Here is a 70,610-nt window from a genome sequence, read left to right on the forward strand (position 1 = left end):
TGATCTATTTATCCTTAAATCACTGTTTTTCAGACAATGCATAAAAACATTAACAACACATAATCATCTAAAAATAACATTTTAAAAGCAATAGAATATAATGTTTCATAAGTAGAATATTACATGCTGATTTTTTATAAAAGTTTGAGTTATAAGCTTCATTTTTTTGGCATTTTTCTACTGAAGTATAATTAATTTTCTACTGAATTATAATTAACTATATAATTATATTAGTTTCATGGTAAGCTTCTTTTTTTCAGTTTTTATTTAAATTCCATTTAGTTAATATATAGGGTAATATTAGTTTCAGGGGTACAAATCAGTGGTTCAACACTTACATACCTCACCCAGTGCTCATATGACAAGTGCCCTTCATAAGCTTAATTTCTGTCTCAAGTTTTATTTCATTAAAATACTTGTAGCAGAGTTACATTTTAAAAACATTTTTAAGGTATACGTTTTTAATTTTTTTTAATTTTTTATTTGGAAATAATTTCAAACTTACAAAAAGGTGCAAAAATTAGAACACTCAAAAAAATTCATCCTTTCACTTATTATTAAAATCATATCCCATTTACTTTATAATAGATCTGTGTATATGTAGGTGTGTGTGTTTTCTGGAACAGTTGAGGGTAGGTAATATACTTAATGACACTTACCCCTAGATATCTCAGTGTGTATTTTCTACATTAAATCGGTGTCTTCCTTAAGTACAGTGCAATTATTAACTTCCATAATCAAAATAGCTAATTTACTTTTATTTAGCCAACCATCATTCTTCTAATTTTGTCAATTGAGGTTTAAAACTAAGTGACATATCTGACTCTTGTTTGGATATATTTAATTAAGCCTCATTAGCCTTTCGTTAAGAAGACTAGAAATGGAACATTTCTTTAGCTTTTCTTCATCTTTCATGACTTTGCACTTTGAAGACTAGAATCCTCCATTTTTTCAATAGACCGTTTTGCACTGTAGATTCATTTGATATCTCCTCATGATTAGACTCAGTCAGAATACTGTTTTGGTTGTGTTGTGTCCTCTCAGAGGGCATACAATGTCCATCTGCCTCTCAACCAGTGATACTAATTTCGGTCACTAGTCAAAGTGTCTTCTGATTTCTCTGCTGTGTAATTACTATTTTTTTCCATGTAACTAGTGAAGAGTTTGGGGGGAGACTCTTTAAGACCATGTGAATATCCTGATCCTGATGATTCCTTCCTCACAAATCTTTCCTATGGTGGTTGCAAAGACTGACTTTCCCACTTCAGCATTCCTTCCACATTTACAGCCAATCCTCAGGGTTCTCCTGTAAGAACCTCCCTTTTCCAGCATTTATTCACTCATTCATCTATCTATCTCTGATTATCAGGATGCACTCATAAATTCCATCGTTCTTTCATCGCTTTATAATTACTGGGGCTACTTATTTTTGTGCTTAAGTTCTGCTCTGTTGGGTTACTCCCTATATTTGTAATTTGAATGATGACTGTCTTCCCTGTTTGAGTGGAGGCTCCTGAATGCAGAACTCAATGGAAGAACTCAAAGAAAGATTTGTTTACTAGTCAAAAGAACCATGATCCAACATGGAACACGTAAACAGCATTATTATGAATCTTCAGAGGTGTATGTCTCGTCTACAAAATGAAGACCGCACTGCTATTTCATTGGAGGACTTGGGGGAAACTAAAGAAAATTTTGAGGGGTAAATTAGAAGTTACTTAAGCTTAGTGCTTTATTACTTCATGGATTTCCACCAGTTTGGCTGGTGATGGTTTTGGTTTACTCAAATATTCATCCTTGTGCCAGAGTCCTTTCTGCTCATAATTAGTGGACAATGACTAATCCACATGAAGCACGGGCCTCACCAAACCCACAACCACTATGGAAAGAATGTAATAAAGACCTGGAGACAAAGGTAGGTCAAAAATAGATTTAAATTTGTTTAAGTCCAAGCTAATAAGGCACTTTTAAAAATTATTAGACGATGACATAGCCTGGCATTATAAAGATGTTTTGCCTTTCTTAGTGGAATTAGTATAGCCCTGCTAGAAATGCTGTTTCAAATTCAGATCACAAATACCTCTTTCTTAGATTTTAGAAGACACTATCTAGATTGACTCTGAAGTTTTGGTTTTAAGCAGCATGTTATGTTTTCTAATTATTGTTTAAAGGGAGAATTGAACCAAGAACCAAGGTGGCAGAATTAGGACTAATGAATAGAAGTTAAAGAAAAATCAGCAACAGAATATTATAAGGGAAAACTTTCCAATACTAACATTATTGTTTTAAAGAAATGATGAGGACTTAGTTTTTTCTTTCTTTTCAGAAACTAGGTAAGATAGATGCCAAGAATATGAGATACTTGATATATATCATATATACATATATACATATGTGTAGATCATATCCATGATGTATGGTGTAATTGGATATCAGTATTAAAGATGACTATATGATAATAGCTATAATGTTTTAGCACGTATCACATGCACAATGGTATATACACATACACAGTCTTATTTAAACAAATCTTTCAAAATATATTTTCATAATGATCTAGAGGAGTAGATATAACTGTCCCCATGTTATATAGGAAGGTACTGAGGCTAAGTAAAATTAAGAAAGGCCATAAGTAAAGGAATCAAATTTAAACTTGCTATTCCAAAAGCAATGAAATCTCAAGTTAGATTCTAGATATACAAGAAATCTACAACTTAATTTATAAAATTGAGATTTCCTCCCCAGGGTATACTCTGTGTCAAACACTGGATATTCTTTTCTAATCAATTCTTTATTGAACATTTACTCAAGCAACTGAGTGGTATCTTCAAAATAATAATAATGATAATAATAAAAGCTAAGATTTAAATAGTGCTTACAATGTATCAAGCACTGTTCTAATGTGTACCCTTAGCCAAATTTCACCATTATCCATAGCAAATATATATTTCAATATTGAAAATGTGTGTACATATGTATCAATATAGATTCAGAAATGTTTTTATGTCATTAACTCCATTTCACTAATTAAATAACCTAAGCCAAAAATAGGAAATGACATAAACAAAACAAATTTCTTAGAGCCCCATATGATTCACTATTCTCTGCTTATAGTACTTCTCCATGGGGAAGTTAAATGGGTTTTCTGTTGTAATTTATAAGTATTGGGGAAATATCCAGTTTGTGAACTACTGAATAAAATGAGTATTTCTGTTTAAAACTCGTTATACCTATACCCTATGTACTGAAAAGCATTGCCTTTCTAATATCATCCCCTAACACACATTCCACATTAAATTATTAGCCAATTATTAGCCAAAAATGGGAGAGAGATAGTTGGGATTCTCTTCTTGTTTTATCGTATATGAACCTGCTGGGGAAAAGAAAGAACACCAGTTTCTTTTTCTTTCTTATCATCACTGTGCTACATCATATATTTTCTTTCATAGGATCGTAGAAGAAACATCCAGTAAGCTCCTTAGAACATTCATTCATTCACTCATCCATACATTCCTTTATTCAATGCCTACCGTGTGCCATGCACTACTTCAGACATGAGGGATCAGTGACAAACAAAAGAGACAACATCCCTGCCCTCATAGAACTAACATTCGGCACAATTATGAAGATAATACACGCACAGAAATACGGAATTTAATGCAACGTTTTAAAAAATGCTTTAATGAAAATAAAGCAGTATCATTATTTTCCTCACAATTCTAATGTAAAGCTGAATTGCAATAGGAAAGAAAATAGGAATGCCATGCCATCACTCCACCTGCAAAATAAAGGTGGTATATGAGCATATATTTCTGGGGCTTTCTCTGTACTGTAACTTAAATTATCATTTGCTGAGAGAAAGGAAACACTCTGTAAGTTTTATGGTTTCATTTGAATTGCAGGAGACCTGCAATATCACTTTTGAGAAAATTCTTATTAATCAAGCCTTTTGTAAGGTGGAAGATTAACCTATTCAGCCTGTTATTTCCTATAAATGCCTGGCTTCCAAGGATACTCCTTTTATACTCAGAGACAGCTTGCCAGGAGAACTTTAGTGTATTTCCATGAATACAGATATGTATCTTTTCTTTTAAGTAAGTAGCAAGTATATTTTCACTGTCAAAGAGTATTCGCTCCAGAGAGGCAGAAATGCTACCATCAGATATGGCTTGCTCTGCTCCTTTAGGGTGTTGCTGACAGAGGTTTTATTCGTTGCACAACTGCCCCTGATTTTTTCTTTAAGGAGACTTCACCTAAGTATTTTAGATTGGCTCTCACAAGTAGTCTACTTGACATTACATGCACTTGACTCTTGTGAATAATCCTATACTATATTTAATTCCAGATTTGAGATTTATTCTCGTTCCAGGGCCCTGAACATCAGCCAAACTCCTTAGCCTAGGCTCTCACACAAGGAGAATACTAAGGCCAGTACTAAAGTTGGATGGTCTGAATTTTCACGAAGAAGGACCTTTTGTTCTTCTCCCAGGAACTAAACAAAACGTGTTGCTAGGCCAACTGCCGGAGCCAAAGGTACGAAGTCAGGCAGAGACCATTTAAACTAGAAATAGGCAAGATTGTAAAGGGAAGAAGGAAATCGAAAACAAAACAAAACAAAAAACCCAACACACCTGTCCTTCTTATTTGTACTCTTGATTCATGCTCATTGTAATGCTACCTGTGTTTTCTAAGATAATTTCATTTTTTTCCTTTAATAATTCATTTTGTGGAAATGTGCTAATGGCACAGTATTTCAAATGTACTAATTACCCAACTCACCCATTTCCTAACTTATACATCTTTTGTCCCATAATTGAATTCACTTGATGTCTACCACTAGATTATACCCCAGACCTGGATTCTGAGCATCAGTAGACATCTGTGACAGTGCATATTTATGTGGCCCCAGCCACACTTTCTGAGACTCATCGTTATGGGCACTAGTCCAGTGCCCAATAGTGCCCTAGGTCAGATAGACCGAGACCTGCCTTTACCTCTGTTTTTGAGTTCTTGTTCTGCCTAATTCTCAGTCCACCCTAGAACTGAAGCCTTCCCAAGCTCTTACTAATTCCTGTCCTAGCACCTGGAACTGTTTCCTGAATTTTTTTTAGTCAAGGTCCAGATTATTCCTTCCTATATAGAATAGTAATACATTTAGGTAGACATTCAGAGGGCTCAGAAAATCCGGAAAATTGTATGATTACAACATTGTACTTCCAAAATTAGCTTCATTACCAATGCTTGCTTTCTGGAAATCTTGCATTATTTGACTTATAATGGTACATTATAAAATCAAAACACCTCATGAATTTTTTACTTTCATCATCAAATTCCTAATGAAGTATGTTTCTTTAATGTCAAAGTGTTTGTTCTTCAAAGGACATAATCAGAAAGGAAAATTGTAATGATACTCCGAAAATAGATGCAAATATCAACTTTGTTTATATTTATTGAGATAATACTTTCACTACCTCAAGTTAAAATCAATGCAAAAGCATTTGAAACCAAACATTTTGAAATCTAAGCATCTTAAAAACAGTAAAATAGAAACATTGCCTAATAAAGGATGTTAAGAAATATTCAAATATCTTTAAGAAATATTCCTATTTCTGGGAAATAATGCAACTCATAAAAGTGAAAGTATGTCCTATTGTTTGACATGTTGGAGAGCCAAGATTTTTCATAATTGAAAACATAAAGACATTTCACCACATCAAGAAACTAGTACCTTATCTCCCTGTGTTCCAGTATTTCATAGCAAAGTTTGCATTATCAACGTCAGGCAGAAGAGTCTCACAAGTAGACAAGAAAAAGAATAAATGAAGAAAGAATATTGATGAATGGTATTATGCAAGCAGGCAAATTTACAGAAGTATTTATGTTAATACTATAATACTAAAATAATTCTGACTTCAATTGAATTTTAAAAGTACCAGCCATGTATTTTATGTAATTATTTATACCCTGAAAATACTCTTAAGTTAATTGTTTCTGTGCTGTTCAAATAATAATGAAGATACTGAGACATGAGAGAAATTTTTCCTACGGATACTTGTTAGGAGGACATAATAATATAAGCATGCCCTTAAGAACATCCTTAGGATAACATACAGCTATTTCTTTTAACATACCTCAATGTAAAGCAATAATTATACGATAAAAACCAAAAAAATACTGCATGAAAGAGGCTCTATAGATGGTGTGTAAAACAATATAGTGCAGATATACATTTCTGTTGCTCTGGTTTAATGTAGATTTAATCTACATTTCAAACAATTTTTCTAAATTTTTTTGGAAATCAAATACTGATGAGAATGGGGTGGGGGGAGTTGAATAGAACATCTCTGAAGAGAATGCACACAAGCACAATCTTTGGCATATAGATATAGCCTTTTAATAAATTCCATGATGCACAACATGGACCGCATCGACTACTGCTTTTCAAAGTACAGATCCCTTCCCATCAGATGTTCATGAATTAATTTATTGGGCTGGAACTGGCAGTTTAAAAAACAAAAGGATCTGGTAAGGTTCTGGTGGTAATAGCATAGTAGCAAAGGAGGTTGGAATCTTCCTCAATACATCCATAAAAACAGACCAGACAGGCAAACAAGAATAGCAACACCAAAACCTTCCGGCAACATCTACAACAAAGCTTCACAAACCTCACAATGTGAGCACACAGACACCAACCATAAAGACCTACAAGACCCAGATGGAATCAGCATCCGAGGGCAGCAGGCAGAGGGAGGGAATGGGCTTGATGGCCCCACAAATACTAAACATCTGACTGCCCCAGGGCACTCACCGGAAACTGGGGCCAGTCCAGCTGAGAATGGAAGCTGGGAGCCATGTGGGGGTTCCTGCCAGACCTAATTCATGAATCAGGGCTGGGTATTCATGTGGTCTGATGGTGCCCCAACAGTCTGAACTCTGTAGATTCTTCAACTATCCTATAAAACTCTCTTCTAATTTTAGAAGTAAAATATTATAATCATACAAAGAAATTGCATTTAACTGAAATATTGTGAATTATGAGAGGGCAGCAATATCAAGGCGCTTCTGTCCTAGAATTACCTAGAGTTCTACTGTATTTCATTGATTCTGAGAGGCATATTTTTTTCACATTTTAACATCTCTCCATCAGCATGTTTCTTACCTTTTACAGTGTCTTACAAACGCTTTTTGCACTTTTCCTCTGCTGGTACATACACTAAGTAAATAATTAAATTATTTGCCACACAATCCATGGCACCTCAGCTATGAAGATGTACAGTGTTTTCCTGTTACCTGTACAATGGCCCATCACATCCTCTCCCCATGAGGAAGTAATTATTTTCTGGTCAAAATAAAGAAGTTTGACTGTACAACGGAATTCGATACTACCTCGACTCAGAGACGGTAAAAAATGATAAACAATTACTATTGGAGATAAAGAAAAACTACTTCCTAGTTATGTAACACTATCCAAGAAAATATTTGATCACTTGAATTGTACAATGTTTCCTAAATTTCAAGAATTCAGCAGCTGTGATAGTAACATTTATAATTAGAATCTATGGGTTGTTTTAGCAATATTGGTCTTACGGAAGTTCTGGGCAAAGTAGAAATTTGAGTAAAATTGAAAGCAAGAGCCACAGTACACTAAAACTACTTACATCACGAGTGCCCACTGCCATTATAGGAATTCTCTCTCTGATGCTCCTCAATGCAAGAAAACATGATGACTTAATTAATATGCTAAAAATAGTATATACAGAAATTATAACTTAGGGTACTGTTGCGACTATCATAGATTTTTTACGTGATTATTTGATACATTAGCAACTAATGGATTAGTCCAGGCCCAATCAAGAGACAAAAATCACAGAGTAATTTAAACGGGAGATGTTTAATATAAAGAATTATTAAATTATGATAGGAGTGTAGCTGTAAGGATGTAAAGAGAATACTAGGGGATACCGTAAGGGTGAGGAAGAGTCCTTAAGGAAAGACAAACTTGGAAGAAGGTCCCCCTTCCAAGGCTGAGGTTCAGACCTAATGGGAAAAGACATGACTGTAGTTCCCTGAATGGCAGGGAAGTCGGCTGCACGGCTGGGCCAGAGGTGGTCCACATCACTAGGAGAGTAAGAAATAACCCTTCAGGGTGAGGACAGCCACAGCAAGCAGAGCAGAGAGTGTACAGGCGGCAAGGATGTGGCTCCAGGAGAGGAGCCTGGAGTGTGCAGTGTAGTGTCCACATTGGGTGGGCTGCAGAGAGATGCTCACCACGGCCAGGGATGCAAGATTCCCACAGAACTCTGTCCGCTGGGCGCAGGGCTTGGCAGAGCTGCGCCACGGGTCTGCACACACCCACACCACTGGCTAACCCGGTAGCAGAAGCCAGAAAAAGAAAAACCACACACACAGGAACCGTGAAAAGTTACTCCCTTCCTCCTACAACGTTTCTCCCACTCCACTGGCTAAATTTACATCATGCTCCCTGGAAGGAAAGTGCTTATTGTTTAGTATGAACTCTCAGAACAGGTAGTGAAGGGTGAATTTGGAGCTGAGAGGCAATAACTTGGTAACCGGCATGGCAAACAATTAAAGACATCTTTGGAGTGTCTGCTAAAGGAAAGGGATTACAAGCCGTGGGTGAGACGCTAGGAAGAATGCTCTCATTAGGAAGCTGTGTGGTGTAGCAGGAGGAGGGGAATGAAAAGGAGAGAAACAGATGGAAAGAAATTGTGCTCATGAAGAATATGCCCAGAAACCCAGAGTCCCAGGTAGTTGGGGAAAATTCCTTTCATTTGTATAGCATTTAAGAATTTTAGAAAATGCTATATATTATCTCATTTTGATGTTCACAATTATCCTGTGAGATTAGTTGAGTCATTACTATCTCCACCAATTTATAAATGAGGACACCGTGACCCAGAGACATGAAGGCACTTACCGGAGTCTCAAAGTTAGCGAGTATTGGAGGATTTGATGTTAAATTTTTCAAAATGCGTGTCTGAGACTGTGGTACTTAATGTGGCTTTGACAATTAAATTAGACTAGAGTTGTCTCAGGGTCCCATTACCCAGAAACATGTTGCAAATTACAAAGAGTCTATAAGCAAACATTTAAGGGTGTAATCTAGACAACTTTGTAATTCACTGGGACTGCAGCCACTTTTCTCTTCTACAGGTGTTCTGGATAATCCCTATTTTCTTTCAGGATTCGAAACACACACACACACACACACACACACACACACACAACCCACAAACTCCTTGGGCACAAAGGTGGTGCCTATCGTGGAAACTTTCAACCTTATAAAAATAACCCCTGGCTTTTTTTTTTTTTTTTAATGTCTAACGTGCATCCATCATCGGAAGAATTAACAGAGCACACAAAAATAAAATTCAACTTCACAAATGCTAATTAGAGTTGCTAGGTATTAATACACCTGCTATATTCCCTGATTCAATGGGTTCTTTCTGTGTTTAAATAATTTTTAATGTCATGTAATTAATCTCAGACTCAATGTGTATAGCCTTTCAAACTTACTTAAATCTTTAGTTCTGCTGACTACACCCTGTTCTAAGTATTTCAATTGTGCCCGGTGCCAAAAAAACACAAAATCTATTTCTGCCTAAAATATCCAGATAATAAAAAGGAATAATCTGTTTTGTTTGAATAACACAGATAACTTCCTCTACTCTACAACCCATTTTAGATGTTTTCTAAACAATCACCATCAGCTGTGAGACCTTTTTATATCCTTCTTTGGGTATTAATGGTACAATTAAATTTTCATTATTATAGTGCTCACCGTCCAGTTTGGGTGTGATGTATATCCCATGCCTTCCCCCTCTTTGGCTCCCCACATAGGCATTCATTATTACAAAATTTCACTCCCACAGAGAGGCAGGATAAGGGTGCATCAGTGAAACTAAAAACTGCGACTTGAGAACCCATGGCAAAATTTTAGAAAGAAGAAACTCTTTGTCTAGGAAACATCAGAAATAATTTTAAAATGCGTACTCTTCAGAATCTTCCTTTATATGAATGAACATAGTATATAATGAAGAGGACGTAAAGCCTATTTTCTGTCGCTCCCCCTTCTTTCCTTCTGTATAACTTCTTTGACGTCTGGATAAATCTCATATTTGCAGCAATTTACAACAATAGCCAAATTTAATACAAGACTTAAGTTTTCTAAAGTATTTGAAATAAAATAGCTTTTCAAAAATTCTGGGAATCTAGGGGCGCCTGGGTGGCACAGTGGTTAAGCGTCTGCCTTCGGCTCAGGGCGTGATCCTCGCGTTATGGGATTGAGCCCCCCATCAGGCTCCTCCGCTATGAGCCTGCTTCTTCCTCTCCCACTCCCCCTGCTTGTGTTCCCTCTCTCGCTGGCTGTCTCTATCTCTGTCAAATAAATAAATAAAATCTTTAAAAAAAAAATTCTAGGAATCTAAATACAGGAAGCATTTAACAGATTTTCTTGACGGGATTTTTTTCTAAATAAATATTTTGTTCTTTTTTTCAATCATGCTGGGGTTTTTTTTTTCAATTTTTAATTTTTTTGATTTTTATTTACTTTTTTTTATTATGTTATGTTAGTCACCATACAGTACATCATTAGTTTTTGATGTAGTGTTCCATGATTCATTGTTTGCGTATATCATACTGTTTTAACATTAAAGGACAATTTCCCATGGTGTCTCCTTAGAGCTGCAAACGCCACAAAAACTGGGGAGACCCAGACCATGCTACATGTAAGGAGTAGTACTGTATAAATGATGGATGGAAAGTCCTCTGTCAGACAATATTGAATATTTTTTTAAAACATACATTTAATAGAACAAAGGTTGTTACTACTGAGCAAGAGAAAGTAACTCCACGTGTTCACGCTAAAATCAAGAGACATTTAGACATTTGAAAAGAAAAACTTAGCAAGAGTGGTCTGGGGACACAGGTGGATTTTGTAAAGAGAGTTAACTGTTCAGTCAGCCTCTGCTCCTTATTCTGCAGATGCTTCTCATCCCAGCCTGACAAGCGGGGGATTTTGCCCCACTCCTACCTACAGATCCACACAGATTTTCAGGTAAAGAAAATGTTCCTGTATCTGTTAATGTTGGGTGGTCTCACCTTTTTTCACTTACCGTTTTTTAAATTTTGCAGATCTTTCGCTATTGCAAATTTTGATGTTGAAACAGTTAAGATAATATTTTCTCGTCTTAAACAACTAAATATGTAGGATTTTACCTAACGTTTTTTTTCTGTGTTTAGGTAAACCCCAATATTTGCAATTGGCACAAAATGACAAATACTCAATACAGTCCCTCAGCTATTTGTATTTGGGTGTTTTTAAGGCATTTAGAATTTTAAAGCTAATGTATTTAGTTTCATGACTTATGCCTGATGTAAACCACATCTTGAAACCAAAACATATTTTTTCAATCTTTTGAGTTATCTAGACTTCAGAATTATTATTAATTCTGAATAGGTCAGTTCTGATTGTTCTGGGCAAACAAACTTTCCAAACATCATTTGTTTTCATTAACGTTACTTGAGGAATTTTGGCAGTATTTTTAATGAGAAATCGTTGGGATTTAATTCCCATACGTAGAGATGTAATGATTTTTTTTTTAAGTTAGCATGCTTTCCTGGTGGATAATCTAATTCTCACCTTCTTTTGTATGTGCTTACTACTAATTATTTTAAAGTCTGAAAATTTTAAATAATTATTTCAAGTGTGAATATTGTGGGTCATTGTGAAAGACATGAATTAGGAAGCACATGGCAGTTAAGATATGAATAGTTATGTTAATTCAGATCATGGAGACAAATGCAATTTTCAAAGGCTTTTTCTTGTGCAACTCTATTCAGGAAAAAAAAACATTTAGGTTCAGTTAATATGCACAACATGCTTCACCTTTTTCTTGACTATTAAAACTACTAATTAGCAGCTGTTCAATTACTTAAAATAGGCAAGTTGTGCATGCTGTAGCTAAGGACGGAATACACAAGCAAAAGAAAACTAGTAGTGAATCCATATTTCCCTTTGAAGGACAATTGTTAAATAGGATCTCATGTCTTGATTCATTGTCACCATGTGAACCTGGGTTCTACTAAGAAACTGTAATTTCACAAATACTTGTCAAGCCAAGCATATTTTCTTTATACCATTACAAATGTTAGTAAAGAACAAAACTGACTTACTAAAATAACACTGATTGGCTAATTATGTATAAATTTTAAATATCAAAGTACAGTAACAATTTCCCTTTTATTAGCAAAGTTCTGCAGCAAAAAAAATTCTGCATTCTTTGTGAAATTCTACAGCAAAAACATAAACTCAGGTTGAATTTTAGATGTATCTACACATGAAATATTTGGGGGAAATGGTTGAGTTGGTTAAATACTCTCTTCATAGCTAATAATAATTATTTTCAAAGGAAGTGTTTGCTAAATATTTTTTCCAAAATATGTAATTTTTTTACAGTATTTTTCTTGTAGAAGTAACATCATTCAATTATGTATGGCAGAAATGAAGAATTATGATATGTTTATAACAGAATACATTTTGTTGATTTCAACTTGGCCTCATAAAATATTTTCTTGGTCAATTTCTTGTAGGTTCCGTATTTCTTGAAATCATTCATTTTTGCTAGTTTGGAAATTCAGATCAAAAAGTTATAAACCTAAAATAGAGCGGGAACTTGAGACACATTTGATAGGACAATTAAATCCAGACTCTTCGGAAGTGTCTTTTTCATATTTGGCAAATAAGTAACTTTGTCCCAAACTTTTAAAAAATATTCCACTAACATAATTTGGAAAGATGAGGAAATAAAAGTTGTGTATTGCTTTAAAATGTAAAACTGCATATATTTTTTATTTTGCAAAGCACGAAATATCAAAAGCAATTCAAAGAATCGAAGGAATATTACTTCAGAAATTTTTAAATTAGGAAATGTTAAGCTGTCTTATAATATCAAAGAAAAATAATAACGTAATTAACAAAAAGATTTCCTCTAAAATCTGTAGTCAAGTATCACTTTTAAGCTATGACAGTTCTTACAAAACAGGGACAAAATGACTTTGAGGTACGTGCTAGTACGTCAGGTATACCTTACGAATATTCTGGTAAACCTTCCCACGAAGCAATCAAGGTCAAAGATTTAATTAAGAGGATCAGGAAAATGTATTCTTTACTTTTTTTCTTTTGCTACTACTTAATTTCTTTTTCTTTAATTAGCACATTTTAGATTAGCATAAAGACAATTGTATGTATTCTCTGGCTCTCCTCTTCCTATGGAGAATGTAAGATTTAAAGAAAAAGAACATCAAGCTGCTTTTTTCTTCCAATTGCAGCTATTCCTCAGCAATTCAGGATATAGATAAATCTACACATGCCTGTCTTGTTTTGAAAAGTTGAATTTAAACATCCACACACAGCTGGTGGGAGTGTACACTGCTCAACCCGACAGGGGAAAATAATTTTACTTTACTTGGTAACGTTGACTATATGCATACCATATGACCATTCCTGTGTATAATGCTATCGTCTGGCAAAATTCCTCCTCCTGTGCACTGGGAGGCATGTCCAAGTTCATAGCTATATGGTTCACAATAGCAAAAAACAAAAAAACAAAAAAACAAACAAAAAAAAAACCTGTAAATAATTCAAAAGTCCAATGACAATGAATAAAATAAATGAATGGTGGCATACTTCTACACTGGAATATTTTATGGAATGGAAAATCAATGAACTACAGTTATAGGCATACACAAGAAAGATTTTTAGAAAAAACAATTCTTAAATGAAAATTTAAGTGACAGAAGACAGTATGATTCCATTGACTTTAATTTCCTTTTTTTTTTTTCTCAAAGACTTATTTTATTTATTTGACACAGAGAGAGAGCCAGAGAGCACAAGTAGGGCGGGGGGTGGGAGCCAACCCATGGGGCTCCGATCCCAGGAACCTGTGCTGGGATCATGACCTGAGCCAGAGGCAGACACTTAACCAGCTGAGCCACCCAGGCGCTCCTCATTGACTTGAATTTCAAAAACAGGCAAATGAAGCACACATTGTTTAGGAACACATTCAAATGAGGTAAAACAGAAAAGTAAGGCAATGATTAGCCCCAAATTCAGAGTATAGACCACATCTAGGAATGACGGAAAGGGATGCAAGGTGAGAAATGTGCACTCGGGTGACTTGTAAGGTGCCTGCAATGTTTTGTTTCTCAGTGTGGGTGGTGGGTACACAAGTGCTCAGTATTTTGTTTTTTGGGGGATTTTTTGTGCTTTTTTTTGTTTTGTTTTGGGGGTTTTTTGGTTTCTGGTTTTTGGTTTTCATAGCTGCACTCGGTTTTTGAGATTTGCTCATGTACCATATTTCACCATAAAACAAAGAAAATAAGGGGAAAAGAAATTTAATTTAGTCACATAACTGGTTAGCAAATTGCTACTGACTTTGATTGTTTTCAAAGCGCTCATTGACTAACTTTGTGTCTTTCCCCAACCAATAAACAAGCAAACATGCAAAAAAGCATGTATATTAGGGTGCAGAGTGAACCAAGAGAAGTATTAATCCTCATGTATGGGGAATTATATCTAAATTTGTCAGAACTAAGTTACAGTACAGATGAGACTTTAGGGCAGTAGTTCTCAACAAAATTGCAAGGGATCTCAGCTGAGGAAAGGAAGGAAGAAGCTGAGAGGGGATGATACTCACTGAGAGTAAGTGTGGGAATGGCGGTGGGGAAGAATTTGAAAAAGCCCTTCCCACAATTATGTTATTTTCTTTATTTATTTTTGATTTTAAAGATTTATTACTCTTGATTTTGGCTCAGGTCATGATCTCAGGGTCTTGAGATCGATCCCTGTCTTAGACTCTGTGCTCAGTGAGGAGTCTGCTTGAGATTCTCTCTCTCCCTCTCCCTCTACTCCACCCCCCATTCACATGTGCTCTCTCTCTCTCTCTAAAATAAATAAATAAATCTTTAAAAAAACAAAAAATAAATAAAGAGCAAGATTCTCTTCCTCTCCTTAACCCCCACCAATCTCCCCCTTAACCCTTCTATAAGGACGTACCTATATACACATACACATTTTTTTCTTTCAAACTGAAGAACCCAATCATCACATTTATTCACACCTTGAATAATTATTTACTGAGCACCTACAATGTACCAGGCACCAGCCTTCCCAATAAAGCAGTGAACAAAGTGAACAAAATCCCAAATTCAAAAGCATCTACATAAAGCAGAAGCCGCTTATCTGAAAGGATTAACACCATGATTTGGTCTGTTAATGGAAAAACACATTTATTTGTTTTAAATTAAAATAATTAAGGTTGTTACATAGACATACAGGTCGACAAATCTTTAGCTATCCTGTCTAGTTCTCCAAATATTTACACAATGAATTAGACGTAGGAATGAGCTCTCGATGATAAACAACAGGAAGGACGTGGCCAGGTACTTGCTACCTGCAGGTGATAGGAGCTCGTATCTGGATTGGGAGTCCACACGAACCTCAGGAAACAAGCTCTCTTCTCCCAGCCTTATTGCAAGAATTGGACTCCACGTCCTCCTCTGGCATGAGACCACGGACATTACAGGAAAATGGAAACCATATCATTACTAAGACCTGCCTCAAGGAATTTTAATGAGGATTAAATGAGTTGGTATTTGTGAAGCACCTAAAAATATTTGATAGCAATTCTTAAAAAGTTATCCTTCAAGAAAGGCTGTGTAGTGATAGAGGGAATGAAATGTTTAAGCTCCGCTACCTAATTGCCAAGGCTGTTTTTGTTTTGTTTTCTTTTGTTTTGGTATTAGCATTAGGGTTAGTTCTTTTTTTTATTCCCAGGAGAACTATAAACAATTTTAAATACTGATTGAACCAGGAGAAAGCCTCAATTATTAATCTAGCCTTCATTCAGTCTGATTTTTCCATTGATTTCTAATGAGATTCTTATCTCAGAATGGAAATCATTGGTAAGTGTTATGTATGAGTATAGTTATTTTACATATGAATAGTGCATATAGCTTTTATCAACAGATCCCCCTAGGAGCTGTGGCTGTGGGTGACTCCAGAGCCATGTTTCCTCACCCCCGAAGCTAAACTGAAGCACATACTGAACATACAATGACAGTTTGGTTCTCTCCCTCCCCCTTACCATAAGTAGGCCAACAGAGCTGGGAATGAATTGAAAACATACATCTACAGATGATCACTGTATCCTGCCTTTTCTTAAAAACAAGCCTGATCATTTTCTTTCCTCCATGAGCATCCAAAGCTGTTCAAAATCCCCTTCATGGTTTCTATTTTTGTAGGCTGTAGAACAATGCTTAATCAAACTTTGTCTAGAAAAGTATGCAAGAGTCCACCTGCCTGGATCATTCCTATGAGCCCATATCCATGTTTGTTTTTATAGAATTCAGTATAAGTAAGAGAGGTAAAACAGGTCATGTATAATTCCAAGCAAACTGATAGCTCTGCTTCCCTTCTAAGTGGCAACTGGGAAAAAAAAAAAAAAAAAAAAAGGAGAACTCTAACAAAGGGTATCCAGAGTATCCAAAATTTTATTTTGCCCATTAAGAACATTAACAAAAAAATTTTCCATCATCTTAATTTTTTAAGTCAATTTTAACACAAAATAAAATGGACATATTTAAGAGTAAATAGTCCTTAATATGGGATGCATTAAGGATTTTTAAGATACCTACATTGTTCCGATTTTCCTCTTTTCCTCATGGGTTAGTGAATTTCGCATTATCTCTTGAGAAACCAGTGTAGGAGACATTACTGTCGATCATGTTATCTGTAAGCATAGTTGTCTTAGTCCGTTCAGGTTGTTATAACAAAAATATCCTCGGTTGGGTGGCTTAAACAACAAACATTTATTTCTCACACTTCTGGAGGCTGGGAAGTCCAAGATCAAGGTGCTAGCAGATTTGATATCTAGTGAGACCCCTCTTCCTGTTCAGAGATGGCCATCTTCTCGGCTTCACGTGGTGGAAAGGCAAGGGAGCTCTCTGAAGTTTGTTTTTATAAGGGCATTGTTCCCACTCATGAGGACTCCCTCAGGACCTAATCACCTCCCAAAGGCCCACCACCTAATACTGTCTCACTAGGGTTTAGGGTTTCAACATATGAGTTTGGGGGGACACATTCAGTCCATGACAACAGTTTGAACACAGGTTCCACACGCCTGAGCATTCCATTTTCGTCCCTTCAACCTGAGATGTACCAGGTCTTGCAAACTGACCTTCATTTTAGGAAATATTGTAAGGAATTAGTCACAGTTTCATAAACCTAAGTCAATCTAACTCCCTTTAAAAACATCACATATTACAAACAAACTTGCTAAGTGCTACAGTAATCAGTGTCTTACATTGCACACTTGGAATTAGGCTTCATAAAAATTGTGGCATGTAAATTAGCAACTTGATACCAATAGTGTACATTCATATACAAACAAATGGAACCTGGTTAACTTGCATTTTAATTGTTTTAACATTACGTACTTAAAACACATTAACATAAAACACCTCAGTGGGCATTTTACATTGAAATCTCCATGCAGCGTCAAGGACTTTTCTTCAAATATAGTTTCACTGATCGGAATTTTATTGATTAGGTCATCTCCTTCCCATATGAACCATATCCCAATGTATCTTCTGAGATTTCTTATATTGGGTTCAATAAAAAGGAAAAACAAATCATAAAATATTAGCAAAATAATATGAGAATCTTTATAGATTTTTGGCTTATTTTCTTCATAATCTTTTATGGTTTTTCAGCCACATCTGAGTTAGCAGCATTTTTTTTTTTTAAATCATATTGTCCGCAGGGAGTCTTTCTAAAGCATTCAACTTAGTTTTCCTAGAAACAACCATTTTCCCTTCCAATTCTTATTTCATTAGTTTCTGTAACATTAATGCTATTACATAATTACAATAACAACTAGCATAAATTAGTTTAGAAACAAACAGAACTGATTTTGGGTAAGCCCCCAACACTGGTGGGAGAAGAAACGTAGGACTTGAACTGGAAGGAAGCTGGTTAGCTCTCGTGAATACTCCATTGCTTTGGGTCAGTATGTTTTACAGAGGAAGGATTTGATTAACGTATTTACAGAGGAAAAGTTTTGATTAACATATTGAAATAAGAAAACATTTAGATTAACTGTTTTTTCATTTAACTGCATTAACTACAAGAAAAGTTAATCACAAATAGAATACTAACGTTTTAGCATTGCTGCATCATTAAGGGACACAGAGAAAGTTGCAATAATGGTATTCTTTACAAATACCATTTTTTAAGGATTTATTTATTTGAGAGAGAGAAGTGCTAGCAGGGGTAGGAACTGAGGGAGAGGGAGAGAGAGGATCTCAAGCAGACTCCCTGCTGAGCATGGAGCCTGCCTCCGGCTTGAACTCAAGACCCTGAGATCGTGACCTGAGCTGAAATCATGAGTCCAATGCTTAACTGACTGAGCCACCCAGGCGCCCCACAAATATAATTTTAAAACAAAATTATATTGTAATATTTTGGCTTAAAACAAAGAGACTGGGGATACCTGGGTGGCTCAGTCAGTTAAGGCTCTGTCTGCCTTCAGCTCAGGTCATGATCCCGGGATCCTGGGATTGAGCCCTGCATCGGGCTCCTTGCTCAGTGGGGAGCCTGCTTCTCCCTCTGCCTGCTGCTCCCCTGCTTGTGCCCTCTCTCTCTCTCTCTCTCCCCCCAACAAATAATGAATGACATCTTAAAAACAACAACAAAGAGACTCTGGGTCTGGGACAGCAATGTTACATCAACCCTGTCCCCTACTCAAATCTGCAGGGTGACCATAGACAACCATGATATAGACCAATTTTGTTTCATCTATTTTGCCCTCCATATGTTCTCTTTGAAACACCATTACCTTTACCGCCCCTCTCATTTACGACTTCTTTCAATACCCTTATAAATATTTTAAGATGCTTCCTGGCTGGTGAAATGCCCTTAACTTTCATATCCGAAGTTTTCCTCCTCAAAGTTCTCCCATCTCAGGGGTGCCTGGGTGGCTTAGCCGCTTAAGCATCCGACCCTTCGTTTGCCTCAGGTCATGATCTCAGGGTCCTGATCTCAGGATTGTAAGATCAAGACCCGACTGGGGCTCCGTGCTCCCCTGGGAGTCTGCTTGACTTTCTCTTCCACTCCCTCTGCCCCTCCCCCTCGCCTGCACACACTCNTTCTCAAATAAACAAATAAATCTTTTAAAAAAAGTTCTCCCACATCAAAATTTAGCTATTCCCTGTCTCAGTTCTTCACATTCTGTCTTGGCTAGGTTAATAGGTTAATAGTTAATAAGCTCTATCAACATGAGTATATTAATGTAGTTAATAACTTGAAGATCTAACAATACCTGCGAATTAGGTATCTATGAAGATAGCATATGGATTTTAATAGGAATCTTATGGAGATAATCTCACCCAAAAAGGTGTGATTAATGGTAGGGATTTTAATAGGTGCTATGGAACACTTAGGAACTGGGAGAAAATTTTTGGTGAATATACTTTTCATCCTCTTTAAAAATTACTGCTGTGGAAGCCACCCAATCATTCTTATCATTAGGGCTGACTTAATTCCTTGCACCAAAGATACATGTAAAATTGTTTCTACCAAAGAACCTGGGTGAATTCACAAGCTGCGTCTAAGACTCAAAAGCACCTTTATTTTATTTTGATCCAGAAAGTCAGTCTGTGTGTGTGTGTGTGTGTGTGTGTGTATTTTTGGCATACTTATTAAAGTATAAGTTTTCTATGGAAAAGAAGCAAGCTATATATAATTTCTAGAGGAGTACTGATCTCAATTTAGGTCCAGCCAAAGAGGTTATTCTTCATAGAATAGCTGTAGCCACACCCTTGTTACAGGCACCTAGTCAACTACAACCCACAAGCCACTGGCACCATGTTTTCCTCCCCCCAAAATTAGAAGCAAATATTGAAACAAACAAAACGCAAAAACTGTAAAACTCTCCATTCCTATACAGTTTGACTGAAACTCTTCCTTCCCCCTCTCTCTTCCCCATAAATCAAGGGTAGGAAATCTTCAGCCTCAGGCCATGCCAGTTCATGGCAAGTACAGTTAAATATTTGTCATCCCCCTTGTTCAATAATTCTCCAGAATTTCTGAAGCTTTCTGTTTTCTTCTTTTAGCTTTCAAGTTACATGAACTGCACTTTTAATCTAAGAAAAAATAATGCCACAAGTTTTGACTGAGGCAATGTCACTTTTGCTACCCTTTTAAAGTAGCATTATTTTTTAAGTTCTTTTCAATCGTGCAGTTATTTTTAATGAAATTATTTATTACAGCTTTTTACATTATCAGTTTTGTCTTTTAAATATTTGTCATTTGTCCCTTTCTGTCAGAAAGTTCTAATTTAAAAACATGCCAAAAATATGCGTGTGTCTGTATTTACAGGTTTTCTGGATCAACATAAAATAAAACTTTTTTTTTTCCTACTTTTAAATGTAATTCCTGAATCTGCCCTGCTTCTACACTGAGATGGTTGTGCGGTGTATCTTCTAAGCAAAGAATTAGGAGTCAGCCCTAAAGATGAGGTGCCTTCCAAAGGATGCTTCTGAACTTAGTCTCTCCAATTTTGAACTCTTAGAGAAAGATTATATGTTTCTGTCAGAGTAAGTTACTAAGAAAATCATAAAATTGACATTTTCTAAGGCCTCTTTCAAAATGTATTGACACTATGGTTAATGGCCTCGGTTACTAATGGTTTGTAAGCAAGATTTGTAAAGATAGCTGATTATATACACAGTTCATTTTAGAAGACTATTTAAAGGTTTTTGAATGGCAAAGGTAGTATATTTCTTTTTTAAAAAATATTTATTTATTTATTTCAGTGAGAGAGCACACACACATGCACACATGGGGGCGGTGACAGGGTGGGGGGGTAGGCAGAGGGAAAGAATCTCAAGCAGACTCCCTGCTGAGTGTGAGCTCATTGTGGGGCTCAATCCCATGACCCTGAGATCATGCCCTGAGCTGAAACCAAGAGTTGGATGCTTAACCGACTGAGCCACCCAGGCACCCCAAAAGTTGTCTATTTCTAAAAATATTTAATTATAGGGTCTACCAATACAAAGAGACAAGTTAAAGAGTTCCATTGATCCACACTTCTTATTCTATCAGGGTCGGTGTGTCTCTGATTGTTTCATAGAGTAAATAAATTAACCCTTGGAAAATTAGAGAATCACAGCCAAAAGGACAGCAGTGGATAAAATTATGCCAGTTAACTAAGGTGTTGCCATTTTTCTGTACCTACCATGAATAATAATAAAGTAATATCTCCCAGAATGACGCTAAAATCTTAGAAATGGTAGGGTTTTTTTTCTTTCATGCATGCTCCCACACCATTAAAATGAATTGAAGAAGATTTAACTTAAATAACATTCAGAATTTTTGTTTTCTGTTATTGTTTTTATCCCGTGTGCCCTGTAGGTCTGGCAGACCAAGAGGTGCAAAGATGCAAAGGATGCTGGGGACACTTTGAGTAAAACAAAACTGGAATTAAGGAAAAGATGGATCAAAGAATCATCATCTTTGGGTTATGAAGAAACTGAAAAAAGATGGATGCCCTTACAGACCTTACATTCAAGTAAGGAAACCCAGAAATAAACAATAAACATAATAAGAAAGGAAATTAAAGTGGATGTTTTAAGATGATGAGTGCTTAAAAAGAGTAAAGCAAGGAAAAGATTGAGGGGATATGCAGTTTTAAATACATTCTACAAAGAACAAGGTAAAACAACACTTAACTCCAATTCTTGGGGTGGAGATAAAGGGGTTAGGGAACAAGTCTTGGCAAAGGAGCCATAAGAGAATTTTGGGTGAGCCCTTGCTCTTAAGTAAATAAGGAGAGAAATAACCATTCCCTGCCCTCCTCCTGCTTTCTCTTCACTCATTCAGCAAACACTGGCAACTCTCTTAACATCAGTTCTCTATCCAAACAATACTGAAATGGTACAGGCATATCAGTGAAGATCCACTTTTTGTAAATTTATTTTAAAAACGTATAGACACATACAAAGAAACCCTGTATCCAGAATCTTCTCACTGCAAGGCATTGTGCTGGCTATTTTCCCACACAATACTTTTACACATGTCCATTCTATGGGTGGGTCTTGAAAACAAGCTCTCTGTGTTATACATTTCTGTATCTTACTCAAAAATTATTTGTTGACTGAATAAATGAATTCATTCATTCATTCATTCATTCATTCATTATTGAACATTGGGTTTGGCCCATCAAATAAAAAAAGAAACCAAAAAACAATTTCTATCATGCTTCAAAGGAGACAATGTCAAGTTCAATTCAGAGTAAATGTATCAATTTAGAGGCAATTTATAGTTATTTTTCATTCCCATGAATCTTAAACCAAGGAGAAAAGACTTTGGAAGAAAGTAAGTCTCTCCTCCTGTTTGTACGAGTTACATGACTACATTCAAATGTACTCTTCAACTTGTATATCCTACACATGTGAGTACGTGTGTGCATATGTAGCAGACTCTATGTAGAGAGAGTTTCAGGTACTTTGGTAGTAAAATGTCCACTTCTATGGTGAAAAAATTGCTACAATTTCTTCAATTATAATTTACTCTTATAAAATAGAATGTGTTGAGAAGCTGGCTCAGTAAGTATAATAATATAAATGTAATTTAGTATCTTTATGACAATAAGAAGAATCTAGATATTGGCAAAAAAATCTTATCATAGGGGCGCCTGGGTGGCGCAGTCGTTAAGCTTCTGCCTTCGGCTCAGGGCGTGATCCCGGCCTTCTGGGATCGAGCCCCACATCAGGCTCCTCTGCTAGGAGCCTGCTTCTTCCTCTCCCACTCCCACCGCTTGTGTTCCCTCTCTTGCTGGCTGTCTCTCTCTGTCAAATAAATAAATAAAATCTTTAAAAAAAAAATCTTATCATAAATGTATTTTAACTTTATATTATTGTTAGTAATAACAACAGCTAATATTTATGGAGTCCTTATGTATCATTTATGACCTTCAAGCATTTACATGTGTTATCTCATTTAATTCTTAAAAACAGCCTGGTAAAGTAGATATTATTAGTATTTTTCTCTTAAAAGATGAGGAAATTGGTAGGTAGAAGGGTGCCCATGATTTCAGGCTAGTAAATAGAACAGTTGGGACCCCCAGATGGCTTTTTATTGTTCTAAATTCCATTCTTTAAACATTGGTTGATGTTGTTTCTACTTTAATAAAGAGCTATGCAGATGCCAGATGTTTTATGGGATACCTGGGAAGGTCGTGAGATGCCTTTGAGACCTCAGAAGTCAGAAGGGATTACTTAATCTATATTATACTCTCAATTTTCTATTGTCTAGAATTGGCAATATGAGAATAATTCTTGTTTTCATTTCTTCTTCTAGCAATCAGAACAATAGCAACTTTGCATTCATTGAATCTGATGCAACTAAAGAAGTAAGATTGTTTTAAAGTACGTTTTTATGATTTATTATTTTACTGCTTATTATTTATTATTACATTTGTTTTTATTTCTTCTAACAATTTACCAAAGGAGGATTTGGTGCCTTGGAAATGTTTGGATTTAAATTATTTAATTTTCTTCAATACATTCATGTTGACTAATTCCAAATGACTAGTAATCCCGTACAAAATTCACAATACTCTTTGAGCTAGTTGGGCAGTTTTTAGGTAACAAAGACATGAGATATTCCTAACGAGTCAAAATGAAAATGAAAAAAATATGGAATGTTTTAAATCTCTGAATCTAGTTTAGCTGGTATTTGAATGTATTCTAAAATACATCAAATATGACAGTACACCTATGAAGTTCTGCTGAAATGCGGCAGTTGGTCCTTCCTGAGATTAGAAGACACTAGCGAGGGTCCTGCCTCCAGGATCAGAAGGGGCGGTGCACCTAGGGGAGCTCTGTAAAAGATGGCCCTGAGGCTGTTTTAGAATCCACCCACTTTCCATTTCTTAAGGCTCCGTCACTCTAACCTTAATCTACCAGCTCTCTCCTGTTGATTCAGGACTGCCAGTGGTTCATGTAGTCCCTGCAAAGGAAATACTGAAGAAACTCCCAGCTGGTACAGAATTTTGTCTCTGTATCAGTTTTACCGGGCAGTATGATGATTACTGGTGCTTTGTGTTGGCTTTTTTCTCTCTCTAGTTCTCACCTGCTTTCCAAAGTTTCACAGGGAACCCAGGCTTTTTTTGGGGGGATGGGGAGTGGGGGGTGGGGGGGAGTCTCTTCTAATCCTAATATCTTATTTGCATTTCCCATGACCCCAATTTGATGAGGTAAATAGCATATTCATAGATAATGATTAGAGACCATTTGAATGATCTTTAAAAAAAAAAGATTTATTTATTTATTTGAGAGAGAGAGAGAGCAAGCAAGGGGAGGAGCAGAGAGAGAGAATCTTCAAGCAGACTCCCCACTGAGCATGGAGCCCAACTTGTGGCTCCGTCTCACAACCCATGAAATCATGACCTGAGCTGAAACCAAGAGTTGGACACTTAACCGCTTAACCGACGGAGCCACCCAGGTGCCCCTCATTTGAATGCTCTGATGCAGACAAATCCAAATGTGGTAAACACCATTAGTTGTATCAGCTTCCCAAGTTAGGGAAAGTGATCATAAACCCTCACTAGCCCATACCTGTGAATGAATCATTATATTAATGGTCTATTCAGTTGGGTAATACTCAAATACAATATACTATAACCTGTTAAAGCTCTTTCAGAGTTCCAGTCAAAAGTTGGTCTGCTAGAAGCTTATTTCTTTTCTACCCCTAATTTGGTTTTTATGTCTAGGATATGTGACACAGTATGGAGTCCCCAGGAAATTAGCTCTATCAACCTATCTAGACCACTGCTGGATTCCCCCGCTTGCCCACTTATAAAGAATTAATTTTGATATCCGAGAATATCAAATGTTATCTATCGACTCCTGGATGGCAGAAGAAAGCAGTATCTAATGCTCATTAAGGCAGAGAACTTTCGCCTGGGGGGGGGGGAGACACAGTTTCTCTGGAAATCACTGGATTATTTCAGAAAAAATGTATCTTCCCAAGATCCATTTATGATTCCAGTGCCTGATCCCGTGCCTCACCTTTGTTTCTCTGATCCCGAATCAGCTGGTTAATCCTGGTCAGCCTCTCCTCTTTATCTCTCGCTGCCTCCCTGCCGTTTTGATTACAGTCCCCTCACACCCACCATTCTCAATGTTTCATCCCTTGGTCCCAACTCACTTCTGATTTCATAACTTAAAAGCCTGACAATCTTGACAGATTCTAATATCTAGTATCAGTGTCTCCATTGTTTCTTAATGCTGGTTCCTTCCCACCTCTAGCATCTCATTGATTCCTAAAGGCTTCGACTAAGTCCTTTTGTATAATACTACGTAAGTGTAAAGAAAACCAAAATAGTCTGTATCCCTTCTCACATAGAATTATAAGACTTATTTATTAAATATGTCTCTAAGGATACATTCATAAAACGGAAATCGCATTCATGATTCTGTAGAAAGGACTTTCACATTCATTGATTAATTCAGCAATTTTTGAACACATACTCTAGGGTAATATTTTTTAGGTGAACATACATTAGACTTCAAAATAGCTCATTTTTTTTTGCCACTATTAGGCATTGATCTTTCTTTTTTTTTAAAAGATTTTATTTATTTGACAGAGAGAGACAGCCAGCGAGAGAGGGAACACAGGCAGGGGGAGTGGGAGAGGAAGAAGCAGGCTCATAGCGGAGGAGCCTGATGTGGGGCTCGATCCCATAATGCCGGGATCACGCCCTGAGCCAAAGGCAGACGCTTAACGGCTGTGCCACCCAGGCGCCCCAGGCATTGATCTTTCTTAAACACTGGGTATTGGCATAACCAGCTGCTACCGCTAATGTTAGATCTGTGGGTCTAAACAGTGCTCATTAAAATAGTCGGCTCACCCAGATAATGTAAGATGTTAGTCATCTCTTAAACATTTAATATTGAAAAAGGGAATTCTCTTAGCTAATGCTAGAGATTAGTGTTTTCGTGAATTTTGGATATTGTAAGAGCCAACTCTTCCGGCTAATGCTAGGCATTAATAGTTTCTTAAAAATTACCTATGAGTGATTTATCCATTCTGTCCATGACTCCTTAATTGCGACTGGCTCGTCCATGAGTAATCATTTAGAGAATGCACGAAAGCCAGCGACAGACAATGTGTAGGTATTTAACCACACTGTCTTTCTATGGGTCTCATTAATCCCTGCTCTACTATTTACCTTGGGTTCTTAACACTGATTCCTTCCTCCTTGTTGTTGTCATTTCTGTCTGTACCGTTGTTTTGAAATTGAGAGATAATCTACATAGAAAAGGGCATAAAACACTAATCATAAGTGTGTTAACAATGACTTTTTTTTTTTACATCCAAATAACCACCACCCCTTAGGTCAAAAATAGAATATTTCCAGCATCAACATTTCTAGATTATTTTCCTTCCCCCATTCCTATCCTCTGAGTTCTATCTTCCTCCTTATTTTGATATCCTGCATGGACTTTTATGGTTCATAAACTTCAGCTTCCTTCATCCCTTCCTATCTTGACTTGGCTTTAAATGCTCTCTTGGATTAGTTTAACTTGCAGTTTCCAATAACAGCTACCATAACCTCCCCACCAGAGAAGAACGATTTGCTCTAAAATATTTTGCAAGCAAATTTTAGCACTGGGCACATCTAAGTGTGTATGGCTAATCTAATATCATTTGTTTTTAAATTTATACCCACATCATTTTGGGAAATTTTTATAAACCAATGTGTAAGACATAGCTGGTCTTCCTACCACCAACAATGCCATCATGCACATAGTCTCAGAAAACAAAGAAAATCATTCACATTCTCAAGGAGGATTTCTGAGGCTCGGGTGGGTACTGATTTCTCTTTGGACAATTGTAGTGTACAGCCCATACTCACTCTCTGTAATGTTTTTAATCGGCCCTTACACTTTTATCATTTCAGACAGAAATGTCATCTTTTGTTCCAATTCAGTTTTGGTTTTACCTGGTCAAAACTTTGTAATATACTCCCTTGTTTTGAACATTGTTGTATGAAAAATTAACTAATACATTGAAATTTACTGACTGCATATGGAAATGGCTTAATTAACTAGCATTTGGGGAACAAGAGTGCACTGGTTTGTAAGATTTTCCAAAAATGTATCTCCTTTATTGGAAGTCTCATTTAAATAATACCTCTGTGTTTTTATAATGGTATCAATTTCTCTATTGTTTAGGCACTTACCAAAATATAGCAATTGAACCATCAGAAATCTTCAATCTGAACAGATTCTCATCTATTCACATTAAAGTGACTTCAGAAAGCAAATTATGCATATATAATTATAATTCACGTAACCAATTACAATTTCCATAACATTAAAATAATTCTTCATCACCTTGATATACATAGAAAGTATTAGGCCTGAATGTTAAGCACTGAAGTAGGTTATGTAAAATAATATGACAATTGTGAAATCTGTGTTAATCTAACCAATCTTAAAGAGGTAATTAATCAATATTGTAAATTGATACTGGAACTATGAACTACCAAAGCAGACCTAGATGATTGGCTGAATCAGCCTGTTTCCTCTGATATAAATTGAGGTTAAAGCCTATATTTGAAAGCAAAAAAAAAAAAAAAAACCCTAAGAAGCTTTTAGGAAATTAAATAAATTGATTGAAAGCGTTAGCATTTGATAATTACTCCTACCAGGGATCTGTTTGTTGTCTGTCTTTTAGTATTTTCAAAATATTATAGTTGACCCAGATGATCTTTGTGAATACCTTTCTCACAGCTGAATGACTTTAAAAAACTGTATGGTGACTAACATAATATAATAAAAAAATATTACTATAAAAATTTTTTTAAATAATAAATAAATAAATAAAGTGAACTTACATCTAAATGTGTCCGCTACAGAGAATTTTTTCAAATACACCACAATCCATATTTGGAATGATCTTTCATTGCTAAGTAGATTTCTTAAAATAAACTGCAACCCCAGATAGCAAATATACAACAGCTTGCTAGTTTCCAATGTGCCTCATAAACTAAGGTGGCTACAGTTAATGTATATACGTGTTTCAACATTACTTCTGAAGTTTTTGTCATTTTTTTAAACTTTTATACCCATAACTCTTTGGTGAAGGGTTTGAAATACCCTGGCTGGGTTTTCAGTTTCTCTGAGTATATGAGCAATGCACATATGTAATACGGATGGACTCATGCACAGCACCTATCAAGATTAACCAGCTAAAGGTACTGATGAGTCAAATGCTTTTATCTATTGCAAGAACTAAGTACCAGAGCTTGTCAGCTCTGACTTAGCATAAGCCTGACCTGTGAATTTTTTTTAAAAAACTATGTTCAGGTCTCACTTCTGACCAATTAAATTGGAATATTTGCAAGTAAGGGCCAGGCATTTGTATGTTTTAAAGGCTCTATGGGTGATTGTAAAGTGCAGCCACGTAAAGAACTACTGAATTAGGTTAAAAACAAAAAATTAAAAATAAGACACTTCTAATTGTGATGTTGTAAAAATGAATGAAAGAAGTGAAAAATGAGTGAAGTACTTTACCATAATATACTATGATACATCACCTTTAAATGTTTAATTAAAAATATATTAAATTAGTTTTCTAAAGCCATGCAATTTTACATATATTGATAAATGTCAATGCATATCAAATTTCTTTAAAAGTAGAGACTATCTCTTTATTGTGACAAATAGTACCTAATATATCTAGTTTTCGTAAGTAAATAATAATCAGTTATTCGATCTGGTTCTACAGAGTACCACAGTGACAATTGCAAGGATACAAAAGAAAGAAATTTCTTCAAATTGCCTCTTTATTCAGAACCACACACATTCATCTTTCCCTCTATAATTTGTATTTTCTTAATTTCAAAACCATAGGTGGAACCATCAGGTTCAGTGATCATGGTCTTTGTGTTCACTATAAACTGATTGTCATTAATAGCACGTTGGAATGCCATTTACAGCAAATAATCCACATATTCATGTTACATGTGATTATCAAACAACATATATGAAGTACAAATGTTCTAAATTCTTAACTAAGGAAATAAAATACCCTGACATCAATGGGATTATTTTATTAGACATTGGAAGGAACAAATAAAAGCCTGAAGACCTCTTTTGGCTTATTTTTGAAATATTCATGATAATCAGTAATATGCTATAATTCTTGAACTTTTCATAAGCAAAGGTTCTGTCTTATTTCTTATTAAAACCTTGATCAGTACCAGAGAATAGCAGGTACTTAATAGATGATTGTTAACTTGGATTTAACATCTTTAAAGTCCTAAATATAAAACATAGTATGTTAAGACTAGACGATGCATTTTCAGACATTTACAAATATATATTGTAAAACATCCCAAATGTCATCATTGAATTTGTGTCATTGATCACTGTTTGCTATATTATAAAAGAAGAGCTCAAAATGTTCTTGATTTATAACCTGTTAGTTTTCCAAGGTCAATGTGATGTTTAAATATATCTCCTTTTCCCTTAAAATTAAAATACTGTAAGAAAATAATAAATTACTACAGAATCTGTATTAAAAATGCCAAATTGCCAAAATATGAAATATACTTAATTGCAAGAGCCAACTTATAGACTATTTCCAAATTAATATTCAAATTATATAGAGATACAGGTTTAAAATAAGAGATAGTTGTATTTGTCTTAGATTTCTGCATCATCCTTAAGTTTTCACATCTCTAATATGAATGAGATTATTGATTCATTAGTTTCTTAAAATCCTGTAATTATGCTACAAAACAAGAATATTTAAACTGAATTTATCTTTTGAAAATTTAATATGACTAAGTCAATTGATACTGACATAGCAAAAGATAGGTAATAAAATTCTGCCTCTTATTGATAAGATCAAAACTTTTTACGTGTTCTCAAATCATATCATCTATGTCTATAAGACTGAAGCATCTGGGTGAAAAATACAAATATTTCTCTACCACTTGTTACAGATAATGTAAACAGTTAATGCAAATGTTCTCATGTTGAATTGAGCTTTTCATTTCATCTAAGAAGTTCTGGACTGTGTAAAACAGTACCGTGTGTTTTAGCTAACTTGAGAAGCCTGTGTGCCTACTTTGGCATTTCAGATAGCTTTGTTTTTACATTCCTCGGTTGCAGAAGGCATTTGTTTGTGGTTCAGAAATTTTTTCTGATCTTCAAAATCATACCCACAAAATCTTTACTTTGGTGGTAGAGTATACCTAGCTGTGGCCCTAGGTATGGCCCCTGAAATTGAGAAGGATGAGTTTCTAGTTAATCAGTAGTGACTTAAAAAAAAAAAAAAAAAACCCACCAAGTTGGGTAATCTTTAAATTCATTGGGATTGAAAAGTTTTCAATTATTCTAATTATACTCATAATTTGTTTCTTAATTTTGAAAGGAAGTGTGAGTGAACCCCTTAAGAATAAAATGCAATCTACTAATTGTGAAACTTTCTGGGATTTCCAAGTAAGTTGGTTTAAATGAATTTACATCTTCCAAAATTCTGATTACCGTAAAAATGTACACCTTAAGAATTAAATCTCTCAAACTGTAATCACAGAAAATAATTACTTGTCTGTTAGCCTTCTACAGAAATATTGTTAGATGTCTAAAAACAGCTTTTTTAAAATAGCAGGATTGCAGTGTTGACTTTAATTGGAAAGAAACCATGAGATAAATAACTCTCTCCTGCTAAGAAACCTGTGTATAGGTGGGATTTCCCATGATTCAGAGTGTAAAGAACACTCAACAGCACCCCTCCTCCCAGCCACTCTAATTTAAAGCAGAAGATGAAGTTTTAAAGAAAAAGGAATTGACATATCAGTCAATGCTGTCAAAAGTAATGTAAATACAGACTTTAAAGAAAACTAATCAGTTTTTCCCTTTGAAAGTCTCATAAAGGACTATTCTAGAAAGACTAATATTGTAAATATTGTACAATTTCAGATTTGGCCATCTATTTTGATTTGTAAAGCAAAAATATCTAGAAAATAGGTCCTTCATATAGAAGAGTAGCAAAAAGAAGAGTTAATCCTTTACTTTTTATATCTCTAGTTTGACAATTGAATTTAAGCAAAGCATGACAAAATGAATCAGAAAGATAGTAAATATTAGTAATATCATCAAGATTTGAATGCCGAAAATCTTAACATTTGGACATTATAGACATCTTCTGGTAATATGGTTTTTACAGTTGACTTGTAAAATCACGAAATAGTGGTATGTGCTTTCCACTAAATACTTACTGGATTATTTAAAACCAATTTAAAATTACTGTATTTGTAGTAAACGTTAGGAACCCTCACTTCTTTTGACTATTGTTTCCGAGAATTCTGGAATTTCCTAAACCACAATATGTAGAAGGAGGTGCTCCTGAGTGGGCTCCTTTTCTCAGCTTTGTGGTTGCTTGTGAGGTTCTTTTCGAGCTCTACTATTTGTACAGGAGAGCCAAGTGTTCTTACTAAGTACAACGGGGTCTGGGAGGAGGATCAGGTACTGCAGCTGCGAAACCTCTGGTCGGGCATGCGTTTTGGTTTACACCCGGCCGCGTTAAGGAAACACATTTCAACGATGTGTGCCTTCCTAAGTCTCGGGTGTAAAACATTTATCTCTGTTCTAAAACGATCTGTGTGCACTGAGTAATCCGGTTTCAATGTGAGAATAAGTCACTGGGTTTTATTTATCTTTGGTTCATGTTGGCATGAAGCAGGCCCCTAATTACCACCGAGACCCATCGTGGGCAAGAAAAGTAATAAACAGTAATCACATCCCGTACACGTCGAGTCCCAGCGAGAGCTGAGCTCTTAGGAAGCCGCAGGAAGCGTGCGCTTCCAGAAGGGTGTGCGGCGCGCGGGGGTCTGCACGCGCGCAGAGCTTGTTAACGGAGGGCGTGCCGGAGGCGTGGCGCGAGGTGTCCGGGCGAGGCGCTCCGCGAGGCGGGCGGCTGTGGGCGGGCGGCGGGGAAGCGCGGCCGGGGAAAGGCAGCGCTGCGCGGAGAGCGGCTCGCAGCTCCCGCTCTCCCGGCCGCCTGGCCTGAGCCGCCGTGGGCGGGGCCTGCGGTGATTGGCGGGCGGGCGGGGAGGTCGGAAGTACTTTGTTTTTTATGCTAATGAGGGAGTGGGGCTTGTCCGTATTTACGTTGAGGCGGGAGCCGCCGCCCTTCATTCACCCACATGGCCCTTCGAGGTGCTGCCGTCGCCGCCCGACCTGCGCCTTCGCGCCACTTCGCGCCCTCGGGCGAGGCCGAGGGGGTGGGGACGACCCCCGCCGTGTAGCCGCGGCTCGCGCCCCTCGCGAAGCCCCTTTGCGGGGCGGGCCGGCCGGCCGGCCGCACCCCCGGCCTGGGGCCTCCGGTCGTAGTAAAGCGGAGGCGGGTGGGGAGGCGGGAGCGAGAGCCCGCGGCGGGCGAGGCGAAGATGGTGGCGGCTACTCCTCCTGGTGAGTCTGCCCGCCCCTCCGCCGAGTGAGTGAAACCTGTTGTGTGCGGCCCCAGTCCGGAGGGAGGGCGGGCGGGCGGGTGGGGCGGAATGGCCCGGGGCAGCGTGGCGGCGGCGGCGTGGCCGGGGGCCGGGGCGGGTCTCGGGCCGTTGGCCGCTCCGGCGGGTGGCAGCCGCGACTCGCTGCTCCCTCGCTCGCTCGCGGGCTGGCGGAGGGGCAGGGCAGGGCCGGGGAAGGGAGGGTGGGAGGGGGCGGCGTGCGCGCCGCGGCCGCGCCCGGGACCCGCGCGGACCCTGCCTGGGCCGGCCCCGGCGGGCGGGTGGGCGCGCGGCGCACACAATGGTCCCTCAGGGAGGGGATGTGCAAGGCCCGCGCCCCCTCCGGGGCTCGCGGTGCACGCGGGGCGCGGGGTCCCCGGGAAGGGAAAGTTTCTCCCGGGGGCGAGAGTTAAAGCGCCTCCAGAACAAAGCGGCGGCGGCAGCGGCACATGGGGCAGGCCGCGGGCCGGGAGGGGGCGCGCCCACGAGGTACCTGCGCGCTGGCGGGCGGCGTGGCGTGGGCGGGAGCCCGCGGGCCCCCAAACTTTGTGCGCGCGAGGGTGGGCGGAGGGCGCGGGAGCTCGGGGCGGCGCGGCCTGGACGCCACCCCCACTCCGCGTGGGCTTTGTTAACCCGCGTGGGCAGTCCCCGGGTGGGGCTCGCAACTTCCCGGGCCGTGGCCCGCGGAACAGGCCCGGGCCGGCCTCGGTGGCGGCGTGGGGCTGCTTTCGCCCGCCAGCTGGCAGGGAGCGCGGCGCGGGAGGGCCGGCCCGGCTCGGCGGGAGCGGCGGCGACGCCGCCATGTTCCTGCGGGGCGGGCTGCGCGGGGGTGAGGGCGGGGGACATGGCGGCGACTGCGCGCCGCCGCCGATTGTTCCCGGCTTAGGCCTCGGGCCGCGTGCGACGGGCACCGCAGTCGTGGAGCCCCCGCCCCTCTGGGCCGGGCTGGGGGGGGGGCGGGGGACACAAAGGAGGGGCGGCGCGCCCGCGTCCCCGCCGTGCTCGGGCCTCGGCGCCGCCGGTCGCCGCGCGGCTGCCGCCGGGAAACGGGGGGGGCGGTTTGCCGCGTCCGGCAGGGCCCGACTCTGACCCATCGCCCCCTGGCGGCCGCTCGGGGAACCGCAGGGCCGCGCACCTCCTTGTGCGACATGTGCTGCCGGCCCGGGCTCCATGAGCGAGGCGGGCACTTTGCAGTCTCGGGTGTTCCTGCTCCCTTTTTTACTCCTAAGCCGGAGCAAAAGGGATGGGAACTGGAGAAGGCAGGCTCGTTCTTGAAATACCACCAAAAGGAAAAATTATCAACATGCCATCCCGACCACATCAGTTGGGGAAATAACTCTTTATCCCGGCTTGCAGCCACGAGGTCTTGATTGGGGGAGGGGTGGTAAAGAATAGTCCCTTTGCTGCTGCTTTTTCCCTCTCTTCGGAGCTGTACAGTACAGTTAACGACTGTTGTGGATTATACTGGAGTATTTCAGGATCTTTTTAAATAAGACGTGAATCTCGTACCTGTGGGGTTTTCAACTTTATTCTCTTAACACGTTTTCACCCATATACATTGTTGGTCTTTTAAACATTTGCCAGTGTTCCTTGACTGTGTTATCCTAGGTTTAGCAAATGGATGTAACTAATTGATATAAGGGTGTTAGAAAAGAGCAAATTTAAATTTAAATATGGGATTGGAGGATGATAATAATTTTCAGCAAATATGTTTGTCTTTTTTCCCTGTTTCCCCACCCCCCATCCCAGTCATAACACGTGGACCTAACTGCACCAAAAGCTTTTCTAAGGATACTTGCTGAGAAGAAAGTTTTCCCTATTGGGTAAGTGTATTCTTCTTCTTCTTCTTGTTTTTTTTTCTTGGTTAACTTTTCTTTAAATCAATTTTTTTATTTTTTATTTTAATCTCTTATTTCAGTAAATAGATGGGATTGGGTTTTCAAAGAGTGAAATAGGTATTTTGTACTTTGTCCATTTACCTTTTTTAGAAAATTAACTCAATGTGGGTCAGCTAATATTTAAGTTAGTAATAACAGTGGAAACTGATGCAGTTTACCAAATGTAATTTTAGAACTGCTTTGAGTGGTACAATAGATTTGATCTGGAGTAAGTTTTCAAGATTCAAAGAAATTTAAACAGGATGTTTGAGTTCTGCAACCAGCTAATGCACTTGAAATGTAGTCTGAACAGTAATTCTGTTAATCAGTTTGCCAAGTATTTGCTAATTGGAAGCCAGAAGAAAAGGAAAATGTTTTGCCACGTGGATGTGAAGATTCCCTCTAAAAGGTACATGAATCAAATTGCCCTGTTGATCTGTTAATTCTCATTCATATGCAGTCTAATCTTGATTGATTGAATTTTTTTTTTGAGTATGTCTGGGAACCTCCAGGTAAAAAAGAGCCATCAGTTTCTCTGACAGTTTTAGATTGATGGTTAAGTTGTCTTGTGAAAAAGATTTTTCTTCTACTTTTAAGGTCTAAATGTGCTTGTGAATGAAACTTAGTTTTGAGATAATTAAATTCATTTTCTCTTCCCCACTAGGCACTATGCTGAATTTTGTATGTTTTATAGCTCTTAAGAGTTGGAGGTGTTATTCTAATTATTTATTTCAAATTTAGCAGGAATAAAGAGACCATCACCTTGTAAGACTGAAGATTGTGACCAGTCAGAATAATGTCAAAGTGCTTACAGTGCAGGTAGTGATATGTGCATCTACTGCAGTGAAGGCACTTGTAGCATTATGGTGACAGCTGCCTCGGGAAGCCAAGGTGGGCTTGAAAGTGCAGGGCCTGCTGGTGTTGAGTGCTTTTTGTTCTAAGGTGCATCTAGTGCAGATAGTGAAGTAGATTAGCATCTACTGCCCTAAGTGCTCCTTCTGGCATAAGAAGTTATGTTTTCATCCAATAATCCAAGCCAAGCAAGTATATAGGTGTTTTAATACTTTTTGTTTGCAGTCCTCTGTTAGTTTTGCATAGTTGCACTACAAGAAGAATGTAGTTGTGCAAATCTATGCAAAACTGATGGTGGCCTGCTATTTCCTTCAAGTGATTTTTACTAATTTTGTGTACTTTTATTGTGTCGATGTAGAATCTGCCTGGTGTATCTGATGTGACAGCTTCTGTAGCACTAAAGTGCTTATAGTGCAGGTAGTGTTTAGTTATCTACTGCATTATGAGCACTTAAAGTACTGCGAGCTGTAGAACTCCAGCTCCGGCCTGTCGCCCAGTCAAACTGTCCAGTTACTGAACACTGTTCTATGGTTAGTTTTGCAGGTTTGCATCCAGCTGTGTGATATTCTGCTGTGCAAATCCATGCAAAACTGACTGTGGTAGTGAAAAGTCTGTAGAAAAGTAAGGGAAAATCAAACCCCTTTCTACACAGGTTGGGATCGGTTGCAATGCTGTGTTTCTGTATGGTATTGCACTTGTCCCGGCCTGTTGAGTTTGGTGGGGATTGTGACCAGAAGATTTTGAAAATTAAATATTACTGAAGATTCGACTTCCACTTTAAAATGTTGCAGAAATATAAAGTATTAAGAACAAAACTTTGTAATTTTAATTATTTTGTTAGTGTGAAGTTCAAACAACTTTTTGTTCTTTAAAGTGAAGTTTTGTCATAATTTTGTACTAAAACATTCCATCTCTGAAGTTGCATGTCAGATTTGACTAAATTTTTGATATATTCTTCATCTAACTAGATTTATTTACTTAAGTATTCATTTATAATTGTAAGGAAAGTTGATTTTAATACTGTGATAATTTGTAAAGTTAGGATATTCCTTTTTGCTTTTTGGAGCTGGTATTCACAATGTCTTAAAGTTAATAAATTGTGTTACTTGTACATTGTTTATTTAAATTTGCAGAAAGTATTCCGTTTAAAGCAATGTATGAAAGTTGTGGGGTTGTTGGTTTTTAAGCACGTTAACTTACATTTGGGAGGGCAGGTTGTCTTTTGTTTCTAGTAAACAAATACTGTTTTACCAGTACTAGTGTTCTTAATGTGAAACTGTTAACTGGTTATGTACTAGTTTGCTTAGTAATTTGTGCTGTATAAACTGTTAGTGATCCTTAGACTGTCATTAGCTTTCTGGAACTTAAAATATAGGAGTTAAAATAAGACACACTGGTGCTAAATGGAGTGACAAGTATATGTATGTGTACATGTCTCTAATGCCAAGAGTGTAGTTGGGTGGGAGTCTGAAATTACTTTTTCTCTAAGTCTGTACTACTATTACCATTCCTTCTCCCTTAATAAAGCAGACTTTTGCAACGATGATAGCTGGTCTGGGCTTCTGTGACTTTGTCACTGGAGTGGAACCTGAGCAATGGCAGTTACACAGTATTTTATCCAGTATTTCTGCTGCTGCTTTCATATGTCTGTGTCTAGCCTGTGTCTCACCTGTGTAGAAAAATGTGGGTTAACTTCAGAATAATCAGATTCTATAGGATCCGTTATTAAAATTGGATCCAAGCGGAATTTCTGTAATTTACTTACTATACCATCTGGTAAATTTAGAAGATACCTTTTTAAATCAATTACATAAAGTCTAACATGGAAAGTTTAATCATGGATCCCTGAATAGAAAGGTAAGAGTTTCGTAGTTCTATAGTTGATTATTAAAAGGTAATTTTTCAGAGAGAAAATATTAAGAATTGTGTGTAATGAATTATACAGTGAAAATGTAATTGTCTTTTAGTTTGAGTTCTTAAACCTCTTAAACCTTTTGAATTGAAGAAAATCTTAAAATCGTTTTGTTTTGATTATTTAATGACAAATCCTGCTTTGAACTAAATGTTCTCACAGTCCCATAACATTAGCATGGCTGATAGTAGTCTGCAGAAATGGGGTGTGATGGTGATTAGTGGAAAAAAAGGGATGTTTACATCTGCCAAACCATATAATTTCATTTTAAAGCTTTTGGGGGGAAATACACTGGCATTACTGTTTGAAGTAGAACAGTGATAGGAAGCTCTTCCAGAGGATTTCTTTATATGCTAAACTGTCAGATTTTAATAAAATCCTAAATGGTTCTCTTTCTCCCTAGATGCTGAAACTTTGTAGTACTTGGGTTCAGAACTCAATTGGACTTTAACTAGACTTAATGTCTAGTAAACAAGTTAATAGATGTGTATGTTTTCTTACGGGGTTGGCAGTAGGGCCGAGGTTGTCAAGGGTTCACTAGAAATTGAATTTTACTTGTTTCTGGTTTTAAAATGTGTGGCAAAGTTTACGTTCTTGATTCTATTAAGATTTTAAGACAAGACGACTTAGTATTGTCTTTTCGAGTAGCATTAACAAAAAGCCATGCAAATATAATTAGCCATTTTGAGATAAAAATAAGTTGAACATGTTCATTTTAGCTCCTAATTGCCTGCCTTCTCTCTAATTGACCTGGGGGAGACAGCTCTAACCTTTTTTGTGTTTTAACCTTTGAAGTGTTTAAGGTTTTTAGGGTGCTGTTGCTCTTGGTTTGATAGCCTTAAGACTATTTTCAGGAAAAAAAAAATTTATTTTTTTTGCATGTTCTGCACGTATGATTCTTAGTCTGTGTTTAAAAGGAAAGTACTTACAGCTCTACAAATTATTTTTCAAAGCTGCTTGCAAAGTAGTGATTTTACTAAAAACTTTGAGATCTTCATTTTACAGGCAAACCTGTCTAAGCAGAACAAGCCAGATTTGGGTTTTCCCCTGTAGTTGGAAGAGCCCTACAGAATGATTCCTGACAAAATGCAACCTGCAATTACCTGAAGACCAATTCAGTGTTACAGTCAAGTTTATTATGTATTTAATGAAATATTGTTCTGTTAGTAATTGACAAGTATGGTGTAGTTGTCTGTCATTAGAAAATTAGCCTCTTAGCTGAGTAGTAAAGGTAAGGAGAGCACAAGTATACAAGGCCAGTATTTGGTGTCCAACTAAAAATAAGACGATCATGTCTGCTTGAGTTTTTGCAGGTTATTCTTTGCCTTAGAGGTTGTTGAGCTTACACTGTTTTTAGAAGTCTGAATTAAAATGTAGCTTTCTGTTGATAAGTTCAGTTCCTGATGTAATAGTCTTCATGAGTTGTAAAGCATAACTAAGATAGTTGTATCCTATGAATTTTAAGACCATAGGGAAATTGTTCAAGAAGGCTGAGTTTTCTTTTTCCAGTAATTTAAACAGGCACAGCATTCAGAGAGGCCTACTTACGTATTTGCAATTCAGTCATGCTGTTTGAGTTGTTTTGGTGCATTTAATGTAAATAAATCACATATTTTAAGACTGTTAAGAAATTGTTCAGAATAAGCATATTGAAATAAAAATTTTAAGGTTATTCTTAGTTGTGGCAGTTTTTCTGGTGTTTTTTTGTTAATATAAATGATCCGAGCATCTTTGCTTATCAATTTGAGGTAGTTGAGAAGTGGGGACAGGTACTGAAGTGATTGATTACATGAATTCCCTTACTTTACTTCAGTACCTATGGCACCAGCATTTGTATCTTAATTTTACAGATGAAGTAAAATCAGGAATATTTACTTGGAAAGATCTAAAATATAAATAGATTCTTGATTTAAACCCATGTAAATAGTCTATTAAAAAACGGTTATCCTCTTACTTGGAATCTGACAAGTGTTTAAATCCCATTTGATTTGGAAATTTGGGTTCTTGGTATATTTGCTAAAAATGAGATAAGGGCTCCAAGTATAATTTTTTTTATTAACAGATCATAGGCACTTAAAATCCAGCCAGTTGAGCTATCTTTAAGTATGAAGCATCTTCATTTTGATCTTACTGGGATACTGTCCATATATTAATCGTTTTTTATTTTCTTTTGTTCTTGGGGTGGTGTGTTTTGTTTTTATTTTTGTTTTTAACCTGTTCATACATTGACGTTTACGCTAAGAGGGGAAACCAAAGTGTGAAGTGTTAAACAACTGCTTTTAGTAAAGATCTAACTGTTTGGCTATAGGGTTGAGTGTTTTTCAGTGGATTTTTACTGTTAAAACAAATTGAGGTTCAGCAGTTTGTACAATTAACAGTATTTTTAAAATAAGATGAATATTAAGATTTTTAAGATGTGACCAGTAAAGCAACTCTAAAAGCAACAATCCTAGCCCTGTGCAGTTTTGAGTACTTTGAAAAATAATTAAATGCCAATATAAATATGGGCTTAGTCATTAATAGGGCAAATATTTATGGGATAGAGGTAAAAAACAGAAACCTGAGGTTGTTAGCAAGTGATGCCCAACCAAATGTTCGGTAAAGTGTCTCCATTATTAATAACTACATGCCTAAATTTAAGAGAATGTATACTTAATATGAGCATGTATCTGTTTAATGCTTGCTTATTTATAAGACATAAATACTATGAAATTGCTATAGATAATGTTGACTTCAGTTAGACTAAAAGACATTGAAAGGTTCCTAAGTTCCACTGATAAACTTTAAAGGAGTCCTCCTGTACTTGGTTGAAGTGTAATCTGTGTGGGAATACCAACAGATAGGGTAAGCTTGGACTTTAAGAATGTTGGCAAGACTAGATGAAAATTGTTCAGGTTGAGGGTATATGCTGCTTGAACCACTGGGTACCTTAAAAGTCCAGTTAAATTCCTCAACAAGTCAAGAATGCAAAGGCCGTGTTTAGGGAATACCACTGCCGGAATCCAGCGTGGTTATACATTTACAAGATACGGTTATAACGATAGTGGGCATTATAATTACCAAAGATAACTTTTCAAAATACAGAGTCCTAGAACTTTAATTCAGATGCGTAAGAATGAATCCAGAAACAGTAGGGCTGGATGCCAGGAAGACGAACTTTTTGAGAAATTGGTTGATTTTGAACTGTGTGTTTTAAGAATATTAACTGCTGCTCTAAATTGTTCAGAATGATGAGCTTTGTGAATTCAGCACATCAAAGCAGTACCTTGGAATTTGTGGAGGTGGAATGCTGAATAGGAATAGAGAATACACATTTTGTGTTTCGTATACTTTGTTTTATGACTTTTGCTTGGCATAAACCTTTTAGCTGGTGCCAGCCTTAAATTTGCTTCTGAATCCATAGGCTTTTCCTTTCTCCCAACTTTATGTGGTAAATAGTAACCCCTTTCTGCTCCAGTGATAGTCCAACTGAGTCTTTGTGCTGGACATAGATCTCCTTGGGAGTTAAAATTTGTGGTCACACTGGTTTGTAGGTCATTCTGGACAAATAATTTTCTCTCCAAAGAATTGTCAATTTGCACCATCTCATGTTCTTTGATATCTAAATTTCTAATTTTAAACAGAAAGGATGTAGTTTCTGCCATGTTCTGAATATTTCTGAACTGATTCTGCCCTTACCTATACTGTTCATGATAATAGTATAGATCACTTCCTTTAAAATCTGGGATATGATTAGTCCCCCAGCTCACTCATTAATCCTCTGTACAAGACTTTAAAACTGCTCTGTCTTCCCTCATCCCCACTCAACTCCCCAGGCTGACGTTTTCTTCGTGGACTTTGCATTTGCTCTTCCCTTAGCTTGGAAAAACTGTCCCTTCAGCTATGTGATTTAATCCTGTTTCTGGTCCACACAAGTACCAGATCAGACTAGTTCTGTTAACTACATACTCTCTTTTCCTTCTCTAGGTAGCTTTTCCTAATACAGGACTAGTGGTTTCTCTTGGGATCTTGTTAGAAATGGAGGATCCTGAGGCCTTTTCCCAAACCTGAAGTAGCTTCTCTCTTTAAAATCATATGCCCCTACTCCCTTCTAGGATGCTCTGTGAAGGTAGGGATTTAAAAGTGGCTCGTTGATGCATATTCAACACCTGAAACAGTACTCAGCATAAAATAAGTCTTGTAGAAAGGAGTGGAAGTGCCCACAGGTGAATATGACTGCTTAAATGAGACTGGCCCAGTGGAAGTTAAAACCAAACACCTTCATCTTTTAGTACATACTGGATTTAGCAAAGGGGTAATTGTACAGTACATTAGTGATAATCTATCAAATATCTGGCAGAAGGGATTCAGGTAGGTTGGTGAGTGGGAGATGTAACTAAATACAGCATCTAGTAATCCAGCAAGAATGAGAATCTTAAGTGTCTGAAGCTTCAGGAAAATGGAAATCTTTCCCTTTTATGTTCCATTTGTATGGCAGTGTTTTGGTGATGGAAGTAAATGCCGAACTTGACTCCGTTCTCACAAAATGAGCAACTGACATTCAGACTACGGGGGTAAAGGAGTGTACTCGCCACACTGGTACTGAGGAAGGTAAGCTCGATGTGAGGTGGTGCTTAGTGGCAGGTTAGTTCTCAGCATGATTTTGTCGCCTGAATGAAGTAAAGCTCTGTCTTGTAGTATTTTATCACTGTTACCCACTTTTTTTGGTTATCAAGCAATTCAGCATTCTTAAAATGTCACAGTGCATACCAAAATAACATATGGTGTTCTAACTTTAAAGTTTCACCACTAGTAGAAAGTGTGAGGAATACAAAGAAGGCTTACACTGGTATAACTGGGCCTTTATGAAATTCAGAATTGTCTTTGACGCCCTGTAAAGCCAAATGCCTCAGGAATATTTGTGGTGTAAGGAAAGGTTCGTAGTAAAGAAGTTGAGGAAGGGAAACCTGGTACCTTCTCAGGTTAATTTTAGGGAACAACATATAGAAATTGGTATGGTAATTTTTATTTTTTAAAAACTACACATGTCTGTAGTTTGGGCTCCAGGAATGTGCAGACTCCAGTTTGAAGACTGTTTGAAGTCACCACGTGGTACTGGTGAACTGGTTGAGAAATTTAAGGAGCTACTTAAAGAGTCCTAGAGTAGTGTTTAAAAGGGAAACCTGCTGGTTCAAGTACCAGCTTCCCCCGTTAGTAACCTAGGCAAATTTGTCTTTAGCTTTCCCACCTTGGTCAGGGAGATAAATAGCTGTCTTAAGGGTACAGGTTTACAACCAGCCAAAAACGATTCTGCATTTGCACCAACTTAAAAACGGTTTTAAGTGTTGCTTGGCTTGGATAAGTTCAGGTGTCAGACCCACTTGAAATAATATGAGGGATAAAAGGTTCAGGCCTGGTCCTTTTGCCGCATCTTCATAGACAACCGCTTTATCTCCCAGAAGCATGCAGGATACCTAGCGGAGTGTGGGTGAATAAGGGAAAAAGGATGGCAAGCACAGCACCAAGGGCAGAGGGGTTCTTCCTGGCTGCCACCAAACAGCGGGATTTCAGTGAAGGGAGGGGTGGGAAAAGGAAGGCAGAGAATTTTCAGGTAAGCTGACACTTTGAGCACATGTCAAAGAGGCAGACATTCATTACCAGGTCTAAGATGCCCTTCAACCTGCATGTGATGTGGCTGATTAAGCTGCTTCTAGGTTTCATTTTAAATGTCACCTGAAGAGGCTTTCATTACCCTACTTGGGTCTCTTTCACTTGTTACATTCAAAGCACAATGCAAATTTATTTTCTTAGAGTTCTGTAAGTCAGGGGTCTCAGCACAGGTCTCACTAGGTTAAAATTAAGGTGTTAGCAGGGCTCTTTTTCTGGAGGCTCTGGGAGAGGAGCCGTTGCCTCTTCCATCTTCTAGAGCCTCCTTCACATTCCTCGGTTCACAGACCCTTTCTCCATCTCTGATCCGGCAGCCATAAGCCGAGTCTGCACATCATTTTCTGACCTCTGTCATCAAGTCTCTGACCTCCTCCTGGGCCACCGTTTTCCACTTAACTCTGGCGACTTAAGGACATTGAACCCACCCAGCTATTCCCAAAATAATCTTATTCTAAGATTAGCTGATTAGCAGCCTTAACTCTCCTTTACCATGTAAACTTGGCAGGTTCCAGGGTTTAGGGCAGGGATATTTTGGGGTGCCGTTTTGTGTGCCATGTGTCCACTCCTCATGAAATTATGTCACTTTTGGACAGTGTTAGAGTCCCAGGCCTGCCTAACTATTTAAGATTTTATTCTGACTGAGCTTAAGTAAACGAATTAAGGAAAATACTTTTTTTAACAATGACTGTTTTAAGAATTTTCCTCTGTGGTATTTGGATGTCCGTTTTATAGAGGATCAATGAGAAAATGATTATTCATAAATTCAATAACTACCCTGTTGTCTGTCATTCTTGCTGAGTAAAACATTTTGTCAGATGAAAAGGGTTTATGGTATATTTCTCACAAACCTGTTCTAGAAAAAAATTGAACTATATCAGTCTGCTAACATTATTTAAAGAAGGACCTCCAGGATGGGGAAGCCATGAAATCAGTATTTGTTAGCCAATAAAACATGTAAATAACTGCTTTAAGAAATGGAGATATAGGACATGAGATCATCAGGGTGTAAAAACCTCAAACTTAGCAAAAACTGGGAAATCAGCCATTGGAGACAGAAGGTAAATAAGCAGTTCATACTTTGTTAGAGTACAGAAAAGGTTTGATATTTTCATTTCAAAGCGTCTAGTCAGAATAAAACACTAAACTTTGAAATTACTAGGAAAAGTGCTAAGAAAGTAACCCACAAAGCAAAAGACAAGAAAGGAAACAAAAGCAAGAGGATTTTAATAGCAATTCAGCACAGAAAATATTTTTAAGTAGTTTTGTGTTTTGGCTCAAACAGTTAAACTTAAGTTTTATAACCTGCAAGCTTTATTTGTAGCCGTTGGAAATGAGGCAGGTAGTGGTTTGGCCATGTTCAAAGGTAAGTCCTGGCCCTTGCTTTAGTGCTCTCTGGCCCGGCAATACTGTCTATTGTAAGTGTGCTCCTTGTAAACGACAAGCAGATTCTATTTTGTATTCCCCAAAATGAATGCAAAATAGGCATTTGGTAAGTACCTGTTGAAAGAATCAAAGATCACTTGCAAATATTATCTTACAATTAGGGTATTTTCTGATTCACCGCAGTAGATTTCCACACCATCCTTAAATTCCTCATCTGATGTCAAATTTTGTCCAGAATCTGAAGATTATGCTTACTTTGATGTAAAGTATAGAAGAAGAACAGTCTGCATATGGCAGTGGGGAGGGGCACTGTACGTAAAAGAAGAGTTATCTGTGCATCTGCATGGGATGTGTAAGCTGATGGGTGACTGAATGGAGTGCAGTCATGACCTGGTGGCTTCTGGGAACTTTACTAGTGGGTCATAATGTGACAGGGTTCAGAGCAGATTTCATGCAGAAGTAACTCACAAACGGGTTTCCTGCTTTGTCATGGATGAAATGGGAATTGGGCCCATGATGTCAGGACCACTCTTTGCTTTCTGCTACTGCTGTTCACCAGATCACTGTAGTCCTTGGGAAGTAAGCTGCTGCAAGAACTGATAAGTATTTGTGAGAGTATATATTCATAACCCTATCCTAAAGTCTATGTGTCTTCAAGAATGTCAGTGATTCTAGGATAAATCTCACATGTGTAAATTAGAATTAGTAAAATGAAGAGGTAACTGATACTAAATAAAAGGCTAAGAAAGTAAGTGCTACCTGAGCTCAGGGGCAGTGACTGATACAGTGTGGATTTGGCACACGTTCTAGCACATGGGTAATTAGAAGGGCAGATCTAATTGAGCGGACATAAATATGGTAATCACATGTACTGAATTGGTCATGGGATGTTGCTCCCTGTTTAATATGAAGAATCTCGGGTTTTACAAATTTCTCCAGCCAAAGATGGAATGTGCAGTTTAGTACCAAGTGAGACCATTCAGTCATGATCGATCGATATTACTGTCAGAGAATAAGTTTCTGATTTTCTTGCTTATACAGAATTTGAGACTTCTCACCACTATAGAAGAGCTTTGCCCTCTTAAAGTGGTGATGGAATACTAAAATATCAAAGACCCAAAACACATTCATTTTAAAGACTCATCCAGCCCTGCTGATACTTAAAGCCTGCTATAGTATTTTAATCTTAGGTCTGTCTCCAAAAGGATGCCATCCAAAAGTAATTTTTATTTTTTTGTATAAGGTTATTACTTTGTATTCACTTGATTTATTGAAAAGAAATTAAGGGACAGCATTATATTTAGACAGTCATGTAATTTAACTTTAAATTGGAAGTTCCTTACACATTTCCAGTTCTGGATGATGATAGATCTGAAATAAGGAAGCACTGATGAACCTTAAAAATATCAGAAAAACATTACAGTCATAGTTTGATATTTAGTGAGGTTACATTACAGAAATTAAATAAGCATGTTATATAATGCCATTATTTTAAGTAGCTGAGAATGACTTAGTCTTGACCTTTGCCCACTTTAAAAAAAAATACAATGCTAAAGACAGCGTGTGCTACTAAGACAAGACAATTTTGAGATCAATGATTGATTTTTACACTTCACCCATGTATTATTAAGGGCTGCTGATGCTGTTTTGTCTTAAACTCATCAAATAATTGGGCCAAATTTGAGGAAATCAATTTCTACTAAATAGTTAACCATAAGGTATATTTGTGTTAGCAAACAAAATGCTTTCAAAATGTCCCACTTTTGAAACTGTTTGAGTTTTTTATGTTGACCCAGTAACTGTTTGCAAAGGTAAACCCAAGTGGAATTAAGCAATTGCCTGGCAAATTTGATCACGGAGATGACCATAGAGGATAAAATGAATAAACTGATTTTTAGAAAATTTACTTAATGACAGCAGACCTTTAGTCTCCTAGGTCTTTAGGAGTTTTTGTTTCAGGAATAGTCCTGCATTCTTTTCCCCTCTTTCTTCCCTGCCTCCCTTCCTCCTTCACTCCCATTCTCCTTCTCTTCCTCCTTTTTCTCTCCTTCCCTTTCTTTTTTCTCTCCCTCCCCTTACCTTCCTACCTTCCTTTTTTCCTCCCTTGTCATCTATATTATATCATTTATCAGTCATCAGTGATATGCACATGGTTAAGGGTTTTGTCTAGTAATCATTAACCCATCCTTACAAAATGTTAAGTATTTGTGGAGCTATCAAGGTAAACAATACATTTTTAGTTTCAGTTGGGATGTTTTACATTCATATGAAAAACTCAGAGGCAAAAGTATTATTTAAAACAATAGTATATTTTGAAACACATGACAAAGACCAAGATTATTTTCTACCAGATTCATTAACTTACTTCACCTGAATTAACTGCGTATTTGTTGAACCATCTCATATTTCCTAGCCATTTCAACTTCAAAGTTCCTGGAGTTTTCGTGGTGTCTAATCTGGATGCCATCTTTATCTGAGATTAAATAAAGGTCTTTCAAAGATTTTTTTAATCTCATGAACCCATGGCCAAGTAACAGTGAGTTTATTTTTTATTATTTTTTTTTTAAAGATTTTATTTATTTATTTGACAGAGATAGAGACAGCCAGCGAGAGAGGGAACACAAGCAGGGGGAGTGGGAGAGGAAGAAGCAGGCTCATAGCAGAAGAGCCTGATGTGGGGCTCGATCCCAGATCGCCGGGATCACGCCCTGAGCCGAAGGCAGACGCTTAACCGCTGTGCCACCCAGGCGCCCCAACAGTGAGTTTAAAAGATTGCATAACGATGTCAAAGAAAAGCTTCTTGTGTGTCAAGACCAGGAAAGATTCCTGGAATGTGGACGACTGGGTTGAAGGGAGGAAAGAGTACAGAAACCCCATGGCTCACTCCTGTTTTTTGAGGCATTGGGCACAGGTAGAAGGTAAAAGAAATCCCAGTTGTATTGGGAATTTGACAGACAAGCTTGCCACCTCACTCAGGTGACGGGCCTGAGAAAGTCTCACCAGATTTCTTGCCACTCATTGGTGGCAGGACAGAGAGGCAGAATGATTCCTATGCATTTAAGGAGGCATGAGAGTGTGAAGATTCCTGCTCACCTGAATGATTATCCTGCTTGAAAAGGCCTTCAGTCATGAATAAGACACAACCCAGCAATGGCAGACATGGCCTCATATCCAGAAGTCGGTGTGGAAAAACTCTTCCTGGCCTGAACTTGTAGCTGAAATTCATTCTTACTACATGTGTACATGGGATTAGAGACGGATGATATTAAGAAAGCATTATTGGAAAAGTTTGGTCTAGGATCATTTAATAGAGCAAGTGGATTAGAAAAAAAGAGGTGGTAGTTAACAGGAGGTGTGAGAGGAGTTGTGGCCACCACAGACTCTAACCTCTGAACCCAGGCTACAGTGAGAGGAGGAAATAGCCCATCCTCACTGCTGGGATGAACTGGATCCATACAGAAGGACCTGTATGCCGCCTCATTCTCTGAACCTTGCCTCCACAGCCAGGCAATTACAGCCACTCCATTCCTACTCATTTATTTAGTTTCTTTGCTGAAACTAGTAATAAACACATCAGGCTCCCCTGCTGCAGAGCTGCACAGGGCAGCGCCACGTGCCTCATTTCATCATGTGAAACTTGAAGAATTACTTTTTCTAACCTTAAAATGTATGTGGAGTGGCTTGAGTAATTTTGCCTAGACAATTTATTCAGCTCTTCATCCTTCAGGGGACTTGTGAATGTCCTTATGTCTAGTTAAACATAGTGGTAGCCAACAATTACCTAGTGTCGGGCACTGGGTATTTCTTTAACTCTAACAGTAACACTAGGAGATAACTGCTATCATACTGTTCTTATTTTACAGATGAGGAAACTGAGGCAGGAAAGCTGTAGAGCTGACCCCATTCACAAAGCTGATAAGTGAAGGAGCCAGCACTTAAATCTAGGCAGTCTGGTTCTAGAACCAGTTCTCTTAACTACTGTACTGCCTTTCAGATAAGTTTATGCATTATGACAATTATGCTAACAAAATTTAAGGAAATAGTAAAATATTAACATTACCTATTGCTGAACAGAAAAATTTAAGGCAGTTTTAATATCCTGAGTTTATACCTTTCTCAAATTTTGTAGAATAACCACATTTGTTATAATCAGAAAAAAATAAGTATAATTTCTATAAAAATTATGCAAAGAATTGTATAAAGTACTCTCACCCGAAAGCTAAGAGAAATATATGTGAAAATGTCCATTGCAATGTTACCTTAGTGGTGAGATTTTTTTTCAGTAATTTTTTTATTTTCCTGCACTTTCATTTTATTTTTTGTTTTGGATTTTAAAGCCCTAGTTTAAAAGAAAAAAGTAAAAATTAATGTGGATTTTATGCTAAAAATTGATAATCTTGATGCAGTCAATGATTTTTCTAGAGAAAATATATTACCAAAAATGATTTAAAAAGCACAGATGTTAATAGATCAGTAACCAAGAAATACTTTAAAATGTAACTAAATAAACTCCCATCAAAAACTTTGAGCCTAAAGAATTTGGGGTATTGAGTTGTTTTAAATTTCTGAGGGTGAACCAATTCCAATGCTGTTACAAACCCTGAAAGAATAGAGGAAAATAAAAGGCTTCCTAATGCATTTCTTCAAGTTAGCACTGAAATCTGAGAATACTATTAACTATAATAGAGGATAATCTCACTTATGACAGATGCAAAATAACTACATAAATATAATGCAAATAACATTGGAACAAACTTAATAGTATATTAAAATAGTTGCTGTCACCACAGTGACTTAGCTTTGCTTTCGTAGTATTGAATAAACTCAATGAAATAGAACACAGAAGTAATTCGCCTATTGGAAAAGTGGAGGCAAAATTATCATTATCAGCTTTAAAAATGATTGTCTTCCATGGAAACCCAAAGAAAATCAGAAAAATTACTAGGACTAATAAAGAGACTTCGGTGACGTGATTTAACCTAAAATTAAAAAGCCAATGGTTTTCCTGGTACTAGCATATTCATGTTACAAAAAATTGTTAAAGGCTGCAAAATAGTATAAACAGTATAAAATATCTAGAAAAAAGTCTTGAGACCTGGAGAGTGAAAGAAAAATTTAAACGTCATTGTAATTCATAAAAAGTTGTATAAACAGTGCTAGCCAGGTTTCTGTATGAGAAAAACAGCAATATATCAGTCTTCCTGTAGTGCATTATTGAGCCAACACTGCTCCAATAAAAAGTCAGTGGAATTTACTTTTGGACCTGGCAAAAATAATTCCAGTATCCATCTGGAAGAACAAACAGGTGGGAAGATGGGAAGAAGGTGAACAACATGGGAAATATATGAGGCACTAAATGTTTTATGAAGTTAGACTAATAAAATGAGAAACACTGGCAGTAATGAAGATAAATCAGTGGAACAAAATAAATAGGCCTCCAGCAGCCGTCATATACATAAGAACCCAAAAATAAGAAAATGCCAGAACCAAAATTAAAATACCCTACACCAAAAAGTGTTTGAAACAAAAAAGGGGAAATGAAATAATAACAATAAAAGTGAAAGTTACTATTCTTAATATAAAAAGTAATCATAATAAAAGACCACAAAATTCTCTTAAGAAATGAACAGGCAAAAGATGGGTGTTGATAATTCAGGGAAAATGAAAAACAAGTGGCAAGTAAATACAGTGTATGCTGGTTGGGAGAAATGTCAGAATTAGTGTCAGGCATGGGTCGTACTGGTGCTTATTTCTGTGCCGTGATACCCAGGCATTTTTACTTGGTGGAGGGAATATTTTCAGAAAATTCTTAATATGCATTACTACATTTTCTATTTAATTTTATGACAGAGACTGTCTGTTTCACCTCCAAATCTGTTTTCCCATCCGCCATCTAGGCACAGGATCAGCAAAGTTTTACCTGGCACATGGCTGCCCAGCTGGAGACTATTTGCTTCTGTGCGGTAGGAGTGGCCAAGTGACAAAGTTCTTGCCAATGATAAGTAAACACGGTGACACGTGTATCTTCTAGGTCACTTCCTTTAAAGCAAGGTGCTTATCTTCCTCTCTCTTTTCCCATCTTTGGGATGAAATATGGACATGGTGCTGGTGAGTCAGCTTTGTGCAGACAAGCAGAGTGGAACTCCAGGGTTGAGAGAGCAACAGAGTGAAGGGAACCCAGTTTCTAGGCATCATCTTGGAGAGGAGTTTTCTACCTTAAATGGGGTTGCACTGATATTCAAATCTGAGACAAAGGCCTACAGGCAAGTAGTTTATCTTAGAAATGACTCCCAGAGCAGGAATGAGGGGGAGGGGAGTAAAGTGAAAGTTGGTCACTACTAAAATTGCCTAGTATTCCATCCCATGAAACCTTCAGGATACCCTTATGAAATGCATTCCAAAACTGTCTGCCTTGAGAGCAAAAGGGGGACTTGTTTTTCTCATTGGTTGTCCTTATAGGTTGTCCTATTGAAATCACTCCAGGCTGTTAACCACCATACTCTTCTGGAGAGCACATATATATGGGTATTGGCAAAAAACAGACACATAAATTGGTGGAACAGAATAGAAAAGCCAGGGATGCCTGGCTGGCTCAGTTGGTTAAGTGCCTTCGGCTCAGGTCATGACCCCAGGATGCTGGGATCAAGTCCTGCATCAGGCTCCTTGTTCAGTAGGAGTGTTCTCTCTCACTCTCTCTCTCTGACAAATAAAATCTGTAAAAAAAAAAAAAAAAAAAAAAGAAAAGCCAGAAATGGACCCACAACTATATGGCCAACTAATCTTCTACAAAGCAGGAAAGACTATCCGATGGAAATAAGACAGTCTCTGAAACAAATGGTGTTGGGAAAACTGGACAGCAACATGCAGAATGAAGCTGGCCTACTTTCTTATATCAAACACAAAAAGAAGTTCAAAATGGATGAAAGACTTAAATGTGAGGACACCATCAAAATCCTAGAGAAGAACACAGGCAGCAACCTCTTCGACCTCAGCCATAGCAACTTACTAGATATGTCTCCTGATGCAAGGGAAACAAGGGAAGGGAAACAAAAGCAAAAATGAACTATTGGGACTTCATCAAGATAAAAAGCTGCTACTTGGCGAAGGAAACAGTCAACAAAATTAAAAGGCAACCTATGGAATGGGAGACGATATTTGCAAATGACATAGCTGATAAAGGGTTAGTATCCAAAATCGCTAAAGAACTTACCAAACTCAACACCCAAAAGCCAAATAATCCTGGGGCACCTGGGTGGCTCAGTTAAGTGTTGGACTGACTCTTGGTTTCAGCTCAGGTCACGATTCCAGGGTCTTGGGATGGAGCCTGTGTCCGGCTTGCTGTGGAGTCAGCTTCAGTTTCTCTCTCCTTGTCCCTCCCCTTCCCTCTCTGCTCCTGCCCCTGCTCACTCGCACTCTCTCTCTTTCTAAAATGAATAAATAAAATCTTTTTTAAAAACCTAAGAATCTGGTAAGAAATGGGCAGAAGACATGAACAGACATTTCTCCAAACAAGACATACAGATGGCCAACAGACACATGAAAATATCCTCAACATCACTCATTGTCACGGAAATAAAACTACAATGAGATATCTCAAACCTGTCAAAATGGCTAAAATTAACAACACAGGAAACAACAGCTGTCTGCAAGGATGCAGAGTTAGCTAAAAATAGAGCTACCCTATGATCTAGCAATTGCACTACTAGGTATTTACCTGAAGCATACAAAAATACTGCTTTGAGGGGTTACGTGCACTCTGGTGGTTATAGAAACATCAACAATAGCCAAATTATGGAAAGAGTTTATATGAATGGATAAAGAAGATGTGTGTACACACACACACACACACTGGAATATTATTCAGCCATAAAAAAGGATGAAATCTTGCTGTTTGCAATGATGTGGGTGGAGCTAGAGAGTATTATGCTAAGCAAAATAGGTCAGTCAGAGAGAGACAAATACATGATTTCACTCATGTGGAACTTAAGAAACGTAACAGATGAACATGGGAAAAGAGAATGAGAGGCAAACCATAAAGCAGACTTTTAACTATAGAGAACAAACTGAGGGTTGCTGGAGGGGGGTGGGGAGGGATGGGTTAAATGGGTGATGGGTAAGGAGGGCACTTGGGATGAACACCAGGATTTGTATGTAAGTGATGAATCACTATAATCCTACACGTGAAACTATTACACTGTATGTTAACTAACAGGAATTTAAATAAAAACTTGGAAGAAAAAAAGCACATACATACTGAAATCCATTGCATTCCCCTTGGGCAGAAAGAGATACATAGCACAGAGCCAAGATGAGACATTGTCTGTGTGTTCTCTAAAGCTGGTCAGTTTGTGTAGATCTCCTTGCCTCACAAGTGGCTGGAATATGAAGTGTCATCAAGGAGATTTAAAATGGTGCACAGGAGATGTCCAACAGCACGCCCTTTGCACCAGTCAGATCTGCTTGTGTCCTGCATTAATCTCAATCCATTGTAGAGTTCCTGTAAAATTATGACTTGCCACAATCTCAGCACACTTAACGTGACAGGATTACTGAAATAAGTTGCAGTCCTATTACTGCTGCTGGTCCTGCCTCTGTTTTTGATATTTATCATTTCTTTCTTCCACCACATTTTCTAGATTTCTTGATCTTGTCTCTAGGCTTGCATTTCGGCTGATCTTGGTTGCTTGCTTGGTGGAATTATCCAAGCCTTCACCCCTAAAAAGTCTGACCCCTTACTTTATCATATTTGGGCTGTGGTTGGTATAATTGCCCATTCATCATGATCAATGAGCATAAAAGCCACAAAGAGACACCCTAGTGCATTCCCTGGGCTCAGTATACACTCTTCACTCACCTCATTTTGTACCAGCAACTCTAGCTCATAGTGATCAAGATAAATTACATTCACCATTACAATAACATCCCCTCCCCAGTTTGTCCCCTGCATTAAGAAGCCTAAAGTTACTGGGGCTTGAAAGAGGTATTCTTTTCTCATTCTGGTGCTCACCTGGCAGGCTCTTCTCCATTGTCCATCTCCTTCAGCATATAATGGTCTGCAGCATCCAGAAGTAATAGTTCCATCGGGCAGTGGAATACCTAGGGCAAGACCCTCCCCATGAATTATTATCCCTAACATATCAGGGGTGGATTTCTGGTAAATTCTACTGGCTCAATCCCACAGTGACTTCTCTGCCATTCAGTGAGCCATGATGACACTTTTAACAAGGTCTAGATCTCAGTCTTTTGGGGGGACTTCTTCCTTAGAGCTCTATCTCAGCCATAGGGATGGTAGCTGTTCCTTATATCTGCTATTCCTATATTCTTTGGGCTTCTCTTTACTTCTTACTAGCCAATTCCTCATTCTTCCAAACCCCTGTTTAGTTAGTGATTCTTGATATTTTTTTAGATGTGATTTATTTATTTTTAAGGTAAACTCTACACCCAACACAGGGCTCACACTCACCACCTCAATATCAAGAGTCACATGCTCTACCAACTGAGCCAGCCAGGCACCCCAGTGATTCTTGATATTAAACTCTTGTCCAAATTACTGCATGTTTTCTCTCTCCTAATTGGACCCAGACTTATATAAACTGATACCAGAGTAGATCATGAAAAGAATGAATCTCCTAGGGGTAAAGCCAGTGGCCATTGGGAGCAGTGGACAAATGTGTTCCTTCTAGAAGTCAGAACCAGAGCCTAACCAAAGAATTTATTTTATCTCCTAAAAAGGAAGTCTTCTCAATTCCTGCTGAATAGAATATCCTAGTGATTGTGGTGTTTCCCATTTTTTGTCTTTGGAATGGTTGTTTTGATTGAAGCTCTTCATCCTACTTCATCATTTGTTGTTGCAAATTTTTATTTAAATTCTAGTTAGTTAATATATAGTGTAATATTGGTTTCAGGAGTAAAATTGAGTGATTCATCCCTTACAGATAACACCCAGTGCTCAGCACAACAAGTCCCCTCCTTAACACCCATCACATATTTAGCCCCTCCCCCGCCCACCTCCCTCCATCACCCCTCAGTTTGTTCTCTATAGTTAACAGTCTCTTATGGTTTGCTTCCCTCTCTTTTTTTTTCCTTCCCATACGTTCATCTGATTTGTTTCCTAAATTACACATATGAGTGAGATCATATGGTATTTGTCTTTCTCTGACTGACTTATTTTGCTTAGCATAATAGTCTCTAGCGCCATCCATGTTGTTGCAAATGGCAAGAGTTCATTCTTTTTGATGGCTGAGTAATATTCTGTTATAGTATAAATTTTTGTTCATCAGTCGATGGATGCTTGAGCTCTTTTCATAGTTTGGCTGTTGTTGATAATGCTGCTATAAACATCATGGTGCATGTGCCCCTTTGAATCTGTATTTGTATAGCCTTTGTGTAAATACATAGTAGTGCAATACTTCATCATTTTGTACTGAGATGTATGGGAGTACAAGTAACTTGTCTATGAGATAGTGAATTGCTAGACCTTGAGATCGACTTCCAGATCAGGTGGACGGAAATAAACATCACTAGGAGATGCTAGATTTTGAAATGGGAACAATAACCAGATGAACTATCAGCTACATTCTTTGGGGAGGCCTGTACTTTCTGTATGGGAAGATTGGTGCATGTGGATACTTCGGCCCTAACGGCCAAAGGCAAGACTGCTGTTTCCCAATATTCTTTGCCCATTTTCCTTTTAAGGATAAAACTCCTTGAGTTTGTGGTGAGTACTTGCCCAACCAGAGACTATATTTTTCAGACTCCTTTGTAAATGAGTAACGGTAGGTTCTTGACAATGGGATGTAAAGGGAAAGTGTACATGTGACTTCCCAGTCTTGCTCTTGACATAATTAGGTGTATGCTCCTCTCTCTCTCTTTTTTTTTTTTTTTTTGCCTGGGTCTTGACTAAGGACACAGTCTGCTGAGCTAGTTTTGAATATGCAGTCCAGGGGTTCTCCTGCTTGCCCTGCTTTTCTGCTCACTCTGGACTGATATTTGAGAGAAAAAGAAGATTATTTTTCTTGCTTTGTTTTTGTGAGCTAATGCATTATCGGTCTCTTTGTTACATCAGCTTAGTCTGTTCCCTAACAGAGTCTTCTCACACTCCTTTCAAATTAAGTATTTTATTTTTCTTCTGTCTGTCATGGAACTTTTACAGTATTTCTTTCCCTTGAGTCTACCCTCCCCCCATTTTTTTGCAGAGAAGAGTTTGCAGAAATCTTTGGCTTCATCTCATTATTCTTTACTGTCACTGCCTGCAGGCAGAGTCCATAATGTAAATGTAAAATTGTGTTCAGCATAAGTTCCCTTGAGTATGTAATTATAACGCATCCCAGGGTGCACCTAAATAAGAAAGCTCTGTTGCTCCAGCCCAAGATTGCTTTCAGTGTCAGTCACATAGTGCGGTGTAGACAGAGGCAATAGCTGGACTAACACTAAATGAGGCAGACCACAATAGAAAACATTGTGCATTTGCATTGCTGATAATCTGGGGGAAGACTCAGAAAATATGCCCTAAGCATGGAATGGGAGAATTCTCCTTCTAATTTTGTAGGTGTGCAAAATATCTCATAACCAAATAGCATTTTTGCTCATTGTCAAAAGTACTAAGTGACTTATTTCTGTTTATACTGGACACAAGTGTTGATTAATAAAATCTATCAGTATGTTCTATTATCAAGTCACAAATACTGATCAAAGTGTAAATATTAAGTTGCTATATAATTTATAACAGCTAAATATATAAACATGAAAATCCTTTAATATACATAAGTAATACACTAAAATGTGTTTTTAAAATACATATTTATATATACAAAAACATACAGTATAAGCAATATAAGTAAGTGATGATTGTTGATGGTCAGCTATTTTACTAACTAAATTAAAATGTACTTATTTCAAAACTTAAACTCCTATGAAGCAGAGTTTCATACACAAATAATTTTATAATTTATTTATGATTTCATAATTTATTTACTTCATAAATAAATAGATTATTCTGATTGGATTTTAAACGCATCATAGCACTCAGAGAAGTTCAGATCCAGAGCCTTTATGTAGGAGAATGTAGTTTGTGAATCATTTAGTAGAATATTCAAGTAATCAAAAATAAATGCTTTCAATTTCTTTAATTTAATTGCTGACATTAACTTGATGCCTTTGAAAATCTATGTTGGAAAAGTAAAGGAAGACAATTAATTTTAGAACTGGAAATCAAATAGAGGTGTAAAAAGTTTAGAAACAGTGCAGTATTTCCCAAATTTTAACATTTTTTAACCACTCTCCCAATTTTTGGTATGTCTGTATAACGTTTAAAATAATATTTACCTAATCATTTTATTTCACTCCATTTCATTCCTACTTAAATATGTTTAATTTTTAAAAACCAGCATTATGGTTTTACCTGCCATAAATATTACACTCAACACATAATATTATTTTCTAACTATCTACTTAAGTGAAAAACAGTCTTAGGTTTGTTATCTAAAGTCATCTCACATAACCCACATACCACATTTTGGTTAATAATTGATGTAGCATTGCAGTATATAAAATTCTTCTCGTATTCGGGGGCTAAGGAAAATACCGAAGTCTACTATACTTAAAATTCTCATTGTGGCAGAAGTGTGTCCACGTTCTGATCACCCAATATTAGTGGTAATGCTAAGTATGTCTCTTTTTTCAGCTATCAAGCAAACAAATAAAACTTAGAACACTTTATACTGAAGTATGACTTGGAACACTATGAGGCATGTGCTGTTATTAATAAGGGTAACTTCACTGTCTAAATAAGCTTCTCAGGCTTCACATTCATCATAGTTAAAGAGATAAAGGCAGATGGCAAGGGCTGGCAATGAATTGTGTCTCTAAAATTTACTATGTTCAATAGCAAATATGTTATTTAAAAAAAAACGTTTTTTATGTCCAACTTCTCAGGAATGCTAAGTGGTTCAAAACAATTGAATAGTATGCTTTAGAATTACCTTTGGGTTAAGAAAGTAATTGTCAGCATAACACTGAACAGTATTTTAGGTTTGGGGGATTATGTTTTTGCATATCTGTAAATTGCCAGTTTGCAAGCAAGAACTCTCCAAAATTCAAGTTCTATTTATTGGTAATAAATAAAGCAATAAAAAGGCAGATTATTTTACAAAATACAATTCACCCTTTCAATGACTATGACACATCTTACTATAGAGTAGTGGATTCAGATTTGGAGACCAAAATTTATGACAGGATTTTTCTATCATCCAATGTATATACGGTTACAGACAAAAGTGCTTGCTGGAGTAAAGCTTCAACCTCATGCAAGCCCTGTATCAAAACGTGCTTGGTAAGCTGGGACACTATACGTGCTTTTGGACTAAAGCTGAGTTATGAAACGCCCATACTGCGTAAGCTACTCCAGTTGTTCAGAGTAGACTGGAGAGTCCTAACATGACCATGTGGAGCAGGTCTGTGCACATGAGCCTTCCGTGTTCCATCAACCCCATGCTGTCCCAGGGTGCAGGAGGGGATGGTTCAGGCCACCTTTGGAGATGTAGTCCTCTTCTATTGCTGTGTAACAGATCCCCACAAATTTAGCAGTTATAACAACATCCATTTATTAGCTCACGTTCCGATAGGTCAGAAGTCCAGGCACAGCATGGCTGGCTTGTACTCGGGCTAAAATCAGGGAGTTAGCTAGCCGTGTTCTCATGTGGAGGTCAGGTGCTTTTCCTAGCTCGTCCTTGTTATTGACAGGAGGCGTCACTGACTTTGCTGTGGTAGCACTAATAGCCCGGTTTCCCTGCTTGCCGTCATTGGGAGCAGTTCTAAACTCCTAGAGGCTGCTCCCAGTTCCTGAGCATGAGGTCCCCCCCATCTCAGCAATGGAGAACTGCCCTTTCAATCTCTCCACTTGCTCTTCTTTTTTTTTTTTTTTTTCCACTTGCTCTTCTGTGAGCAGCCACAGGAAAATTTTCTACTTTTGAGGAGCTCATATGATTGGGTCAGGCCTCCCAAGATAATCCTCCCACCTCAAGGTTAATGGTGTCATATGTCATACCTAATCACAGAATTAAAACACAGTAAATTTTCAGTCTTGGGGATTATGCAGGGTGTGTAGACCAGAGGCAGAATATTGGGGAACATCTTAGAATCCTGCCTACCGCAGAGGTTTTTGTCACTTTCAGCTTGACACATTTCTTTGGCTTGCATCCTCACACTCAAGATTTTTTCTTTCTTTCCCCAAAAGAAACTCAGAAAAACTAAAATTGTCACTAAATTAGTCTACATGAAATAAAATATACATGAAAGATGTGTATTCCTGAGCTTTCAAACATGTTTCAAGGTGACACCATACAAGCTCAGATGCTGTTCCTCATTTCAGTGCAAATGTCGCTGCAGCCAAACCATCGCTTTATGGTGAAGCACTTCTGTGACACTATGGTAGCTGACAATATGGTTTATACTCATGAGGATGTTGTGTTAATTCAATATGATTTCTTTCTAACTAATGTCAGACCTACTGTGTAAGCAAATGACAGGTTTATTTCAGTACTAATGCTAATTTATTTATTCATGATGGCTTTTTTTCCTACAAATTAAGTGTATTTCTTAGCCTCTATGAGATTAGTATGCAAATAGTGAAAATTTTAAGTAATTATTGGTGATTTGTTTGTGTCTACTCATCCTGAAATGCCTTAACTCCCCCTCCATATTGATTATTAATTGGATTTCTACAGTATCTAATTCTCAACTAAAAGCTTTGATTTATCAAAGTATAGATGAAAAGGCACTTATGAAGAACACAAATAAATCTGATTTGGAGGTGGTCGCTTAAACATTAAAATTTATTACTAAATATCAAATGGCAATTTTCAAAGCAGGATAGAAACAAATGATAAAAAATAAAATAGGCAATGCATGGTATGGTGTCATGGAAAGAATAATAAAAGAGTCAGATACTGGATAAGCTGCTTAATTAACTTATCTTAGTTTCAGTTTTTTCAAAATAAGAGCAGGGTGATTCTCCAACTTTATTGAATTGTGAGAATTGAATGATTTATGAAGTCTATCGCTGGTAATAAATGTTCAGTAAACACTTCCTTTCTCTGAACGTGAATAAGCTAATTTAATAAATCAGCTTATTTTAATAAACTTTACAATGGGAGAAGTCACAATTTAGATAAAGAACACTCCACAGACTTAATTCAATTTGTAAAAATTAGTAGATTCAGTTGCTATAATTGAAATAGTCAGAATAACAGTAGCTTAAATAATACTTAAGTACTTTTAAGAATTTGAAACAAAGGACTTTTTTTAAAAAAAGATTTTCTTTATTTATTTGACACAGAGAGAGACAGCCAGCGAGAGAGGGAACACAAGCAGGGGGAGTGGGAGAGGAAGAAGCAGGCTCCCAGCGGAGGAACCTGATGTGGGGCTTGATCCCAGAATGCCGGAATCATGCCCTGAGCTGAAGGCAGAGGATTAACGACTAAGCCACCCAGGCACCCCATGAAACAAAGGACATTTAATAGTGGAATTAGTTAGATGGTGGAATCGTTGAGAGATGTCAAATGGATGATGTGTCAACTCAGAGATGAGCAAAAGCAGGGCGTACCATCTCCCTACACCAGGAGAACAAAGGAAGAATGAAGTGTCCCTGCTAGGGAATGGGATTATGAAGGAAAGGCAGCTAGAGATGCCACACAACGCACAGGGAGAAATATCCTGGTTTCTTCCTTCTAACAAAAGGCAGATCACATGGGAACATGGGAAAGAGCCTATGATGTTTGAGAAGAACAAGAAGGCAATGAGCGTATCTGAGGGCAAGCAGACCGTGGACTAGTACTCTAACTGGTGAAAGTAAGAGAAATGTAATTGACCAGCAACCCAGATTTTAGGTAATTCAAGAGAAGCTTGGATCCTGAAAATACTGTGATGATTATTTCTCTTAATTGTGTTTTCTCAGAGCTTCAGAACCACTACTAACAAACAAACAAACAAAAAAAAAAGAGAGAGAGAGAGCGAGCTGTTAAAGATAGAGACTTACTCCCTAAACCCCTTTCAGGTAAGACTGTAGTGGGGGCAGCCAGTGGCTGCAAGACTGACAGTCTGAGGAACGATACTCAGGAGGGTGGGCCTTGCTGTTCCTGGCCTCAAGACATGGTGTAAGGTGTGGGACCACTATTCGTTGTTTCACTTTTGCTCCTTTTCCAAATGTGGGACTTCCGCCTGTCTTCATTGTTGTAAATTGATATTTTGGGGTATGGAAGAGTGTGTTTTCCGAAGATGATCACAATAATATGTATCCCATCCTTCAAGCTTTTATTATGGTGTGGTGTTGACACATGTGGGTGGGGGGTGGGGGGGGGGGGGGGGGGGGGGGGGTCTGTGTTTTCTCTCTTTGAATCTGGGAGAGCCTGTGACCGTGGAAAAAGTGACACTGTGACTTTTAAGGCTGCACATAAAAAGAATATAACTGCTGCCTGGACCACTTGATACTCACCCTGAGAACCAAATCACCATACTTTGAGGAAGCTAAGTACCCTTATGAGAATCAACACGTCCGTATCCCAGCCACTGTCTCACCTGCGAGTCGACATCAACCAAATGTTAATAACTGAGTCTTCAAGCCCTTTCAGCTTGAAAGGTGCAGAGATGACATGCCCCCACCCAGCCCTTCCGAATTGCAGGCTTATGAACAAAATAAATGCCATTGTTTTAAACCATGAAGTTTGGGAGTGGTTTGTGACTCAACAATAGATAATCAGAACATAAGGTGATTAAACTTATAATTTAGTCAAGTGTTGCCAGACGTGACAAAGCACCTTGGACTAAGAAGAGTATGCTTCTTAAGAGCTCCTGGACATACCATTTTACGCAGTAGCTGGATTTGATTTTGTGTTCTCTGCCTCTGGGGAAGTGTAAGTGCATTTTCAGTTATAAGTGGGATAATTGTATTTACTCTATGAGGCAGAGGAAATGTGGGAATTGTTTGTGCATGTCTAATATGATGTTATAACTGGATCTTTCCTGTCTCCATTTTGACAGAGGCACCAGTGATCAACATCAGATTACCTAAATGACAGCCTCCAACTTCATATTGATTCATTCAACACAGAATGCCTACTACATGCCACTTGTTATTCTGGGTGCTGGGGAGGAAGCAGTGAACAAAGCAGTTAAAATTTTCTGCCAACATGAAGCTTACATATGGAGAATTAGAAAGGAGCCATCTCTAAAAACCTGTTCCTTAGGGAATATAAAAAGGAGTCAGGGTGTAGTACAAGGAATTTGGACAAGAGATTTTATTGGAGAGAGTTGTTGGCACGTGTGTTAATCAGGAGAGGCTAAGTTATGTTACAATAACAAATACGCACAGAAGAACAGAGGTGGGACATGTGTAGGATGTCGTGAATCTTGTCCAATAAGGGCCAGAAAATGTCAGCAGAGAAAGAATGAAGATGAACATACGTAGGCCTAAGGGTATGGAACAAAATGGTAGAAGATCGTCTGGAGGAGTCATCTACCTGACTGGATCAAGGGCAGTGTAAGAGAGTGTGTTAAGGAATCTCTGAAGAGAGAAAGGGCGGGATCAGAGAACAGAAGGATACACCCCTTGTTCCCTCTACGCCCCTTCTCCCTTCCCCATGGCAGAGCTCCAGACAGAGCAGATCCACGCTTGGGAAAAAAGAGTGTTCAATGCTAAATCAAGTTTGAGATTTGGTTTAATATTTTGCACTGGGTGTCTAATTTTTAAATTGAAATTGTGTTTACTACTAAGGGTAACTGAAGCACTTTTAAGTTTTGCAAGTGAATGACCACAAAAGTTATGGACCTGTCCAAATAGTCTTTCAAGGTAAGGGAAGATTACCTGAACTAAGTTTTCAAGCCAAGGTAAGGGACAGAACTTAATTGTCCCTGTGATCACAATCCTTATGTCATGCTCGTTCAACACACCCAGTTCACACCTATGGGGTAAAGGGCATGTTTTTCCTAGATAGACAACGGATAGATCTCCACTTCTACTACTCTGTTACTGGTAAGACAGTTCCATTTCCTTATGGGGAGTGAGTTAAGTGGGGATCATTCCACCTATCTGTAACCATAAAAGGGGACACCTGTCCCAGTCTCAGGGAGAATGATGAGTAGCACGAGAAGCATTTGACCCAAAAGTCCATGGGATTCTACTTTCATAACTTCAGGGTAAGGGCTGCAGCTTTCTGTTGGGATTACTAATCCGTGGGTGGCCAGTTTTACCACAGTGTGGAAAGAGAGAGGGAGTAAGAGCAAATGAGTACAAGACTACTTCACTATATCATTTTAATCCCAGACTCAGCTTTACCATGAAAAATCTCACTTATTAAAGCAACTAAACTTCAGTTTTTACTTAAGCTAGTCTGAGTTATCTCTTGCAACACAGTTTTCACCAATACCTGTACTATATTCGAAGAAGAACCAATATATATGCCTCATCTCTGTAGTATGTCTATAAAATAGTGCTTCTTAGTCTTTATGGGTCTTGGGGCCTTTGAAATCTAATGAAATCCAAGGACTTCCCATGTTTACACATTAGCCCAATTAACTATATTAGAAAGTGACTTTCTTCTTACAGATGACAAAACAACATAAAGAATTATATCTTCCTCACATTTTTTCAAATACTGAAAATGAGTAAAGTATCAAATAAGGTAAAAAGTTTATTCAAGGAGAAGGCTGCACTGCTTGGCTGGAATGCAAACTCGACACAGGAGTGGTTTTTGATTCATTCTTCTTTGGCAAGTCAGGAACACTTGCTGCTCTCTACCTACGAACATGCAGAAGACATCTTCAGTGTGGTGCTCACAGGTGTCTGCAGATTTCTTCTCAGAGTGAAAATTTCAAGACTCTGTCATTTTCTTCCATAGCCTGAAGAATTTTCTCCAGAGACAGACCATCTACAAGGTTGCTTTCAGTATCTCTTTCCAGAGTGGCAACTTGTACCTAACTATAAGTGTTTTTTTGTTTTGTTTTGTTTTTTCCCATCAGTATCTACAATGTCATGTCAAGGCCTTCAGTCAAAGAATTTACCTTATTCACGTGGCTGGAAATATCTGCCAAATGACCCAGTTCATGAGTCAACTCTTCCCTGTCAAACTGAGTTGGAATTTGGATTGGTTATATCCTCCCAATAGTAAAGCTTTTATAAAAGGTTTATTTAAGTATGTGAAGCCTTGTCTTTTGGAAAATCAGCAATCACATACTACATTCCTTGTTATGACAAAACCTCTTGAAGGTAGCAATTCAAGGCGCCATTTTAGTTGTCAACTGATCTCAAACACACCAATGTAGAAAACTATGATCTTGCAGCCTGGTGACGTTTGGCACTTTCTCACTCACCCACAAAACTAGACGAGTTCCAACTATGCATACTAACCTCCTCTGGGAGTAGCAGGATGTTTCTTCTAGTTCAATTTTCTTTGGCAAAATCATAATCTTGAAGATAATGATACCAAGTTAGTAATTCTTTTTTGATGATATCTGTGAATGCCATGAACAAGAACCAGGAGCTGCCTGGTTTCATTCTATTGTAAGTTGAAGGAAAAAGAACAATAGCTAACATTAATTAAATTTAAATTTATCCAAATAAATGTTGGTGTTAGAACTTGTTTTGATTATGCTTAAGTACATACATACAAAATGCTGACTAAATTCGGCTAAACCATTTTATTTTATTTTTTTAAGATTTTATTTATTTATTTGACAGAGAGACAGCCAGCCAGCGAGAGAGGGAACACAAGCAGAGGGAGCGGGAGAGGAAGAAGCGGGCTTCCAGCGGAGCATGGAGCCCGACACTGGGCTCGATCCCAGGACCCTGGAACCAAGCCCTGAGCCAAAGGCAGATGCTTAATTACTGAGCCACCAAGGCGCCCCTTGGCTAAACCATTTTAATAACATTATCTAATAATGTTAAGAGGACGATGCTTTTAAATCAGGTATTTTGAAAGATAAATGCAATATATATAGTGCATATATATATATTACATATATATTGCATATATATATTCACATATATATGTATATATATTTTTCTTTTAGCCTCTTGTACTTCCTTATTATTTTACAGGCAAATCAAATTACTATATTTTTATCTTCTTTCTTTTTGTTTCCATTTCCTGGAACATCTTTCTCTCCATTTGTCCGAGTTATATTTATTCTTTAAATCTCTCACAGGTCCCTTCCCTTCAATGATAACTTTCCTGCTACATCAAGACTTCTTTGAACCCATTGGCATTCATTATAAGGCTTAACACCCACTCTTACTCTGTAATTTTCATTCCCATGTCACATGTCAGTCTTCCCTACACAATTAGTGTATAGTTTCCATTAGGGTAGAAATCATATCTCTACCACTTCTATATAACACTAAACAGAGTGGTTATCTTTTCTACCTGCAACATATACTTTAATACTTTATTGTTTTTCTGTTTGAAAGTATATTGATGATAAATATTATATGTTAGAAAGCTTTTACACATGTTAGTTACCCATAAATGTCTGGAGTTATTTTTTCTAAGAATAATTCTTAGTGTAAAATTACATCATAAACAGCACATTTTCAAATGAGACAGTTTCAAAAGTACGCATTTAAAAGATAATAAATCAGAAAAAAAACTTTGAGATGGTGTCAAGTTTTAAATATACTAAATGAATTTGAATATAGACCATTACCAAGAAACTGATAGTTCTAAGAAACTTTCTGAGGAAAGATTTATTTATCGTATAATTCAGGTCAGAGTTAGAAAACCTAAAATATTAAATTGCTAAGAAGGTTGACTGACTCCACAAAGGAAAAGAGAAGATCACACACTAGTCTTAAAATCACAGAAAATCCCTTTAAACATCAAAATTATTCGGTTTGCCTAAAGATATGTATGCCTCAAAATAAGGACAGCTTAAGTTTCCGAACAGTTTTCATGTTTCTCCTCAAATGGCCTGCGAAGCCAGGCTTCCTCTTTTTGTAATGCATCTTCCTCTAAAGTCGTCACCAGGATAAATATGCCATGTTTCATTTTGATGTTCTCCAAGCACAGTGACTGGGATTTTTTCTTTTTTTCAGATGTCACCACATTTCTAAGGTTCATTTTGCTTGTAAAAAATAAGATTAGTGCTTGGCAGTTATATGTGGATGACAACGAGGATTTTCAGGGTTCTCTTTGGCCACAAGCATCACAGGTAAGAGCCATGGCCTGCCCTTCTTTGTAGAAGACAAACTGGATGGACTGAGATTCCATGATTGGATCTAGGCCCTAGAGTTGGGCATTTGAAGGTTTAAGTTTGCTAAATTGACAGTTTTGCCTCTGTTACTTAGCCTCAGGCAGAAGCCATGGACCTCCTTATTCGTCAGGCCAAGCAAGCCTGGAAAACTTTCCACCAAACCAGCCGGAGGCACTCTGGGACTTTGGTGGAGCCAAGAGGGTACATCAGGCCTCAGTGGCCATAGAGCGAGGCCATCTGGTCCTGAATGAAGCACCCACCGGCGCTGGGAAAACTGATACTAGCCGTAACTTTCATTAGCAACACTCCTGCATGCCAAAAGCCCCTGCAGAACCGTAGTATTCATTCTACTCTGTCGTTACAGATAATATAATCTGCTTTATTTTGTTACAGGAAAGATTTATTGTTATTTTCTGATTTCTGCCAATTAAAATTTTCAAACAGCATAATTATATGTGACTCATCAATGTTTTTTTGAAATCTCTTCATCTGCATACAGTTTTCTATATACTTTCAGTATTTTTTTCTTGAACGATTTCCATTTATTTTCCCATTAGAATTTACTGAAATGCGAGCCACTATATTTTTGCTGGATGAACTAACCATATCAGTTTAAAATAGAAATCATACATATTGTGTATATATTATTTAAAACACTTTTTCCTTCATAGACTTGTGTTTCTCGCAGACGTTCACTTCTCGGTCCATGGAGGTTTGAGTGAGCTGGGTATTGCCACTTTTGAACAGTTGGTGGCTCCAGTGCTTTGCAACTGTCCTGTAAGCGTGGCACCAAAGTAAGACAGCTCTCTTTCACTGCTCAGTGCAGAATTTGAAAACAAAAGTGCATTTAAGTAAATGTGGTGCATTTAATCAGAAACAAAAAGTTGTCTCAGGTATGAATTCAGAAGAAAAGTCTTAATCCTAGCATATGATTCAGACTATGTAATACAATGCGAATATGTATTAGTATATTCCCTAAGTACACTTAAAGGATCAAAAGCGTTCTACTAGAAATATAATGTAAGCTGTCTATGTAATTTTAAGTTTTCTAGCAGCTACATTTTTAAAAAGAATGAAAAGAAATGGGTGAAATTAATATTAATATATATTTTATTTAATCCACTATATCCAGAATATTATCATTTCAACATGTAATTAATATAAACTTTACTGAGATATTTTGCATGCTTTTTTTTTTCCCTTCAACACTCAATGTCTATTTTATACTTAGAGGACATCTCAATGCGGACTAGTTACATTTCAAGAGCTCAATGGCTGCATGTGGCTAGTGGCTATTGTGCTGGTGAGTTCAGGTCTAACGTAACTAAGGGTAGCCCTTCTATTCAGATTTGATGCATTCTATAGATATCAGGTAGAAATTAATTTTTGTAAATGAAATTCTGTAAAGACAATCTCATTTTTGCATTAATTTTGGTCCTAAGATTGGCGCTTTTTTCCTACAGAAAATCATCTAGGAGACCTAGCTTACAGTTTTGCTGAGGTAGGAATGAAGCATGTGGCTTAGCTAGCAGTATACGAGTTTGTGTCACTGACACTTCTAAAGGCGGCATTACCAAAGGATTTTTAGATTTCTCCAGAGCCATTGGTCCCTTAACATTTTAGACAGATTATAACACTTCCCCCATGCCTCACTGTGATCTGGTTCTCCCCTTCCATATTTCCAGAATTTAGCTTGCCACATTCTTTTATCTGGCATTTGCAAAGTCTACTCAGACTGCATTGTGTTTCCCTTCCCAGGCTGCTCTTATCATCCGGATTGTGAAGAGCATGGCCTCTTGAGTCAAATCCACTGATTTGAGTCCCGGCTCCACCACTAATTGGTTGGGTGATCTCGGGCAAATTATATACTCCTTGTGCTTCAGTTGACATCTAAAAACTGCAGAAAATTTTAATACCTGGTTCATGAGTTCTAGTGAAGATTAACAAGGTAAGTCAATACCAGACATCTAACACACAAACATCAGCTTGCGTATGTCTTAGCTCAATACTTCGATCCTGTAAAACGTATTGGTGTTCTCTTATCAATCCTGTACCATTTAACAACATAAAATAACTTGACACTAGATCTTTATTATTATTTTTTTTTATTGTAGAGGGAGGAATTTCATTGGAGGATGCCTCCTATTGACACAGATAAGTCAATAAAATAAAGGTCTAGGTTAGTTGTCCTCATTCAGATCAACAGATAGTAGCTTCTGAATATTTCACAAGGAAAGTGCCGAGCAAGCACAGTGACTGAGGTTCATGGCTCTGGATAGCATTTTGGAAAATATGGCTTCAAACAAAATATAAGATTTTCTTATTTCTCCCCTGTGCTCTTTATTCTTTATTACATAGGATCAATTCTGTTGCTAAGGAAGGCAAAAGTGCGTCTTTTCCAGTGCAATTGCTCTGTATAGCCACACAGCAGGTCTCCCGCGTAATGACGGCATGCCAGATATACGCATTTACGTTGGTAATTACTTAGAGAAAATGAAGCATTTAAAAAGTTTGAGAACAGTACATTGGTTCTGGGTCTTGGTGAATAAACTTGACTTGCCACTTACACAGAAATGAAACATGCTTTTCAAGGTAGTCAAGAATGTTTATTACTTCCTCAACTGTAAACTGAAGTGTAAAAAAAATTTAGAACATCTGAAATAAAAGTCATCTCTACCATCTGCTATAGTCTAATCCGGGAATAATGATCTAGGGAGGAATAAGAAACAAAAGCCAGTAAATTGGTAACAATTCCAAAAACACCTACTAGAAAAATATTTGTGAAATAGTATCTTGGGTTTTTCAGTTGGTAAGTATTTACCATCTGTGGGCACAATTGTTAGATCTATTTCTGGACAGTTAGAATGTGGAGGAAGTCAGGAACTAGAGATATAAAAGATATCATGTGGAATAACTTAAGATGAAATTGTACAGTAAGAATCTGCTGTATTTGTATTTTAATTCTCTATCCCTTAAAATATTCATGAATAGATTATATCCCCACATTCAAAAAATACTTATTGCATGCCTGATGTATAGATCTTTTAACTAACTTTTCTTATTATATGTTTGGATCTCTTTTATAGTTAACTACCACGTTCTTTGAAGGGACCAACTTTCACACTGTAGCTCACAGAGGTCTCTGCAGAATGGATGGGCTATGGGAAGTCACAGCTTGGATTAGGCTGAAGGTGGTAAGAATGGTGAAGAGTGAATCCCAGAAAATTTCCAAACAGAGAATTGATGATATAATGATTGATTACATGCATGCATGTAGATGCTAAAGGAGAAAGGAGTCTCAAGGACCTAATCCAATAAGATGATAGTGAGTCAGTCTGAAATGTTGTGATGAAAGGTAGTGAAACTGGGGCCTGTGGATAAGATGGTTTTCTTTTTCTTAATGATGACAGATTATTTGGAGGAGTGGAAAGCTGATGGATTCAGTTCTGGTCGAGGTTTCTAGGGAAGTGAAGCAGGCAGGCAGTTAAGGATGAACAGACATATTGTAAACAGAAAACAGAGCCAAGACATTGTTTGACGGCAAACATTTTGTTATGAGCCATAAAGAGTTGGCTATAGAGCTTCCCGCAACAGAACTCCATAGTCTGAGAGGGCAAATTCTGTGTGCACACTGAACGTTTATTTGATCCATGTTTTCTGCTTCTAATTAAAATCTCATGGTAAGAAAAAAAGTTTTAACTTTAACTGTAAATGTATAGATGGTTTTTACTGTGCAGACCGTGCTGCAATTTTTACTTCGGGTTTTGTAGATTAACCAGAGAGGTAAATGAGAGTGAAAATATTAAAGTGAGTTTTCTTTGATGAAATTTAAAAAAAATTATGAGATACAGTCTTTTATCCAGGGCATCAGTAGTTGTTGTGAGAATCAGAAATGTAAAGTAAAGGAAGCCCTAGACTTCCGGGGCCCAAGTTGATTCTCTCTCCTTCTGCTTCAGTGAAAATTCGCTAGAACAAACAAATAATCTCAGTTTTCCGTATTTCTACTTGTTTTACTTAATTTCTTTAAGAGCGTCTGTGTATGTTGTTGTGTAAGTCTGTGGGTTTCTCTCTTAAATGTTTCTCTCTTAAGTGATCCTCAGAGCAGCTTGAGTTTCCAATGTGTGTTACCAGGACTAAAAACAAAATATTCATTTTTAACCTTTCTGACTAATATTCTAAAACAATCACATTCCCCTTTAGCTAAATGCTTCAAGGAGACAAAAGTGAACTCTTCATTGATTCTGTACAAAAGGACTCACCTCATCTATGTAATGGGAATAAGTGTCTTAATTCATTTAAGCAATTATGATTTTTTCCAGTTTAAATTTTTTTTGCTTATTATTTTTCAGGAAGCCTTGTTTAAACCCAGTAACATTTAAAAAAACATATAGAATTTCACAGCTGGAAGAGACGTAACAGGCCATTTAGTTCAATCCCTCTAGAGAAACCGGAAGCTCTGAGAGCTTGGTGACTGTTTCAAGGTAACCATATTAAAGATGAAGGGGAATTTTTACCGGATCTAGGGGCTGATAATTCTTCCTCCTCATTATCTGTTTTGTTTTTATTAATGTGATTAAAAGTAATTTTCTGAGAAACTTTAAATACTGCAAAGACACACAAAATACTGCAAAGAAATCCTTCTCAGCATTTTCTGGCTAAGTAACAATAAAATAATATGGCAACTTTTTATTTTATTTAAAGCATGGTCCAAATTAGCATACGAACAGAATAAAAATGTCAGTAACACATTCTTTGGTCCCTTTGGCCCTTTTAAGGTAGTCATTGAAATTCACTGCTTATACTTCCACCATTGCCTGTTTAGAGCGACTTGGTTTTGTCTGCACTCTGCCTTGGCTCTGAGTCCATCCAACTGCGGGTGGGGAGGGGAGCCCTGAGGCCAGGAGGACAGGAGGCAGGGGCATGGCAGCAGCGGAAGCCTGCAGGGAGGAAAGGCAGACAGGAGGGTTAGGACATTTTGTTTTGTTTTGTTTTAAACTTTTTAAAAAAAGATTTTATTTATTTATTATTTGACAGAGAGCGCGCACACAAGCGGGGGGGGGGGGGGGGGGGGGCGAGGAGGGGGAGAGAGGG

At 37.8% G+C, this 70,610-nt stretch overlaps 1 long non-coding RNA gene across 1 annotated transcript; it reads left to right on the forward strand.

Moving 5' to 3' along the window:
- The first annotated feature begins 32,338 nt into the window (after nt 1–32,338).
- On the forward strand, nt 32,339–60,263 carry LOC103657597. Its single transcript, XR_005833117.1, has 4 exons — nt 32,339–32,571; nt 34,359–34,432; nt 41,728–41,840; nt 60,232–60,263. It is a non-coding gene; the product is annotated as an uncharacterized LOC103657597 (long non-coding RNA).
- The last annotated feature ends 10,347 nt before the right edge of the window (nt 60,264–70,610 follow it).

The sequence above is a fragment of the Ursus maritimus genome, unplaced genomic scaffold (assembly GCF_017311325.1).
Source record: "Ursus maritimus isolate PB19 unplaced genomic scaffold, ASM1731132v1 scaffold_10, whole genome shotgun sequence".
Lineage (NCBI taxonomy): Eukaryota > Metazoa > Chordata > Mammalia > Carnivora > Ursidae > Ursus > Ursus maritimus.